This window comes from Engraulis encrasicolus, chromosome 12 (assembly GCF_034702125.1).
Source record: "Engraulis encrasicolus isolate BLACKSEA-1 chromosome 12, IST_EnEncr_1.0, whole genome shotgun sequence".
Lineage (NCBI taxonomy): Eukaryota > Metazoa > Chordata > Actinopteri > Clupeiformes > Engraulidae > Engraulis > Engraulis encrasicolus.
The window spans coordinates 53558155-53630243 of NC_085868.1; the positions used below are offsets into that span (position 1 = coordinate 53558155).

The 72089-nt window shown below is 42.9% G+C and overlaps 2 protein-coding genes, 1 long non-coding RNA gene and 1 pseudogene across 3 annotated transcripts; 2 read left to right on the top strand and 2 right to left on the bottom strand.

Moving 5' to 3' along the window:
- Positions 1-2181: 2181 nt before the first annotated feature.
- LOC134459607 (serum paraoxonase/arylesterase 2-like) lies at positions 2182-7123 on the bottom strand (annotated as a pseudogene).
- Positions 7124-22894: 15771 nt separating this feature from the next.
- On the top strand, positions 22895-25428 carry LOC134460390 (uncharacterized). Its single transcript, XM_063212818.1, has 5 exons — positions 22895-23058; positions 23579-23772; positions 24103-24250; positions 24496-24700; positions 24801-25428. Exons 1-5 carry the CDS (start codon positions 22954-22956, stop codon positions 25103-25105), a joined length of 957 nt encoding a protein of 318 aa, XP_063068888.1. The 5' UTR covers positions 22895-22953; the 3' UTR covers positions 25106-25428.
- Positions 25320-36674, bottom strand: LOC134459608 (uncharacterized). The gene is made up of 6 exons (XM_063211957.1): positions 36553-36674; positions 36035-36294; positions 35409-35599; positions 35206-35299; positions 25759-25955; positions 25320-25513 (listed from the first exon to the last, which is right to left on the bottom strand). The coding sequence occupies exons 1-6, from the start codon at positions 36646-36648 to the stop codon at positions 25320-25322; spliced, it is 1032 nt and encodes a 343-aa protein (XP_063068027.1). The 5' UTR covers positions 36649-36674.
- Positions 36675-38376: 1702 nt separating this feature from the next.
- On the top strand, positions 38377-39618 carry LOC134460391 (uncharacterized). Its single transcript, XR_010037077.1, has 2 exons — positions 38377-38539; positions 38727-39618. It is a non-coding gene; the product is annotated as an uncharacterized LOC134460391 (long non-coding RNA).
- Positions 39619-72089: the final 32471 nt, after the last annotated feature.

Sequence of the window (72089 nt, forward strand, 5' to 3'; positions counted from 1 at the left end):
TTTTCCCTGGAATATTCTTGCATACAAACAATTGATGCGACTACTGTGATTTGTCACACCAAAGATCAAACTAGCTTTCAAAGTGGCTAGTGAGATTGAAAGCTCTGATCTCCAAAAAAGATAGCAGTACAATTTTTTAGCACTGCCTATTTGTAGGCCTATTATGACCGTAAGCAGGTTTTCGAGAGATATATAATGCCTTGATATCAGCTAGCGACTTTTCAGCAAGCCAACTAGCGACTTCTGGCAACACTGAGTCAAAGAATATGACTGTGTATAAGTGCAATCAAAGATGGCAACCTGACCAAACTGTGTGTGTGTGTGTGTGTGTGTGTGTGGACAATAATGCATTCAATAGGTGGATATAAATTGAATCGTCACGTCTAGACTCGGAGAAGAGTAATAATTATACCACAAACAAAATCGGGAAAAAGTTGAAGGGAAAAAAATCCAGGACAAATATTTTTTCCAGGACATTTGGTGTTTTCCAGGACTTTCAAGGACTTGAAAACACATCTCTAAATTTCCAGGTTTTCCAGGACGTGTGGGAACCCTGCTCCTGTATAAATAAAGTTTTAAAAAGTCTAAGTAAAGTCCTGCATCAGGCACGTGCACAGCATAGTTGCCCAAGGTGCCCGGGCAACTGCCCTTTTGCCCACCTTGGCTGATGTTGCCCTTCCAAGGGAGGGGGAAAATAATATGGCAATTATCATTTCATATTTCAATATCATTTGATTTCGGTATAATTCATAATTTTGATTTAAGTTTTCTACAACGAAGTCTTCAGAGTCAGTCATACAAATTCACCAGGCCTGTCGAGAATGGGCACGAGCGCGGGTACAACTTCACTGAGGGGAGGGAGAAGCGCTGCACGCGACAGTCGCCTGAGCGCCTATGAGACACGAAAGATTTTGAAGATGTCTGGGAGTAGAGCCTGAAAGGTGAGCTTGAAATGTAGCCTGAACACAGTAGGTCTACATATTAGGGTACAAAATATGCTCACAATCAACCTCTCTAGGACATTTAGTGATCATAAATCTGCCAGCCAGCCAGCCAGCTGTGCCACGTTTAAAAAACCCGACAGTGAGCTATAGCTATGCCTCGGAAAAATAGGCTATGATTCCATGTTTCAACTGATTTGTTTTGTAATTCGTATTTTTGATTGAAGCTTCTGAACTAAGTTTTCAGAGTCAGATTCAGATTCACCTGACACCTCGAGAGATTGGCAAAGGGAGGGGCCGCGTGCGCGTTGCGAGGGGGGCACTCGGAGGGAGGGAGCAAGAATGTATGCGAGCTGGCAGAGACACAAAATATTTTGAAGATGCCGTGGGAGAGCTTGAAACATAGCAGCCTACACAGTATTAAAATAGGCTACATGATCACAATTAACGTCTCTTAAATCCGATGTCGAGTTTACGTTTAGTAATCCTAAATAATCTGACAGCTGGATGTGCCACGTTCAGATAGGCTATTGTGGGAAAAACCCGACAGCCAGCTAGCATGCAGTCAACGTTTTACATGGCTCAGTCAGGTTGTTTTGTGGAAGGCTAACCTACGTTACATGCAGATGATGACATGACGTTTTATCAAGCTAGATGAATGATGGACATAAAGCACAATTATAGAGGTCTGATCTTCAGACCGCTAGAAAAGTGCTTTTTCTTATGCTGATATTCTCCGACCCAACTGTTTCCACTGTCAATGTGCACCAAACCTCTGCACATGAGGAGGAGACATGTAGGGCAGGCTGATCATCTCTGACTGATACCTAGGCTACAGGTTTAAAAACTAGCAAGGCATTTTCTCATAATTTCCTTTCAATTAAGATGAGGAGCAGCCACAAACCACACATGAGGAAAATGTGGATCAGGAGACATTTAGGGCAGGTAGGCACAAGGCTGATCATCTCTGATGTATGATTAATAGGTAGGCCTACATGTTCAAAACCTAGCACACTATATCATACTGTACACATAGTCAAGGTAGTATAAAATAAAATATTAATAATAGGCCCAATTATGACAATAATACTTCTAGGCCTACTACTACTACTGCTACTAATAATAAGTAATAATAATAGCCTAATAATAATAATAATAATTTGTAGCCTACTGGTAATTATGTAATTACACAGATGACGAGTTTAGGGCATCAGCTGTGTTCAGAGAGCCAGAGCAAAAGTCAGATGATGTCAGGGAAGACTGTGAAAGCACATAAAGGAGAGATGAGCATGAGGATGAGAGGAAAAAGAGGATGACCTCAGATGTTGAGATGGAGGGTTTGGCAGAATCAACAGATTTAGATTTTTTTTAACTGAGGTTGGCTAATCTCACAGATCCAGCTCATGTGCAGAGCAACAATCTTAAATATGACCAGAACTTAATCAGATTCTGCATCTCAGTTGGGCCTTGTCATCCCATGGTGAAGTTTCCTAAAAATTCTGCTGGCCGCTCATTGTTGATGCTTTTTTTTGGGTTGGGTTTTTGTTTTTTTTGGGTTGGGTTGCCCCTTCTTCAGGTTGGGCAACTGCCCTTCTAGGGCCCAATTCGAAACGGGAGGCAGTGACTCGATGACTCTCCTCCTACATAAACAGGTCACTGATCAGATAGGTGAAGTTAGCTGATGAGGCAGCCGTTACGAACGGCACTAATGAGTGCGCTGCCTTGCGCATTTGATGTTACAGCGATTCTATGGCGGGAGTTACGTTCATCACGTTAGCGCTTAGCTTACGCATGCTATTTGAACGGTGAATGATCGTCAGACGGCGGAATCGTAAAATAGGCTATACATAGATCTAGCGACAGCATATTTAGATACTACAATGTTGATTTATCCATTCGATTTTCAATATCTACATACATAAGTGTCAGAATAAAGAGTATGATAAGGTAGTAGCTTGGGTAGTAGCCATGTTTGTTTTTCAGGTTTCCGTTTGAGAGGGAGGTGGCACACAGCATGTTGGGTACCAAGGCAGCGAAGTCAGCATCTGATGCTGACCTCAAATATCCCCGTTACGCCCACAAATGCAGTCAACTGCCGAGGGAGGAAATAAAGCAATTTTTCGTTTTGATCCACACTTCATGACTCGATGTCCAGTTAGCTCACTGGAAGGACAGCTGCCTTCCCTGTTTCGAATTGGGCCTATATTCCTGTGCACGTCCCTGAGGCTTGACCTCCTTGTGGCCAAGGTTCAGAGAAGGGGCCCAGTCAGGATCGCACTCCATCATTTCATATGCCGGTTTGCCTACAAAGTAACCTAATTAGTTGCAATGGAGGTTGATATCCTTACTTTACAACTGGTTTCAGCATCAATGCATTCATAACTCAAAGCGACAGTACACCAACAACTAAAAACGCCGTAGTTAAGTGATCTCGTTGGTCACGCCATGACAACAAATCATCCTAGCACTAGTCATGTTATGCTAGTGACCATCGTCAACCAGGAGTTTTAGACACATCAAGTAACCAGGCAATCGTCTCAACAGTGCAGAGTTGTTACTTACCTTTATTAAAATGTTGTGAACAAACATAATGCGGTCTCGAAGGTGATGTCGGACCTCCGTACCGCTGCTATCCACACCATCCGTCTCCGTTTGGTAATGTCTGACACCCGAGGCGAACTGAATGTTTTCCACGCAGGTATACGATGTAAAGAAATGGCGTGGGTTTTCGCCATCACGTCTATGGGCCCGGTAGTTATTGCCGACAACATAACAACTAAATGGCATTTTGGTCTTCGCATTTGGTCTTCTTCATTTTGGTCTTCGCACTCGTTGTAACTCGAAAGTAATGACTGCAAACCCAAAATGCTTTGCGGTTGTCGATGGTGATTACGTAACATTGGCAATCTCTATTGGAAACTGTCTAACTTTCCTTTGCTATTCACACCAAGGACATAGCGAATTGGCTCCACAAAATCCAGGTTCTCCTTACTAAACTGTACTGATCTGTACTCAGATTGCACATATTCAAACGCTCAGTCAAAAACAGTTTCATCTGATAGTAGATTGTCCAATTCCTCATGGTTTTTTAAATATAAAACCCGACTGATCCAAGTGGAATTTAATGAGATCCGTGTAATGTTGCACTATTTATTATTTATTTAGAATTTGTCCCAATCCATAAATGTAGGCACGAGTATTATTTTTGGTAATTGTTATGATATACCCTCTTCAAAAGGGTATTTTGGGAGATTCTTATAGGTAGGTCAGACTTAACAACAACAGACGGCTTGTCATTATTTTCAGTTTTTCAGACGGCTTGCCACTTTTCCCCCGTAAATCGGCTACGTGATTGGTTTAAAACGGTCACATGGTGTCCAGTGACGTAAAAATCGTCATTCCCTACAGAGGATAAGATTTCTTACTAAAATGTCACCGTTTTAATTACGTGCATGATTACATGAAGCGGACATTTCACGGTAAGTTGAACATAGCTTTGGTCGTTTCATCATCTAATGGACCTGCTGTTCGGAAGCTGTGGAGCGAGGCTGAACGAAAAGGGCTGTCACCCTACGGACTACTAGAGGGAGTTTAAAGAGACTATTGGTTTCAGTACAATGCAACAGCTGGGTCTTTATAGCACATTATTATTACCAAGACACACCACATAGATATGCACACCACCCATGAAAGTTTGAGTAAAAAAAGAAAATAAAAGTTATGTTATTAAGGTACGTTATGAAGGAGTTATATGAAGGATAAATTATAAGTATAAGTATATCAAATATATGTGTTAAAAGAGCCATAAATATGTGACAGGTCTAGCTCATGGAGATACTGCAGGAGGCTGGGTTGGTCTAATCTGTATATTTATTTTCTGGAATGATAAGGTGGTACACAAACACGGGATACAGGATTAAGACAGGTTACAGGGCTACTTCGGTCAACGTCGTGACATCCTCCAGGCGTGTTCTTAATAAATAAAATAAATATAAGGTGTGTGTGTGTATGAAAACGCTACAGTAGGCTACTTTATACTGCACATGACATAGGTTCCATTAACATTACGTAGCCAACATAAAACAATAAATACCGGGGCTACTCTTAAATATGTGGGGTTACACAGAGGGATACAATGACATCGGAGACGCATAACAATAGACAGGGGTAACATAAAGTGATCGTATAGTGGTTAAATGGTTGGGGATACATAACGTGACAGTAATCTCAATAGAGAATGGGATACAGACATAACAGTGAATAGGATACAGTGACCAGCTTTTAGTTATACAAAAGATACATGAACAAATTAACGATATCGTCAATGAATACAGGGTTCAGTGGATGCCGCGAGACATGAGAGAGCAGCTCATAACTGACTCGCTAGCATCCTGAATTAGCTTAACTAGCTTGAAGCTGATAAAACCGAAGCTTCATAACAATTACATAAAATAAATAAAAGACACAATAGTACAATCGATACAAACAATGAAATTACCTGCAATGATAGGTGGTACACAAACAGGGATACAGGATTAAGACAGGTTACAGGGCTACTTCGGTCAACGTCTGGAAGGGGAGTCAGATCAAAACAATGTCAAAAACGGTATCAAACTGCTATTCATATGTAATAAAAAGGTGCTGAACATATCTGTTTTCTATCCTACCTGTATTACACGAAAATACAGGATTAATACTTATATCTGAGACTTTATATCTTTAACAGTCTCAGACTGCTCATGAAAGCAACCTACCGTGACATCCTCCAGGCGTGTTCTGAAGTAGCCACGCAACGTACCACCTTATCAACTCACGAGAGCTACCAATAGAGGGCGCTCTCGTACCATTTATGATAATTTTACAACGAACACAGATGTACTCTGTTACACATATTCAGATCCAGACCAGCTCCAGACCTGACTCAAGTATCAGCTGATACAATGTTAGCTTTATATTATAGACAGTGTATCAAAATAGCTATGGGAGGCTGCAGCACAGGGCTCGCTGATAGACTTTTTACCTTTTTACCAAGCTTTTTACCATAGCGAGCCGCCACAGACGAGCCAATGATGACCTTCCCATCATCTGCATACACTTGGCTCACAACTGGCTGCTCAGAATGAATGTTCTGAATCCGGATAACCTCAGTGGGTTATTGAAGGCAAATTTGGCGCCGTTGGGGTGACACCCCAACCACAGATCACCCGTCTAAGTGTCCACCTCAACGTTGTCACAAAGGGAACCGACATCAATGGACTTTATGGGCACCAACACGTCTTTCTTCTGTATTTCCAAAACATCAATTTCATGGTCAAGGATGTCAGACACGTATCTGTGATCTGGAGAGATGTTGATGCCGTTAGCGGAGTTGAAGCCCTCGGCCACCACCTTGACCAGTGTTGCCAGATTGGGCTGGTTCCCGCCCAATTGGGCTGCTTAGGATGGCCGTGTGCGGGTAAAAATGGCATTTATCAGAAAAACCCGCCCACTTTTTGCCATAGAAATCAATAGAATTGGGCGGGATTTTGTGCTTCTACGCAGGTTTTGAACATTTTTTGGGCTGGAAATCATCAGCCTCATCTGGCAACCCTGACCTTGACTTCAGTACACCACATCACACTAGGCCAGCCCAATAATGGTCACCAAAGCCTTCACCCCCTCGTTGGAACTGTACGCATCGTTGGTGGCGTAGAAGCTATTCACTCCCACCGCCACAATATGATTCACATTGTGCAAGAGATCGTGTTTAATGGTTCGGAGGTGCAAAAGGGAATTCTTCTCCTCGACGAACTGAAAGATCTCCACTTGGCTTGCATGATGAGGATGATTAACAACAAACAAGTAAATAGCACCATCATTCTCATCCCTGAAAAAAACTGATGCCGTGTGGGTTAAAAGTAGTGAAGTCCAAGTTCCCTTCTATGACAAGTGGCACAGGCCTCAGGTCGGGAGACAGTAGATCCAAGGTGTAGATCTTTCCAGGGTCGTCAGAGTAAGATGGCAGCCCTGGATACTTCAGACCTGAGGATGGTGATATCTTCAGCTCCAAATTCCATGTCCTCAAGCAGTTGACACTTTGGAAGGTGGTTTTGTGTGAGTTCACGAGAGGCAAGTGTCATGTTATTTAGTGCGTAAAGTCGCCGACCGATAAACACAGCAAGCACCAAAACAGCCGTTGTCAATATGGCCAATTTCCCCATACCAGTCGGTGCGTCTCTCCGTCCCTCTGTCCAGGAATAGAAATGACTGTACTTGGGCCATACTAGAAAATATTACTTTATTACCTAGTAAACTATCATGAAAAGGTCCAACTTGGCAATAGGCGACACAGTTTCAATGAGCAGCATAGTTGTAGTACCTTTTTTGACCATTTCCTGCACAGAGTGCCTTTAAATCTGGAAGTCCATGGGTTGTTTGAGCATCATCATCTTCTACGCTACCGAGCTGGTCGCTGTCATTTTCATTAGGCCGAGATGAAATTGGACTGTCAAAACAACTGACTTCATTTTTCCGGCTGAGGGCATCCCTATGTTTCCTGTAAATATGTGTTCTGAAGCCAGATATACTTCTGTAACTTTTCGTGCATCCTTGTATGTTGCACACAATGCGAAAATTTGGCAAATGATGATGTTGCAGTTGAAGGTGGTGTAGATATTTTGTGAGATGAAACTTCACAACGTTGCAAACTGGGCATTTGAAAAATGTTTCCATGAGTCATACCTCTAAACACTTCTTTACTTAAATGTATAGACTGGAGCCATTTGCACACATCCTCCACATCCCAGTGCTCAGTCATCTAAAACAAGAGAGGAAAAAAACAGGAACAACATTATTTAAAATTCAGAACACTTTGTTATGCCAATGGGTCTAGTTTGCACATCAGACTAATAAATAGGCCTCCTTCCCTGCTTAGACATATCAACGCCACCTAATTATGCCTTGGGCTATTATCATCCCCAGACCTCTCTTAATCGGAGTGACATGGCAGTCTGGCAGGGTAGCATGTCATTTTTCCGACACCCCTTTGGTCCGATTCGTCAATATTCCGAAAATTTCCCCTTAATCCAACAGCCCACTAACTCGAAATAATTAAATGAAACCCTTTCCTCCCGACAGCTCAATGTTCCGACCAATGGCTGTTTGGGGTTGGTCGTCATCCCAGGTCGTATGTCCTGCTTTTCCCGGTGCCAAGTAGACTGCAGCTGCATGTAGTAGAGCGGCTACAGGAAAAATCGTGCAAATTATGATACAAGCGTGAAATTCGGCAAGTATGTGCTCAAGACCCATACGATCAAATCTACCCGATTGGCCACTTGAAATGGCGGCCATTTTCCAAGATGGCCGCCAAAAAAGACACCAGAAATTGATTTATTGCATGTAATTGACCTTGTAAATTATGATACAAGTATGAAATTCAACATATATGTGCTCAAGACCAATACAATCAAATCTACCTGATTGGCCACTTCAAATGGCGGCCATTTTCCAAGATGGCTGCCAAAAAAGACCCCAGAAATAGATTTATTGCATAGAATTGACCTAGAAAATGATGATACAGGCATGAAATTCAACATGTATGTGCTTAAGACCAATACGGTCAAATCTACCTGATTGGCCAATTGAAATGGTGGCCATTTTCCAAGATGGCCGCCAAAAAAGACCCCAGAAAGTGATTTATTGCATAAAATTGACCTACAAAAGTATGATACAAGCATGAAATTCAACATGTATGTGCTTAAGACCAATACGATCAAATCTATCTGATTTGCCATTTGCAATGGTGGCAATTTTCCAAAATGGCCACCATGAAAGAATCTAAAAATGGATTTGTTGCACAGAATTGAGAAAGGAAATTATGATACAAGCACAACCAAGAAATTTGGCAGTTATGTGCTTAAGACCAACTCAATACATTCCAAGTAATTTTCCAGTTTAAATGACGGCGATTTTCCAAGATGGCCGCCAAAAAATACCATAGAAATGGATTTGTTGCACAGGATTGATCAAGCAAGTTATTATACAAGCATCAATTTTGGCATGAATGTGCAAAAAAAAAACAATACAATCAAATCTTCCTGACTCGCCACTTAAAATGGAAGCCATTTTATAATATGGCCACAAAAAGGCTGAATTTAGCCCAAAGGTGAGCAAAAAAATTATGATACAAGTATGTAATTTTGTGTGTTTGTGCTTAAGAGCAATAGGCCTATAATCAAATCCACTCATTTGCATTTTAAAGATGGCCATCAAAGAAGACACTAGAACTTCATTAATTGCAATTAATCTAGCAGATGTGGCCCAATGTTAACATTCACTGTTTGAATTTCCAATGATTTCATCATAGAAGGAAATACAATCAAGCAAAAAGGCACATAACTATAGGCTACCAAGGGTAACCCCGGCTCTCTGAGGCATATGAACCAGACATCTCACTATGGGTAACGCCCGCGACCATTTGCCAAAACTTGATTTCAATCTTGCCGTCATGCCAATGAGCTGCACAGCTGGGGATCCCGCCCCCTCGGGGACAAATCCGAGGTACGTTGGGCTCTGAGCTTCAATCTGAGGCAACTAGCCTTTGAGCTTGTGGGTGAGTGTAGCAATCTAGTGAGATGTCTCGTTCATCTCCCTCAGAGAACCAGAGTTACCCTCGGTAACCTATAGTTCTCTTTCTGTCGAAACACTCGACATCCCACTATGGGTATTGAAAAACTCCCGATTGAGTTGCCTTTACCTAGAATGCGCAAACAAAAGCTTGGCCGGGGCACAGACCATTCTCCTGCCGATGCCCAGAGCTGTTGAAGGCGAAGAGGCAGCGTCCATCAGCAGTGATAAGTATCATGCTCACCCAACGCGCAGCTCGAGACGCAACAGCCACCCAAGGGCCCAGGGTCTTAGTTCCGAACCCGAAGAAGAGAGGCTAGGCACCAGGCGCACAAAGGCAGCGTCCGGACATCCAATACCACGGAGAGCACGCAGTGGAGGGAACCCAGGGCACGGAAACCACCCGTCTGGGTGTAACCGATGTGCAGGTGGAGCCCACAGAGGTGTAGTGAGGCCCCCAATATCAAGTGGTATTCCCCAATAGCAAACCAGGCCTTGGCACAAGGGGGAATTTCCAGAATGTTCAGTACACAACATCTGCAGGTGCAACCGTGCTGGCAGAAAAGACCATTCTCTATCAGGGCCGTAGGTCCACGTTGTGGACGGAGAACCTAGTAGCAACCACCACCACAGCAAGCTGGCCAAGCCAGCCCCGATAGATACCCGTTTGAGGGCACACACTATGGTTCCTGAAGTCCAAGGGGGACATCAAAGATACACTTCCCCTCGATCATGCATCCTGGTCGAGCAGGGGCCTGAGATACTTCATTGGAGAAGTATGGTCTAGCTAACCACGGTCGCCCTACCCAGGGACAGCACTCCAGGCAGCACAATTGACACTCACGCTCCTGCTGAGCGAATGAGACACACACAGTAAGGGGTGACCGACCCAAGGGAGACACGTGTAATGCGTCCTATTAGGAGAGGCGAGGATCCAGGTGGTCTTGACACGATCAGCCTTCTCACCCTCGGGTAGAGGGCGCAACTGACTAGAGAAGTTGCGTTCCACAGAATGTTCCACAGCCTCTGGGAGGAGGCTCTTATCTTTGAATGTTCCAGGCTGACAAGCCAAAGCCATTATGTGATAGCTAAATCAAACATGTTAATGTCAAAATAAACTAAATTAAAGCAAATAAACTAAATTCATGACAATGCTTGTTTTTGGTGTACCTTTTGTTTAACAGCAATATCGAGAGAACCACGAATTGCCGTTATTGACATATTATTACCGCAGTGTCATCGTATTATTAGCATCTCATAACCTTCGGGGTGTGGGGGGGGGCACTGCCTCCATTGATATTGAATTAAGAACTGGCATTAGCATGTCATCACCATGCTATTTGTGTGTCATACTGTGAGTGGCTTATGTGTCATTGCAGAATATTTTTAATATCTGTATCAGTTCATCATCCATGCTAACATATTCAAGGAGAGTGAACAACTATTTCCACCAAATTTGCAATATGCACATATGACATTTGCAAATTTCTAGGGTCTTTTTGGCAGCCATCTTGGAAAATGGCCAGCATTTTAAGTAGCAAATAAAGTAGACTTGATTGTAGGCCTATTGGTCTTAATCGCATACAAACCGATTTTCATCATAAATTGCTTGGACAATTCTGTGCAATAAAATATTTTCTAGGGTCTTTTAGTTTTTTGGCAGCCATCTTAGAAAATGGCCGCCATTTCAAGTGAGTAATTGGGTAAATTTGATTGCACTGGTCTTAAGCACATACATGTTGAATTTCATGCTTGTATCATAATTTGCTAGGTCAATTCTATGCAATAAATCAATGTCTGGGGTCCTTTTGGCGGCCATCTTGGAAAATGGCCACCATTTCAAGTGGCCAATCTAGTAGATTTGATCGTATTGATCTTAAGCACATACATGCTGAATTTCATGCTTGTATCATCATTTTCTAGGTCAATTCTATGCAATAAATCAATTTCTGGTGTCTTTTTGGCAGCCATCTTGGAAAATGGCCGCCATTTCAAGCGGCCAATCAGGTAGATTTGATCATATTGGTCTTGAGCACATATATGTTGAATTTCATACTTCTATCATAATTTTCAAGGTCAATTCTATGCAACAAATCCATTTCTGGGGTCTTTTTTGGCAGCCATCTTGGAAAATGGCCGCCATTTCAAGTGGCCAATCGGGTAGATTTGATCGTATATGTCTTAAACACATACATGTTGATTTTCATGCTTTCATCATAAATTTCTAGGTCAATTCTATGCAATAAATCCATTTCTGGAGCCCTTTTTGGCGGCCATCTTGGAAAATGGCCACCATTTCAAGTGGCCAATCAGGTAGATTTGATTGTATTGGTCTTAAGCACATACCTGCCAAGTTTCATGCTTGTATCATAATTTGCACGATTCAAGCCAAATTGGCCTTGTAGCCGCTCTACTAATGGCTGCGACGAGCACATAGATGCCGTCTGAGTCGGTCTTGCTGTGCCCTTACCAAAACCACCCCTAAACATTCATGCATTCATTAATGCAATGTTGCCAAGTTTTACAAATGTGCCCTACCCAAAACCATTCCTAACTCTAACCTGTCAATAGGCTATTGCAATGTTTCTGAGTTTCAAATTTGTGCCTTGACCAAAACTTTCCCTAAACCTAACCTGTCACAGACAGCAGCATGACCACTGCGCAGGCTTCAGAGATGACGGTGATCTAAAGCAGCTTTTGGTCGGAACATTGGACTGTCGGGACAAAGGGTTTCATTTAATTGGTAAAAAGTTATCTGAGACTAAGTGCTGTAGGATCAATGGGAAATGTTCGGAACATTGACGCATCGGACCAATGGTGCGTCGGAAAAATGAGCGGACCCCGCTCTGGCAGTCGGGTTAGATATGCTGACACATTTGCCCCTAACCAACTTCTGCTCGAGGTGCTAGCCAGTGTTCGTTTTGGGTCGGGTGTTAATACCCAATCCCATCCACGAATCTTTTCACTGTGCCATGGGCGCGTAGTGTTGTGTTCTCTTCTCACAGGGTATATACACCAATCTTGAAGTCAAATTTACTACCATTTAATACCCTTTTTCACTACCTTTAGATTTTTTTCACGACACTCCGATGCGAGTATTAACAAGACATTTTTTGTTATTTCTACCTCCTTAACATTACATTACACTTTAGTTTTTTTGCAAAAAGACGCCCGAAAGGGAGCAGTGCGGTGGGACGGTACCATGCTCAGGGTACCTCAGTCATGGAGGAGGATGGGGGAGACCCCCCCCACCAACCTGGCAGGTTGGCAACCTGACGCCCTAACCGCGTACCCATGACTGCCCTCAGATACAGAATCAATCATTTTTTTGTCAAAATGGTACAACTAAAAAAAATAATACCTAGTTTTTCAAAAAATAATACCTTTTGAGCAAATTTACTACTTTTAAGGCCATTAAATTTTGGCTTTTTAATTTATCACCTTTTAATACTTTTTAAAACCCTGCATACACCCTGTCTCACTTAACGGCGTGTTTTTTATTTTGTTTACAATAGACGAGACTTTCTAATGCTACAAACCCCAACTCCGATGAAGTTGGGACGTTTGGTAAACAGTGAATAAAATCAAAATGCTATCATTTTCAAAACATTCAATCTATTCATTAGGTGGAGACTAGTGAAAAGACAACATATTAAGTGTTAAAACTGAGAAAAAATATTGTTTTGGGGGACATATGTAGTCATTTCTAATTTGATAAATCCAACACGTCTCAAAAGAGTTGGGACGGGGACAATAAATGGCAGCAAATGTCGAGGAAGACTAAAAACAAAACAAAAGACAACACTTAACAGTTAAATACATTAACCGATGAGATGATTTTATATTAAAAAACAGTGTTAATTCCTATCTTGGACATGATTTCACCAGCTTAAATGGTGGGTGTATTCCTTGTCATGTTTTGCAATGTTTTCCTTTCTGTAGTGCTTACAGTGTGACAGGTCTTGACCAAAAACCCACCATTTTATCACCTGCTGGTCCTTATTATGGTGCCAAACTGTTAAGTTAAAACATAGTAGAGAATGCAATTTGACCTTACTATGTGGCAGTAATCGAAGATCTCCCTTCAAAATATAATGCATGAGTGGCTTTTCATGCTGTTTAAAACCCATCTATACCATTCAGCACTGTATTTAACTCTACAGATGAGTGAGAACATCTTAACCAATGCACTACTGCACCCGCATGCCATCATGGAGGCTGACTTTTGAAGCTAGCACTAACACAAGTTGGATGGTCCATTTTTACTGTAGCACAGGATGTGCAATCCTCTATTATTGTCAAAAAGAATGGACTTCTACAACTTCTGCTGACTTCTGTAAGCAAAGGACAGTTTCCCATGTCTTCTGGGTCTATTTCAAGTGAGCTCAGGTGCTTAGGAGAATGTTACACCCCTGTATCATTTTCATGTATTAAGCATTCTTAATATGGTCAATTTTCAATAGCTCTAATTCCTGGAGTGCTAGAGTGAGACTACAGCCAATATATATTTCATGATGTCATGAACCTATACAATGATTTTATTAACAAAAATATGTCTTATATACACTCAATCGTGGTAAATCAAAGGGAATTCAAAAATGTATGTAATAACTATGGTAATTATTCCCTTTGCATCTTTAATTCTGAGTGACTCAGCCTCTCTGTGATGATCTTATACCTGGACACCTATATTGTCCGTCAGTACAATTCATTTTGAAATGTTCTTCTTTGTTGTTTTATCTTATTTGGATGTTTACTAAATTTCACTGATCCCCGTCCCAACTCTTTTGAGACGTGTTGGATTTATCAAATTAGAAATGAGTACATATGTCCCCCAAAACAATATTTTTTCTCGGTTTTAACACTTAATATGTTGTCTTTTCACTATTCTCTATCTAATGAATAGATTGAATGGTTTGAAAATGATAGCATTTTGATTTTATTCACTGTTTACCAAACGTCCCAACTTCATCGGAGTTGGGGTTTGTACATGGCAACTGGCAAGACTTGGAGGGAAGCCCCACAGAACCTACACTATAAAAATAGTCCGTAATGTTGGCTAATGTTATCTCTGTGAAATCAACTAGTGTTTCGTTACACAGACTCGGTGTAGGCTACTTGTGGAATTGTGTTCTCCCTATGCTGGTGATTATTTATTTAATGAGACATATCGTAGCATCTGGCAAACATCGATGGTACAGGCTAACCACTTTGACTAGCCGTCACCCCATAACGGGATAAACCCCACATACTACGTTAGCGTATGCCATCTTAGTGAAATCAACTACAAACTCTGTGTAGGATAGACTACCTTTTTATCTAGGCTACATCTCTGATGAAAGGCTGCTGCCGTTGAAAAGGTTAGTTGGAAATCAAATAATCCTTCTCCAGCGTGAAATACCACCTTTCTATCAGAAAAAGGTTCTATTTCTGCCTCTTGAACACTCAGGGCCAAAACATACCAAGGCGGAACGGAACGGTCGCAGGACGGACGCGGTCTTTCTGCTTAGTTTTGGCCGGCGTGCTTTTCTCTTCCTTGCACACTGACAGCGTCGGCGTGCGCGGCCAGTCCAGTTAGCATGCTACTTTGCCATTCATTTGAATGAGACACCGCCGGTCGCCGGCGTGAAAAATACGCTCGAGTTCTATTTTCCAAATGCAGCGCGGCGCGGAGCCGGCTGACGCCCGACTACCGCCGGTTGGTGTGTAAGGACAGATAGGTTTCAATGTATTTTCACTGACGCCGGTAAAAAACGTGGCCGTTCCGCGACGCTTTACCGCCTTGGTGTGTAAGACCCCTTATGGTGCTATATAGAACCTACAAGAACCCTTTTTATTAAGAGTGTAGTGTGTGTGTGTGTGTGCTGTCTCTCAATGACCTGTCTTCCTCTTAGTAGGGGATCCTGACATGTCTGTCTACAACAGCATGGACCCATCAGCTTCCTGCCTCTATATTCTTAACAACACAACACTGTATACAGAGTATATGTGGTACACATAATGAATAATGACAGGCAGTCAAAACATAACTTTTAAAAATAGAGTAACTAAAATGCAGCGAGAAATAATGGACACAAATATCCACTTAGTCAGAAACGAGCTGAAGCACTCGCACACACACACTTACTCACACTCTCACAAAGAGTGTTAACTTCGTGCTGTGACTGCAAGTTTATTATATACGCTGCGTGGCTATTACCATGAACACATTAAGGTGCTATTGTCCTTCGAGATGAGCACGGAGCGCTTCACGCTGACAGCCTCAGGGTGGTGTGTGTGTAGTAGAATAGTGAAAGGCACGCTCGCGTGTGTGTAGAGTAGAATAGTGAAAGGTTTGTGTGTGGCGTAGAATAGGTAGGTGAGGTGTGTGTGTGTGAGTGTGGAGTAGAATAGTGAAAAGCAGACAGTTTGTAATGGTCACTTCACTTATGAATGTAATTATCATATTGATGGGAAGGTGGCACAACATCCGTTTGCACCATTGCAATCTGTCTCCCTCTGTCTGCGCGTGTGTGTGAGTGTGTGTCACTCCAACTCAATCTTGTTTGTGTTTTTACACTGAAATTAGTACACACAGATAAGCACTGCAGGTGGAAAGAGACGGCACATGCACACCAAGAAGAAGAGGACGTGCCACAACGCTGTTCGACGAGGTAATTCTAATTAAACCATTGCTACCCCCCCCCCAATTCACTCACAGACAGACAGACAGACAGACTGATTGATAGGATGCAAACGATTAATCGACTTTAATCGATCAATAAGTTAATCGATTAAAAAACATTAATCGACAATTCAACTGACAAGAGACCCAGATATAATGGGCATGTGAAGAGTGTGTGTGAAAAGGGGTGTACATAGTGGGAATATTTAAATCACCTTTGGGTTAAGTAATTGAAATAGAATTAACTGAAATGTGGTAAATTATCTCAATTTTTTATTCAAATTTTTAGATTTAGTTATTTTTTTTCTTCGCGAAACATTCAGATTTCGGTAGGAAAATGCCGCTCAGCAATTAATCGGAAGTCGATCGATAAGGCTATCAACTAATGATTAATGAATTCATCGATAATTTTCATCCCTAGTAGATAGATTAGATAGATTATTTCTGCCCTCTAGAATGGAATTTATTACACTGCCCACAGAGGTCGCCATCGTGCTGGAACATCTGGAGTACAAAAACACCTACGCTCGCCTCCTCAGTACGCTCCCTACAGTTCAGCATTCAACACCATCCGGCCCTACAAACTCCGCCATAAACTCCACCAACTGGGTCTCAACACCACCCTGTGCAACTGGACTGTGGACTTTCTCACCAACCATACTCAGATGGTCAGAGTGGGCAACAACATCTCCGCTCTGTCCATTAACACCGGCGCGCCACAGGGGTGCGTGTTAAGCCCTCTGCTCTACACCCTGTTCACACATGACTGCTCTGCCTCCTCTCCCTCCAATCTGATTGTCAAATTCGCGGACGACACCACCGTCCTGGGCCTCATCACCAACAGCGACGATGGGGATTACAGGGCAGAGGCCTCTGGCCTCATGGTGTGACAGCAACAACCTTGCTCTTAATACCAAAAAGACCAAGGAAATGATTGTGGACTTTAGGAAGAAACAGCCAAAGAATCACAAACCCCTCTCCATCGGGTCAGAGGTGGTGGAGAGTCAGTACTTTTAAATTTCTGGGAGTGACCCTGGCGGTGGACCTGTTCTGCGGCAGTCACATCGCCTCTGCTGTTAGGAAGGCCCAGCAGCGCCTTTTCTACCTGTGGAAGCTGAGGAGCTACCACATCCCCAGACCACTGCTGGTGAACTTTTACAACTGTCCCATCAGCAGTGTTCTTTGTTATAGAAGTCTGTTGTTCAGATCTTCAATGCAATCTGATAATGTCGTGCTGGAATGATTATGACAGCCAGCTGCTTGACTCAATAGTGAAGGTGCTGGATTACAGATATGGAGGTTGGGAGTTTTCTCTAGTCTCTCTCTCTCTCTCTCTTGCAGCACGTGGGCCAGAGGAGGTTCTCAGGAGATACAATCTAGTGATGAAGGCCTACAAAAAAGGCTCAGTGCAGAGGGCCTGCGATAGCGTTGCTGAAAACAGGAATACAGTAGTTAACACTGGTGTTACAGCCGAGTTGTACATTGCGTCCACGCCAATGTCTTATCCTGAGGTTATTCGCCCTGCTGGGAAATATTTCCCTATGTATAGTTTTCACAATTTATCTTTTTCTGCATCTCTCTTTGGCCAGAGGAGGTTGTAGGGAGATACAGGCTGGTAATGAAGGCCTACAAAAAAAAGGCTCACTGCAGAGTGCCTGCGACAGCGTCGCTGTTAACAGAAACACTGTAGATAATACTGCAGTGATCGCTGAATTGTACATTGCCTGCCCTGATGTTGTACATTGCCTGCACTCATGAAACTAAGAGGGCCGGCCGAAAAGCTCAGTGAGCTTTGTGCTCTTGCAGAGCGTTTATTGACAGAAGTTATGAAACCGGCCAAAAAATAGACAGCTTTAAGGAGTCAGGTCGGCTTTTGCCAATTAAAAAATTAGTGCATGGTAAACATCAGGGCAGGCAATGTCTGTTGAATGTGCACGCGCACACACAAAATAGCTAAATACCACTAAAATCCTGGGCATTGTAACTTCAGTTATTTAGCTTCTTTTTTTTTTAAAACTAAATATTACTTATTTTTGACGTCTAATCCCTGTAACTGAACGTGTCCGGAGCATTGCGAGTCCGAGAGGTTTGCGGGCTGCCTTTCACACTGCACAGTCAGCGTCCATGTTCTATCCGCAGGCAGCAGACATTCATTTTCAATGGAGACCGTTCATTGCATTCGATACAGAGTGGGGTTCTCCACAGTTGTGGGGATTGTGCACGAGGTGTGTGAGGCATTGTGGTCCTGCTTAAAGCCGGGCATACACTGTACGATATTTTCACTCGTGGGTCTTAAGCCTCTGCTCACACTGAACGATGGAATTTCACTTTTTAAAAGTTCACGACTCACGTCCTCACACTACACGAGCCAACAGTCGGATGCGAGCGAAATGCTTCCACCGTACGACGCGACAGGCAAGATTCCCCGGTCTGCAGAGGAGGGATCATGCGCACCTGAGGTGGAGATGAGGTCGCGCTCAACAGCGAATCGCACGGCCTTATTCATTTGTGCATGTGAAGTGTCAAATCGGGTCGTAGCACAGCTTTAACTGTGCGATTTACGCACGAGCCACGACCAGAATTTCAAACTGTTTTGATTTTCTTACGATCCTGCTGTTGCACGATCATGAGGCAAAATCGCTTGTCGTTACCCCATGTACACTGCACGATACGAGACTCACGATTGACCTGCGATTGAGCAAGAAATCGGCCCGACTCCCAAAAAGTCGTGCGGGGGCAAAATCGGGGCAAAAGTCGCACAGTGTAAGCCCAGCTTTAGTGGAGGAATACATGCCTTTCCCCAAGAGCAACACATGGAGAGCAATAGCTCAAGACTTTGAGACATTGTGTGGGTTCCCGCGCTGTTGACGGCAAACATGTCGTTATTCAGGCTCCTGTAAACAGTGGGTCTCTCTTTTACAATTATAAAGGCGACCACTCAATCGTTCTACTGGCAGTTGTCAATGCCAGGTATCGTTTTTTGATGATAGATGTGGGCGCATATGGAAAGAGCAGTGATGGTGACACACTTTCATCATCCACTTTTAGGAAAGTCCTGCGCAACAACACCCTGGATCTGCCACCAGACCATCCACTCCCAGGGACAGACAGGCCCATGCCCTATGTTTTTGTGGCAGACGAGGCGTTCCCCCTGCGTAACAACATGATGCGGCCCTATCCTGGGCAGAATTTGGCCCCCGAGGAGCGGGTTTTCAATTACCGGCTGTCAACGGCGCGCAGGATGGTGTGCCTTCGGAATTCTAGCAGCACAGTGGCGCATTTACAGGAGGGGCCTCACTGTCTCAGGATATTTTTTTAGCAGGGTATTTGTTCCTCCTGTTTAGGTGTAAACGCAACATGTGGATAAAAATAAATCCTCCATTGTAACAAATGCATTTCAGCCCCCTAAATAGGATATTTTTTTCTCCTGCTTTTTATACCTGGATTTTTAAATATCTGCTACGTGGAAACGGAGGGGCACAACCACTGCAACCAGGAGAAAAAAATATACACATATACTCATGAACGGGGTGACGTTTTCCATGTGCGTTACGCCCATTTGTGGGGGAAAACAACCCATGCATGTCAATTGGTGATGTTGGGGCTTAATAAAGGAAAGATGCAGACCTGTAGACCAGTGGTTCCCAACCTATGGGTCGGGACCCCCTTTATGGGTCGCCAAAGATCCACAGGGGGTCGCGGAGCCCTCTTGATTTTAAGGGGTTTCGTTTTAAATATATATAGCCCATGTTGAATAAAAGACAAAGCATATAACTAATAAATGCATAGTGCTACATTAAACATTATTCTATATTTGACCAAAGACGAATTGAGGAATAGAATAACTAAAAGAAGTTTTCGTAGGAAACGGAGGGCATCTTGTGACTCCGTCTCGTGCGGGCGCTCGCGTGGTTGGGTCACCAAAGCTTACAATAGTAAAAACATGGGTCCCTTAAGAAAAAGGTTGGGAACCACTGTTGTAGACAAGCATTATTCACACGCAACATGCCGAAAACGTGTTGTGTTGCTGGCTGTTCAAATAATATAGCCAAACAGTCGTGGCTGAAGCATGGACTGTGTTCATTTAAGCTGGGCTTACACTGTGCGACTTTTGCCATGATTTAGCACTCGCGCGACTTTTTGGGAGTCGGGCCGATTTCTTGCTCAATCGCAGGTCAATCGTGAGTCTCGACTCGTGCAGTGTACATGGGGTAACAACAAGCGATTTCGCCTCACGATAGTGCAATCGCGGGGTCGCAAGAAAATCAAAACTGTTTGATATCCAGGTCGTGGCTCGTGCGTAAATCGCACAGTTAAAGCAGTGCTACGACCCGATTTGACACTTCACATGCACAAATGAATAGGGCCGTGCGATTCACTGTTGAGCGCGACCTCATCTCCACCTCAGGTGCGCATGTTCCCTCCTCTGCATACCGGGGAAACATGCCTGTCGCGTCGTGCAGTGGAAGCATTTGGCTCGCATCCGACTGTCGGCTCATATAGTGTGAGGGCGTGAGTCGTGAGATGTGAACTTTTAAATAGTGAAATTCCATCGTGCAGTGTGAGCAGGAGCTTAATACCCACGAGCGAAAATATCGCACAGTGCATGTCCGGCTTTAGGCAAGCCGATGTAGCATGTAAGTTAATGAGACATTCTGTTTGTTTTCACCCATAAAGGGGCGTAACGCACATTTACGAGCAAAATACCCGGATGGCCGTTCATGAGCATAAAAATATCCAGCTACATGGAAACAGAAGAAACAGCTGAGAAGCTGGTCAAGGCGACATGCTGACTGCATAATTACATCAGGTGGGATAATGAACAAGAGGACCTGAGCACCCTGGCCTTCCTCCCGCCTGAGTCCTCAGCTGGGCTGCAAGGTCAGCAGCAGGACATCACAGGAAGCTATGACAAATCAGGGAGAAATTCACCAGCTATTTTTCCTCCCCTGTTGGTCGAGCAAGCTGGCTTGTTTTCATCTTCTGTTGTTTATTATGGAATGAAACTTGCTGTTCTTCAAAGCTCGAATCGTGAATCGAGTTTGGTATGTAAAAAAATCGAAGATATTTTTTTGAGGGGTGAATCGCCCAGCCCTAATTTTAGTGTCACTAGCCAATTTGGCAGGTAGATTATTATATGGTATGACATAAGAATAGCCTATATTCTGCCCTTTGTCCCTTGTGTATCAAGTGAAAAAATTAATATCAAGCTGTAGGACTACAACTCCCTTTGTAATTCACAGTTTGTTAATGCCATCTGTTGGCCACATTAGATAACAGATAACATTTAGGCCTAGGGGAAGAAAGGAATCACCGGAGCATCTTCAGATGTGGAAAATAACTAGTTTTATTGGGTTCACACGTCTTCTCTGCATTACCAAGTCCTTTCCCGAGACGCACTTATGCTCACCTCAATATCAGTGTCAGGCAATGGTTGGCTGGCTTCGAAATTTGAACTTGTCTCCCTCTCCCTAACATGGGGCTCCAGGAAGGACTGTATATGTATGTATTTCCACCTGTTCCGTGGACCACCTTCTGCCCCACTCCGCCTCTCCTTCTCCAGCCTCCTTTGCTTAAGGTACTCGTCCCTAAGGTACTTCCACTTCTTCTGGCACTCGGTCACTGACAACACAGTAACAGACATCGCATTGGTCTATTAGTAACCTCGCCCATCCCATTCTCACGGCAATAACAGCGTAGTAGTCTAGCGTAAGCATCTACGGTTGCTATGTTGACAGATGTTCGCTACATTAGCCTACGTTAATCTTACATTGCATCAGTTACTGAATTTCATCAGATAAAACGTATTCCGTTTCAGTTATTATTGGGCCTACTTAAATTTCTGTTCAATTACGTAGAGCGTTGAAGGCTATTATCAGAAGGGTTACGTGGCGCTATTCCGACATGTCGCTATTCCGACATGTCGCTATTCCGACGTTAATGTCTATTGTCGGAATACCGACACGTTTTCCACCGTCCGCCGATATTCCGACATCCCTAACCCTAACCCTGGGTCGGAATAGCGGCATGAAAAAGTGTCGGAATAGCGGCGTGTCGGAATAGTGTTATGTCGGAATAGAGGTTGCCCCCCTATCAGGAGGCTAATGGTTTAATGGAATAGGGTAGCCTACAGGTCCGTGTATATTTTGGTAATTGGATTTTCTGTTTTTGAATGGGAATTAAAAAACAAAAAACGACTGGTTTATTTGATTTTCGTTTTAAAGCCCAAAACCAACAATTGAAAAACGCAGCATTTTTCTTTCATTTTCATTTTTTAATTACACTTTAAAAAATGAAATTCAAAGTCAACACAAACGAAAAAGCGGACCAAAACCAAGCATTATTCATTATCCTCGCACCGGAAGTTGCCATTCAGACTGCAATAAAGCGCGAATAAAGCGATAATAATGTCTTTGGAGCCCTACTCAGAAATTATTCTAGAATTGGCTAAACAAGGCCTATCATCGTCAGAAATCTCTGCGCGCATTTCAGTGGAAAGTGGGGGCGGAAGAGGATTTTCAGCCCGGAATGTGCGAAAGTACTGTGCTGACAACTGCGTAAACTTGAGGGGGTTGCCCGAGGAACATCTAGAGTTGGAGGTGGCAAAAGCCATAGCCGAGGTATGAAAACTGCACTTGTCTTCTTTGATGGGCCTATGTGCATGTGCAAAGCAATTTATTTCGATTGGTATGGTGAAAGCAGGTCATTTGTTGTTTCTAGACGGGACCAACATTTGGCAGAAGGATGATGAAGGGGTACCTCGCCGTGAAAGGGGTACATGCTGCAGAGACTCGTATAGGATCAGTGCTTAGAACTATACACCGACCTTACAATGAAGCAAGACGCCAGGTAGGCTATACAAATTCAAGATGTTTGAGCGGTGTGTCACTTATCTACTGGCGTACTTCTGTGTCCCTAGGCTACTTTATAACCATCGCAATTACTAAGACATACACTTGTAGATGAAGCTGATGAGAAATCAATTCATGGATCAATGATTATAGTGCGCATAGGATAGCCCTGAAGTGTAAGGTCATCCTGCCTCCCTCCAATGCGCAACCCCACGCTGCCACCCAGTGGCCATATATTATACTGTATATAGGCCTAACATCAGCATCCTTTCTCTGGGGTGGGCCAATGGCCCTAAAACTGAACATGGATCATCCTCTCTCAAGGTTATTCAACAGCAAAATAATTAATGGGCTAAAAAGAGTCCAATTGGCCACATCCAGACTGAGCCTGTAAGTTAAAATAGCCAAGCATGAAACTGACTCAAGTAGGCTAGCCTAAGGTTAGGTGTAGCTGTGTCCGGATCTGTTGAGGATAATGTTGAAGCCTGTTTTGTCACATTATTTTTGTCTTCTTTTAGGGTGCTCGTAACCTCAACCCCATACCATACCAAGCCGACTACATGGGACAGAAGATTCATCTGGACCAGAATGAAAAGTTGCAAATGTTTGGGGTTACACATGTTGTAGCCATTGACGGCTATAGCAAAAAGATTGTTGGTCACTCCACCATGCCCATAAAAAATAACCTTACCATCTATGAAGATGTTTTCAGGTAACATTGTGTAGTTTGTGCACATATAACAGTATTCAATCATTTATATGAGCCAAGCCCGATGCTGGCGAATATCAATATGATATCAAGATTGCGATATGTAGACTGTGATTTTGGATGTCCTACAAAGAAAAGCTGTAGTCCCCTATAACTGACAGGCTCTTATACTCCCACTGGAAATGGTATCCATAAGCGAATGTGACAATATGCTGTCAGCGTAACAGTTAGCCTACTTTATAGCCGAATCATTTACATTTTTAAAAGAATGATTTTGAATGGTTACATATGAAAAGCTTTGCTCAAATTAAAACCAACTTTTTCATCCAATAGGCCTGCAATACTAGCTAATGGGATGTGGGACCAGGTTCGCGTGGACCACGGGAAGGAGTTTTATTTGACGCTCTTCATTCAGGAGCTGCTGTCACCTCATCGCTACACTCAAGAGAGAAGACCTTACTTGCAAACTCCATCCACAAGGGTACAGTTCAGTATGTTCTATAGTTGCTGCACCAACACACACTGTGGCTATCCCTGTTGAAATTATTTGTTAATATGTGTTATTGTTTATTTGAAAACAATAATTTGTTTTAACAGCAGTCTTATTTTTCAGAATTGCAATGCTTTCCAACACACTTACTGTAGAGAAGTCTGCAAAATGTAGTGTAAAAGACATTTTTTCATTTGACCATTGGAATAAATTAATGTTTTTTTCCTCATATTCAGAATCACACAGTTGAACGAATCTGGCCAGAGATAAACAGCCGTGTCAACTACCCCCTGAAGAAAGCCCTTCTGCAGTTGGTGGACCAGGAATTGCTTGACATGGATGACAGTCTTGTCAAATACTGCGTGTCCTGCCTGACTGGTCAGCTGTGCCAGATTGGTGTTACAAGAGTGGTGGAGTCTTGGAATGCTCACCGTATTCCAGGTAAAATAACCAGTATTGCAAACATCAGACGAATTAGAACAGAATAAAAACAGACACACATACAGTAAGTCTCAATGCCAACAGTATCTTTATTTTACAGGAAAAGGAACACCAAACGACTTGGCTGGCAGTGGGTGTCCCAAAAAAATCCCACAGGAGCTGTTGCCTCACTCAGCTGAAGCAGCAGAACTTTACAGACAGCAGCTGGGATCCACCCTAACACCACAATCTACCTTTGGAGTAGATCCATTTTTAACAGAAGAAGACAAACTAATGTCTGAGAACCAGTTTGCAGAACAATATTCTGACATTTCTGAACTGTTGTCTAGAGCAGTCAACAATGATTTCACACCATACAAAGAGGCGCTTCTCTTTCTCATTACCACAACTCGGCGCAATGTGTAAACATTTGTGTTGGGATTTGTAAAAAATGTAAGAATGTAAATGAGTGGAATTAGTGGCAGTGGGCGTATGAACTCTGACCCACCTAAAAAGAATAAAACAAAATAAAAACAAACACTCAGTACTCGGTAAACAAAATAAAAACACTCTGCATCACTCGCTACTCGGTAAACAAAATAAAAATACTTGTTTGCGAGTACCTGTAAACAAATACATATTACTCCTCTTCAAAAAGAGACCTCAGGACAGACAGTGCCTCTGATAGGCCCTTAACTTCAAACATGCTGTCTCCTTCAACACTTCCCCTACATTTTGCACAGGTGTCGGAGTTCCTATGCCACTCCTCCAAACAAGTTTTGCAGCCAATGAGGGTTTGGCAACACTGCGTGAAGATTGGCTCTGTCATCAACTCTAAAACACAAAATGAGAAAGACTTGTCAATTAATGCATTTGTGTCTTCGGTTAAATGTTCTTGGTGTATGGGTTGTGCATTATGTAACAACTTTGTTAATTATAAGAATATCTGTTACTGTACATCACAAAAATAAAGTGGCTGGCACACAGCAAACATTGGTTAGATACTATAAAACACAAGTGTTTATTTGTTAATGAAATTGTGACACACACCATATAAAATAGATCCATTGGGTACTTACTCAAGCAAAAAGCACAAGAGAACCCATGCTTAATGGCCGGTAGCTGTGATTGAGTCAGGGTCAGTCTTTTAACTGCAGCCAGATCGGTGAGCTCCCTGATTGCAGATGTAACATCTGGGAGACTCTGAGATGCAAGAACCAGCTCTTCAATTTTTCCTGTGACCTCGGCAATGCCTCCAACCTCTTCGTTTTTCCTGCTGTTTCACAGAGGATATAACACACACAAAAAATAGAGGTTAGATATGTACTTGATATGGTGAACAGGATTGATGATGGCGGGGTAGAAGCTTAACCTTTGCAAAAAAAAGTATTTGATTTATAAAATAGAGCAGCCATTTAGGAAGTGTATTTGGCAGGATTTCATACTTTAAAAAGGTATACTGTATAAGATTGTGGCCAGCATAGGTATTGCAACTATGCTGCTCATTTAAACTGTGTTGACTATTGCCAATTTTGATCTTTTCATGAATATTACTGAATAATAAACCAATATTTACTAGTATGACCAAAGGACAGCACATCTTGCAATGTCTATTGTTGGAAATTCAAAATGGCAGATCATGGAGAAGATCCGCCTTTTCATGTATGTAAAACGCATTTTTTCCAGTCATAAGGAATATTTAGAATTTAATGGTGGTGGTAAGTATTTGTTAAAAAGGTCACATTTGTGAATGGCCAGGATGAATTCTGGAAATTGACTACTAAAATGTTACATGGTGCACCATTAACCCCTTAATGCGCGCCGTACCTCCAGTGGCACGCTGTAATAGACATTGAAATGTAACTACCATAGCACTACAATACTATGACACAACATAGGCCCTTTAGCAATGCACCACGACTTCGCCATTACCATACTGGTAACAACAAATGTATAAAGCCGCGTCTTAAGGGGTTAAGGGGGACTTTGTTTATTAGTGGCAGACATGGTATAAGGGAATGCAAACCCAATGTATGGTGTGGCCTATACAAAGATGGCAATGGCAAAATTGTCTGAAAAGAGAAGTAAAGATTAATAGGTAACACTTTACTTAAAGCCAACATTGTAAGCGCATTTGTAACGAATTATAACGCACATTATAATTACTTACAACGTATTATGACTACACTCATAATGCTTCATGATGCTTTATATTAACAGTTATGAATAACTATGAATCTAGCTTATAATGCTTTATAAATCCAAGGGTGTCATGAGTGCTCATGACTGGCTATAAACTATAGGCTGCCTGATGGGGCTTATAGTACATTTTGAGTACCCATACCCCTCTATGCACAGACCTGGATGATAAACTGTCATAAGGTCTCATACGATGCTATAATATTTCATGTGAGATCATAAGTCGTCAATGTGTGCTCCAAGTAAAGTGAAGTTCATATGGATGCATCTATAATGCACTGTATAATGCACATCTATAATGCATCATAATGTACTGTAAGCCCCATCAGGCCACCTGTAGTTTATATCCAGTCATGAGCACGCATAATACCCTTGGATTTATAAAGTGCTATAAGCTAGATGCATGGTTATTCATTACTGTTAACATAATAAAGCATCATGAAACATCATCAGTGTAGTCGTAATGCGTTGTGTGTAATTATAATGTGCATTATAATTTCAGTTTATGGAGTATGGCGTGCTCTTATCCAGATAGTTTGTTGGCTTCTTGGGTTTGGGTGCTCTTTAGTCCAAGGTATAGTACTTAAAGGAGCAAAAAATGAGAATAAATTCTCTGACTAAGGCACTTCAAATTAAAATGTCTTAATTGAAATTACAGGTCCTACAGATGGTGTAACTTCAATCTGCTCATTACCGTGCCGTGCCGCGACAGCGTACCGTGATCATTACACCCTGTGGCCATTCGGAATGCGGGGGGCAGTATAGCACCGCTTTTGCAGAGCAGCGTCTGCCTGTGTCTGTGGTCCGTTTGTGCTTCCGTCCTTGCCCGTCCCCCAGTTTTAGTAGTAGTAGAAATACAGTCAGCAAATTGCATGTTTTATTTAGCATTGGGCATTTGATAGGGCATTTGATAATAACACAAGTGTGAGCCCTAAACAAGACCACAATGTGAATTTAAACTCGACTTTTTTTCTGTCTTGCATTCACCGTCTCCCAATCCGTCTCTATTTCAGCGCTATTCAAGCCAGGAACGGGTATCCTCAGGATACAGAGTTTGCATACCTACTACAATTTGAACCGGTAAAGACAATTAAAACCGACTCAATCAGACAGGAACACCATTGTAATTAAGTGTGTCCCGTAACGCCAGCATGAGAGAGATCGAATTTTAAATTTGGCGACGACATTGTGTTGCACGTAACATTGGGCATTTGATAATAACACACGCGCGAGCCCTAAACAAGACCGCCAGTCGACGGTGTTTTGTTTTTATTATTCTGCATTCATGCCAGGAACGGATTGTGAACACTTATGACCGCTTCTTTGGAGGCTGGATAACCTGTCACACCACGACGTGTCACAAAAGGCTGTGCACTGCCTTTTTAAAAAAAAAAAAACCACACAGCAGTCGTATTGTCACGGGGGTGACAAACTTGGACTAACTGTTATTCTCACTGATTGCAAATGTTTGCAGGTGCCAATGGGAAGAGGGAGAAAGGTGATTGGGTGTACGGGGTGGGTATGGGCTTTTTGAATGCAGGTGGCAAGATGGCGAGGAGGATCCGGAGGAGGACGAGACGCACAGCTACCGCACAAGAGAAGGGTCGGAGAGACTACCGCGGCCGGGGGGGCAGCCTTGGGAGGGGGGTGAGCTGCACGCCGGTATCCGGATGGGGCCAGGAGAAGATGGGGCACGCGTTCGGTCCTTTGGACGACACAAGCAACAGACGACTACGAATGGCGCGGACGGCATATTGCCTGAACGAGGTTTGCGGCCAGAGTCACGAAGAGGTTGCGTTGGAAAGCTGGTGGTGGAGGACGCTCACCCCCGAAGTTAAGTGCCACGCCTGGTCACCATAGCCTTCACCTTGAAGCCTCCTCCCCGCTGTGTGCGCTGCCCCTGGCCCGCTCTGTCTGTCACTCACTCACTCTCTCACTCCCGGACCCAGCGAATGCACGATCGGAAAAGACTTTTTGCGCAGCGAGGATGGCCACCCCTACACCATCGTTTTATGTGTGCTGTGTTGGTTGCTGTGCTGCTCACGTGTGCTCCTTTAAATAAGTAGCTTAGTTACTCGTGCTGTGTAGGCATATTTTATTCACAATTGGTGATGGGAGTTAGCATCCCCCTGTGCGTTATTCATACGAATTCAGAGACTGGAAGCCTGTTTACCCTTCTCCTATCTCCACCAGCTGATCCGCCTCCGCGTGCCCAGACGAGCCAGGTGGCCCCGCCCAACCTGTCGGAGGCTACGATGCGCACGGACCGAGTGAGAGGTTTGAGGTGCTGATCAGAGACATTGGACCCCGCGGACAGAGAACTGGTTACACATCCACACACACGCGCGCGCACACACACACATGCATACAGAACTATGTCTCCAAATAGAAACTAGACTGCCTGTGCAGTCGCCTTCGACTGCTTAAGGTATATCCCCGAAACGCGACGCTTCCAGTCCCCAATCATTCCTACCACTCCCGTCCACCTTTTCATGAACGTTTATGATAAATACAAAATATAAAATAAATATATTTAATATCTAGTAGATCTATGACGTGCAGAGGCTTAAAACCAAATGACTATTGTGAAAATGAAGGAAAAAATGGGGCAAATGGTAACACTGTTTTAATGGTTCACTATTACAGTGGATATACCACATTAGGTACAGTGTAATAACCAGTGTAACAATATTTAATACCACGTCATACCAGTGTGACACCATGTACCAATTTTGTACTTATATCATGTAGGCTATTTGTGTGTAAGTGGTATTACATGGTATTGCATATTTGTACACTGGTATTACACTAGTATTACATGGTATTACATATTGTTACACTGGTTATTACACTGTACCTGGTATTGCCTATTTTTACACTGGTATTACACTAGTATTACATGGTATTAAATATTGTTACACTGGTTATTACACTGTAGGCCTACCTGAAATGGTGAACCATTAAATTAAGGAGTTACCGGGCAAATCAATCCACCCAGTCAGAAGTTATGGGCCAAATAAAAATTCCACCATTTTGAAAGTGTTGACCTCCTAACTCGAATCAGTTCATGAACCTACCCTGCAGCATTCACACACCAAATCTGGGACAAATCCATCCACCCGGTCAGAAGTAATGGGCCAAACAAAAATTCGGCCATCTTGAATTCGGCCATCTTGAAATTGTTGACCTCCAAACTCGAATCAGTTCATGAACCTACCCTAGAACATTCACACACCAAATCTGGGACAAATCCATCCACCCGGTCAGAAGTTATGGACCAAACAAAAATTCGGCCATCTTGAATTCGGCCATCTTTAAAGTGTTAACCTCCAAACTCTAATCAGTTCATGAACCCACCGTAGGGCATTCACACACCAAATCTGGGACAAATCCATCCACCCGGTCAGAAGTTATGGACCAAACAAAAATTCGGCCATCTTGAATTCGGCCATCTTGAAAGTGTTAACCTCCAAACTGTAATCAGATCATGAACCCACCCTAGAGCATTCACACACCAAATCTGGGACAAATCCATCCACCCGGTCAGAAGTAATGGGCCAAACAAAAATTCGGCCATCTTAAATTCGGCCATCCTGAAATTGTTGACCTCCAAACTCGAATCAGTTCATGAACCTACCCTAGAACATTCACACACCAAATCTGGGACAAATCCATCCCCCCGGTCAGAAGTTATGGGCCAAACAAAAATTCGGCCATCTTGAATTCGGCCATCTTGAAAGTGTTAACCTCCAAACTGTAATCAGTTCATGAACCCACCCTAGAGCATTCACACACCAAATCTGGGACAAATCCATCCACCCGGTCAGAAGTAATGGGCCAAACAAAAATTCGGCCATCTTGAATTCGGCCATCTTGAAATTGTTGACCTCCAAACTCGAATCAGTTCATGAACCTGCCCTAGAGCATTCACACACCAAATCTGGGACAAATCCAAACATCCGTTCAAAAGTTATCGCGTTAACACGAAAGACCTTACGCGGCGGCGGCGGCGGACGCGGCGGCGGACGCGGCGGACGCGGCGGCGGCGGCGGTGCACGCAAAACCATTACATCCCCGACGCTCCGCGTTTCGGGGATATAAATAAATACTTGATTTAAATGACTTTGTTGTCTTGGTGTTTCCTGATGTGTACAATGCTCCTCGGGGTAGTTGGTATTAAGTGGGGGTGCCGCTGTCAAACGCGCACCCCCCACCTGTGACAGTATGATAAGTGTTAAGATAAGTGTGAAATTCTTTTTTTTTTTTTTGCTTAGGCCTATTTTTTTTGGCAAACGAATTCATTAATAGGCCTAATTACTTCTATTGTTAAGGCGGCTACATAGTATAATTTGTTTTCATTATTTCATAATTGTTGTTGGTGGTAAGCCTATATAGGCTACTATATAGGCTATTTTTAATTAGGCTAGTTGAATGATTCAACCAACCGCCCGAATTTAATTAAAATATTTGGCTATAGGCTACTTTCGATTCGATTGTGTGTGCTCTTCTTAAAACCTGATTTTAATATGGCAACCAAGCATAGGCCGTACACATTGTGAGGGACTAAACAAGTGCGTCCAATGCGAATACTCCCTCTTGTGTTGTTGGAGAGAGAGAGAGCTCTTTTGTGTGCGTGTGGGTGTTTAATCACCCCCTCCCCCACAGACAAACATTCACTCCGTCACACAGTTGAAGACTGTAGTTAGTTGACATCTATGTAAGCGCCCCTCCAGGCGTCTGCCTGTGTTTGTGCTTCCGTGCTTGTCCATCCCCCAGTTTTAGTAGTAGTAGAAATACAGTCAGCAAATTGCACGTTTTATTTAGCATTGGGCATTTGATAGGGCATTTGATAATAACACAAGTGTGAGCCCTAAACAAGACCACCATGTGAATTTAAACTCGACTTTTTTCTGTCTTTCATTCACCATCTCCCAATCCAGTTTGCATAGGCCTACCTACAATTAAATTAAATAAAAAAGACGTTTTTAAAAAAAAATAAAAAAAATATTATTATTATTAGTGCTTGTGGACACTTGTGAACTATGACTCCTTCTTCGGAGGCTGGATAACCTGTCACACCACGAGCTCTTTTGTGTGCGTGTAGGGGTTTAATCACCCCCTCCCCCACAGACAAACATTCATAGCGTCACACAGTTGAAGACTGTAGTCAGTTGAAATTTATGTAAGCACCCCTCCAAGCCGTGTGAGTTTAACAGTTTGCGGCCAAGAGTTTTTTTTTCACGAGCGCGCGCGCACGCACGCACGCACGCACGCACACACACACACACACACACACACACACACACACACACGAGAGATGCAAGGCAGAGTATGGATATTGTTTCAAAAGTTTGAATGTTTATTTGTTGTGATGTTACAAATAGCAATAAAAACATAGATCAATAAAAAGGCGTTCAAAAAATCAAACTATGCCTAAATCCTTACAAAGTCTTTTAAGTGTCCAGGTGTAGGCCTAGCCTAGCCTACTTCAATGTCCTTACTCCCGTGTCCATACTGTAAATCCCATGGTGCAAAAAGTGCAGTTGGCTAGTGACTCAACAAGGGTGGCAGCAACGCAGTCTGGTCTTGATTCAGAATTCACTCAGGACAAAGGCGGCATTCAAAAAAAATCTAAGTAGGCTATGCCTAAAAATAAATCCTTACAAAGTCTTTTAAGTGTCCAGTCACCTGGATAGGCCTACAGTCATCGACCAAATCATCGATCTAGGTGGTGAGCCCACTGGTAGGTGAAGGGAAAGAGCGCACTACTGCACAAACAACAGGCCGAGTCGCAGGAGACACAGCGAAAGGGACGGAACGCAATTCTGGTTAAGCCGGGCAGAAAGGATGTTTTCTGCTGTCTTTATCTGCAGTGTAGCCTACATTAGGCAACTTGTAAAGGCTGCTGTGTAGGCATTGTCTACTAAAACTCTGTATACTTGTAAAATAAATGTACACTCTTACTGAAATGTCAAGTTTAGCCTACGTTTATTTGTCTATACACAGAATTAAAAATCAATAGGCCTACAATAAAAACAATATGAGGTAATAAAAGAGTATGACGTGTGTGCATCCGTTTTTTGTTCAACATTGTTCAACATTGTCATAAGATGGTGCGGAGAACCAGGTAAAGACCACAAATGCCCAGACGCTAACCAGACATGGATACCAAATTATTTCTATTTATTTATTATATTTTTAGGCTTAAACATATGTTAGCCTACTAAATATTGAAAGAAGGAAAAGAAAAGACAGACACGTCGAGGCTACTGGTCGTAGCCTATTACAGCAAATCGAACATGCGCTTTATGCACACATAGCAATAAAGTAAAAGGAATTCAACTTCGGAGCGCAGTGGGTTTCGTGGGTCCGGGGGGGTGGTGATGGCACGTTTGGTGTCTTTCCACCACCCCTGCACGGAGAGTGCATGGATGGAAAGCATATCCATAAAGCATCTGCATTCCTTCTGGAAGAATTAGGCTACAAAGAGCTGGTTACAATTTCAGTAGGCTATTATTTCCATAAAGGAATCGAATAGCCTAATTGTCATAACAAAAGTTGCAGTTTCAGTCAAATAGCTCATATTAAGTGGGGGACGAGTAATATTTCATAAGCATATTTTAGTTCATATATTATGTCATTCATTCTGCAAAAATGAGTATATTTTTCTCTCAAAAAATGACATTGGTTTCAATGAGGGCACTCTTGTTCTGGCAGGGACTCGCTTTTCGGCACGACAGTGCCCACGCGTTATCTTCTCTCCCAAGACCCGCCAGTTGCTTACAAGTCAATTTGAGCACGAAAACAGCAAAGACAATGTGATATTTCATTCAAATAGGGCCTACACACTCCAAATAAAACATTGGTCGGAGGGATTTTCAACCGGACCGCAGCGCGAGCAGACAGTCAGTGTGAAAAGCCAACTCTACCGGGAAAATCGCCGCTCGCTTACCATCAGTGCGCGAGCCCTGAAAATCGCAGCTCGCTTACCATCAGTGCGCGAGCTCTCGAAACAGTGAAGTGGCATATCGCAACAGCACATGCGGATCAGCCAAATCATATGCAACAAAGTCGCCAACAAAGCCTATGCTATGGCTGTTGTTTAAAATAGGCATTGGATTGCCAACCGTCCCTTGTATTAAGAAACAAACGTATGGATATGAGCTGACATGGGACTCAATGTCGTTCAAATGCAGGGAATTGCATCTGTTTTTTTCCCTTTTGTATTCGTTTGCGTAATTATAGTTTTTCTGTGCGTTCCGGGACCTCTGTCCAACTCACCGTCGCTGTGATGTCATATGTTTTTTGCGTTCCGGTACCTTGTGATTTACAAATTAAGCATTGATTACGGAAGTGTAGGTTAGGTTATCGCCCCAGCTGTTGGCGATGTAAGATAAATAGCCAACGCTTAAACACTCAAACGCGGCGCTGTAGGTTACTGCAGTGAGGTTTAGGCCCCCTATTGCACTCTCCATAATTTTTACGAAATGAAAAAAGTATCCACATCCAGATAACAAGTTTGAAGTTGCAATATTAGACGTTTCAAATCTTGCGATGCGAGAATCGGTATCGGGGCTTGTGGCTTCAATTTACGTCTACACATAGGCTAGAGCTTGCACATTAATAGCAATTCATCCGATCATCATAAAAAAAAGAAAAGAAAATTCATTAGGCTATTTATTCTTTTTATGACTCTTCTTACTTCCTGGAGGTGTTCTCACACAATTTAATTAGGCATGTCGTTATCCGCTGAATCGGTGCGTGCTGGTGAATATGAGCATATTAATATGCCGTCAACATTGTCTAAAATATTCCATATGGTAATAAATGTTGCCAACACATTTGCGCTTCTTCACCACTCTGTGCTATGGTTATCTGATATGAACAAGAGAGAGAGAGTGAGAGAGAGAAAGAGAGAGAGAGTGTGTGTGTATGTGTATGTGTATGTGTATGTGTGCGCGCCCGTGTGTGCGTGTGAGTGAATGGGTATTGAGCGAGCGCTCCCAAGTGCCACCCGGCGGTTGTTTGGGTACACTGCAGCTAGGCCCGGTACGTACCGAGGTGGATGACGTGGCATTACCTCGGTAAAGGGTGTGCATTGTAGGGGGACCGACTGTACATGGACATATTAAAAACAAGGCCCACGCGTAGCGAGTGCCTTCTTCACTGCCCTGAAGAAGGCACTCATGCCGCTACGCGTGGGCATTGTTATAAATGCGCTCATAATGCGCTATAGATATGGGCTTCATAGAAAGTGTTACCGATTAATCTAACAGAAAAAAAATAAAGCAACAAAGAGGAGCAGAGTTCAGTGTAAATGAGCCTACCTCATTCTCCTCCTCTTGGTGCCCTGCAGGTCTGTGAAGTCTTTTTCTGGGACAGCAAGAACTTTTCTGGCATTTTGTCTCCAATAAGGTGACCCTTGGAGTAGGAGTGGAGGCCAGGAGAAAACATTTCAGTTGAAGTGGATCACTCATTCAAAATCAAAAGCACAAACTCAAAACAGAGAAGCATAATGTATGTTACCCACCTGTTGTTCCCTCCGATTCCACAATAGCATTCCCCTGAGAATCCGTCAAAACCAAATTCTCCGGACTCCCAATGGCTTCCTTCACTTTGGCAGCGATCCCCTGAAGAGAGGCCTCAGCTTCCGAAAATCTCACCATGACCATCCTGCTCACACTGAGCTTGCCGCTAAGTGCCTCAGCAAGGTACACGGATCTGGATAAATTAAACAAGTACAAATGATAAGTAACAGACGGGCCAATGAAGACCCAGGGGAAACAGGTGGTTTAAATACACAGGGAGGGGTAATCAAAACAGGTGAGAGACAGGTTTCAAAATTAAACACAAACCAAATTCCCACGGAATATGTCAGACCGCATGGCAAGATAGGGCATATCACACAAGACATAAAAGGGAAACATAAACAAACCAATGGTTTTGGAATCTAGGCCTATTGGTAGAAGAATTCAAGTGCTCAGTAGCCTACTTCAATACAATTACATGCCTTTTTCCACTAGGCCACTTATGTCAACAATAACAAGATCAGAGATCAGTATCTAGTCTACAAACAAAAGCATGGGTAATGGTGCTTGTGTACAACCTATTATAGGCTACATAAGCTTATCATTTCATAGGTGACTTAAAAGTTACCTTTGAAACGTTTTGTTTGAGGCTCTGGGGAGAGCAGCGGCACCCAGCAGTGAGCCACTGGTCACTGTACTACTAGTCGGAGGCCTTGAGAAGGCAAAGCGTTGCCCCGTACTTGATCCTGGGGCGGCGACATCGTCCTCCCCGTGAACTTCATAATGCCCCCTTGGACACAGGTCCAGTGAGCTGAACATTCCTGACGAATCGCTGGCAAATATCGCCACATTAGCGTCGTCTGTAAGGTACAGACTGTCAACGGAGACCTAAAAACACAAAAGTCAAATACAATTAGCCAACTAGGCCTAATATTAGCGGCATCACACGTTTCAAAACCATTTATTCAATGTGATGAGGGTAGCGATCCGAACTAACTGGCCAAAACTTTTAATTATTTCTACTTGAGTTGAAAAAAGAGCTACCATGGCGAACACAGTAGGCTAGGCTAAAGGCTCTGATATTACTATCATTAGGCATATAATTATTCGTAGTATTGGTGGTATAGTGGGTGGTAGTTTACTTACCTGGAAGATCCTGCTCAACTTGAGGACCGTCATGTCCTCTTCACGCAAGCTTACCCGCTTACTCTTCCTGAATAAATTGTACTGAACTTGATCCATATTTCTCCAACTCCTGCTGTAGTCGTCGATGCTATGCTAGTCCTTCTTCAGTCGCGGTTGGACCAGAGCCATTGATAAGAAAGAGTTGTGTATATCCCATTGGCATACGTGGGCAAGGGGCGGGGTCTATTTTCCGTGTCATGGCTCCTCCCTGTAGACTTCAAGAAGTTCCATATCCGGAAGTGGGCTCCGTAGACTTTCGTTTGACTGTCGACACCTTTCTCGGTAAGTTGATAAATGGGAGAACAAATCGAAATGTTTTCTGTGTTTCAGTATCCGTTGTCTAAAGTATAGCCTTCAATTATGTAATTGCATGTGGTTTGCATGAAAATTGCGATGTCGATGTTAAAGACGAACGCTGTTTAGGAATGAATAACCACTTCTGGTAGCTTAAGTTAGCATAGCGGCTTGGCTCCGGTCCAATTTCACAAGTGGCTACGTTACAATCCTATACAATGCGCTACTATCTGTATCATAAACGACTGTGTTTTCTACCTCTCACATTCATATAACGCCATATTACCCGTGTACATTCGTGGTTTGATCTTCCCAGCTATTTGAATGCATGTAGCTGCATGTGGTTAGCGTAGCGAGTAAGCATTTACGTGTGGATGTGTTGGCTAGCTACAAAAAATACAATTGAGTCCCGAATATTAAAGTACTGAAGTTGATGACCCCAGGTATTTCAGAAACCGAGAAATATATATTTCTGTTGAGTAAACCATCGATGTTTGCTGAACAGTTTTGAAGTTGGCTAGTCGAACTACTATGCACAGTCCGTATCCATTTGCGCCGCATTGACAATGCGCCGTATACCTGTATTTCTCCTTTTAGCTCTGTGAAATCAAATAGTTTCTGATTGATTTGAATGAGTGGTGGATTAATGTCTATTTTTTTTTGTCTGCCAGTCTATCACTCCTCTATCACTCATCTGTTTTGTGTGTTTGATTAGGGACTTTGGTTCGGCATACACTGCTGGCTGTACCTATTGTTGTCATTACTACCATGTGGGACACAGTAAGATGCGTAAGATGCCTTGTGAATCTAAGGTAATTATTGTATTGAAATTGACACGACATATATACCAGTATATGTGAATAGTCTGGTACTATATGTTTGTAGTTCATATGTGTAGGTCCAAACTCCATGACAGCTGATGAGGTATTGAAGGCACAACTGTAATATTTATTTCAAAGCAATTGAGGTTCAAGTAATATGTAATGTAGTAATGTAGGGAAGTGTGAAGGCATATTTGGCATTAATTTATAGGCAGGTGTTTAAATGGAACAGAGAAAGTAACCATTGAATTGCATTGTAGGACATTCCTAAATATCAATCATAACCGAATCGTTGCTGAAGAAATCGTTTTTCAAACCAAATCGACATGAATGCTCTGATTTATACCCCTAGTCATGACTAGAAGAAAATAAAGACAAAAACACATTGACAATTTGTCAACGGTTTATTCTCCCTGTTTGACATGTTCATGCTGTGTCTTGAGGTTTTTTTTGTGTTTGTTTTTTTTTGGAGGAGGCTGCCGAAGGTGGAGGATGCTGCCGTGGCTGGAGGTGGAGGAGGCTGCCGAAGGTGGAGGAGGCTGCCGAAGGAAGAAGCTTCCGTAGGTGGAGGAGGCTGCCGAAGGTGGAGGAGGAGGACGCTGCCGTGGCTGGAGAAGGCTGCTGTAGCTGGAGGAGGCCGTAGCTGGAGAAGGCTGCCGTAGGCGGAGGAGGAGAAGGAGGCTGCCGTAGGTGTAGCTGGAGGAGGCTGCCGTAGCTGGAGGAGGCTGCCGAAGGTGGAGGAGGCCGTGGCTGGAGGAGGCTGGAGGCTGCCGAAGGTGGAGGAGGCTGGAGGAGGCTGCCGTGGCTGCCGAAGGTGGAGGAGGCTGCCGAAGGTGGAGAAGGCTGCTGAAGGAAGAGGCTTCTGTAGGTGGAGGAGGCTGCTGAAGGTGTAGGCAGATCACTGATAATGATATTTGTTGTTCATATACAGAAGCATAGACCCCTTTTACAGTTTTAATTTTCTGTCTATTTCAATGTTACACGTTGAGTATGACCGCTGCATGTCTGTGTTGTTGACAGGCACAACACTCAGGAGTGCTGTGAGTTGCATGACACCTGCAGAGGCTCCATACTACAGACTACTTCTACTCGGTACTACAGAAACCGGATCACTTGACAAGCCTGTGTCCTGTTTTGGCCTTCCACACTCTGTAGGATTGCATAGGCTCCATTTCTTCTCCCACATCACCATTCCAAAACAACTCCAGATGTTTCGTTTGTATTATGGCCAGTTTCTTTACATCTGTTACACTACCTGTGTTTTTGCACCCAAAACTGGACTGCTCTATCTGTTTCTTGTTTTTTATCATTATCACTTGCATTGCTGTAAATATGTTCCATTAGCTCAGTTTTGCAACTATGAAGTGTACAGTTTTGTTGTTGTATTACTGTTACGCTGAGCAAAAATAAACCTCAAACCTTACTCTTAGGCCTATGTGAATTCTTCATGCGTGTCGTGCTCTGTCAACAGTTTGATGCTTACAAAGCATTCCAAGTGTCTGTATGATGTTCTACCATTATGCTATGCCTTCACACAGTTAATAACAAAAGGTATACAGTATTAAAAATGCATATTCACACTAGGTTATTGTCTAACTTGGCACCATAGCAATGAGCATCCAGTGTATTTCTGTGTTCAAAACATACATAAATACATTTTAAAAAAAAATTAATTGACCCACTCAAGTACTGGTTATACAGTTGTTGTCTTTTTTTAATTATAATTTATTTAGTCCACATGACAGATCCATGGCCCTGCTCCATGCCACTGATTCAGAGTCGTGTGTAGGGACTACACGTCTCTGCCCTGATCCTCTTCACTCTGCCTGCATGCAACGATGCATGTTTTTGGCAGGTCTGATGCAGCCTCATAAAGGCTAAAGCTGGCCTGCGTCTCACTGCTAGAGATCTATAGACATACAAGTGTATGTGATTAGTTTTTAACGAATTAATATTTGTAGTGTAAATAATGAACACAACGCTTTTGCGATTACAGTCAAAAGCTACCAAGAAAGTTAGCATCTCATAGGTAAGTGGCGGGCTCCTGGCTAAGCTAATGGTGATTTCCCTCAAAACGTGATAAAAACACACCAGTTCTACGACAGTAGCGTGTAAACAACACAGTATTTTATATCACCTAGATGTACTAGACGAATTACCTAAAAAAATGGGATGGATCCCGTTTGTGTGCATATTTATACAATGCTTACCGTAGAAATGCTTATTCTGCTCAGTAGAACTCAATGAGGGCTCTCTGTTTGTTTAGAACTTTAGCGTGTCTACACATGACTCTGACAGCCACTAGGTGACTTTCCCGCCGAGATCAAAGGTAGGCGTAACTCTGTTTATCAATGGCTCTGGGTTGGACCATTGACATGTGCTCCTGTCTGACTTCCGGTGCGAGAAAAATGAATAATGCTTGGTTTTGGTCCGTTTTTCCGTTTGTGTTGACTTTGAATTTCATTTTTTAAAGTGTAATTAAAACATGAAAATGAAAGAAAAATGCTGCGTTTTTCAATTGTTGGTTTTGGGCTTTAAAACGAAAATCAAATAAACCAGTCGTTTTTTGTTTTTTAATTCCCATTCAAAAACAGAAAATCCAATTACCAAAATATACACGGACCCCTACAACTAGATAGGCTAGCCTACAACTTAGTCAATGCAAACTTCTACAACAAAAATCTTTCCACAGCGAAGCTCACACGGCTCCACGCAGCTTAATTTGCATTTTTGTTTGAATATTTTTTGTCTGACAGATCATATAGTTCGTAACCGCCAGAACCAGCTTCTCCTCCATGACAGTGACAGTTGTTAGAATCTTGGCAACGTTGTCGTAATAGAGCATCTGGAAATCCGCCGCAGATATTCCGCCTTGAGTTGAACTTTTTTCAACTCGATCCGCCCCGCGCGGAGAGGTGCAGAATCCGCAAACCGCCTTGCACTGATATTAGACGTGTAATCCGCTCATTTTCATTGACAATCAACAGAAAACATCCGCTTTCTATTATAAAATCCGAGGTCTGTGTGATCGCGCCCTTAGAGAAAGAAGGAGAGCGAGTGTGTGTGTGTGTGTGTGTGTGTGTGTGTGTGTGTGTGCGCGCGCGTCTAAACGCATTAGAGTGCATGCTGCTATTTTACAATATGTATTGAGCAGTCAAGTAGTCATGATGTCCCAGGAGCAGAGCGAGGTGTGTGTGCGTGTAAGGGTGTGTATGTGCGCAAGAGTATTAGGAGTAATACTGCTGTCCCGGGGGAAGAGCTCTCTCGGTCTGTGTGTGTGTTGGCATTAGTGCTGACGTCCCAGGGGCATTGGCTGTCAAAGGTATCACCGCGGCACATTACAGAGCACTTAGCAGACGGGCCAAACACACACACACACAGTAATGAGCACGCACTGACACACACACACTCCACTGCATATTATCGAGAACTTAGCAGACGGGCCAAACACTATTATGAGGCCAGTGGTTTTTAATGAGGTGGTGAAAAGCCTGAGTGTGTGTGTGTGCGCCAGTGCTTGCTCATTGCTCTGTGTGTGCACGCGCGCATGTGCGATCCTAATGTGTGTTATTGCCTTAACACTATATAGATATCTACGGTATGCCACGGTTAGTTACTGTTAATAAATTATAGATAGCCTGCCTGCTAATATTGCTGTGAAGTCAATGTCTTGCCCTCAACCTGCTGCGTCCAACTCCAAACAGGGAAACCACAGGTTAACAGTTAACACAATCCCATGAATTGATTAGTAACAAATTCTTCTTTATGGAATGAATATTCTTTTTTATGGAATGAAACAACAACAGAAAAAAAAAATGTTTGGGAGGGTAGATGGGGTTTTTGAAAATATTCCTAGGTCCTAAAGAGTCCCAGCAGAAAAAAAAGGTTTGCTAAGCACCGCAGTGCTATGTGACTAGATTGAAAGAATTAGGTGTCGACAAATCTATGTGCTGTTTTGTTGTGCAGTTCAGTATGACAGCAACTCAACAGGCGACATTACCATAAAACTACAGAGATTTTACACAAAGACGGGATGAAAGTCTCACAATAATATGCCTTCTCCGCAGCAGACGCGTGGGAGGTAATCATACATACAGGATTGCTTTTAGTCAGCTCCACCATCACGCTGTCAGATCCACATCAGTGGATTTGTCACAGGGAAAACAAAAACATCACACCCAAATCCCTGAGGAAAGGATATGCACGCACGCACACACTGTGACAGGGCCACTGACAGCTCAGGACAAGCCCAGGACAAATTAATCTGAAAGCCCCCCCACTCAAGACATACAATATAATGAGATCCAATTCTGTGCCCCCTATCTCCCTGGGCCCGGGACAACTCATCACTTTTTCGGCCACCTGTCGGCTTCCCTGTAGACACACACACACTTGCTCAATCCTTAATGTGTGTGAAAAACTAGCACATAGAAATGTGATTTCTGTACCTCATAAACCGGAGGTGACTGGAGCTCTATGGAATACTCAACAGGTTTTAAAGCTGACTACCACATCGCTGTGGTTAGATGTAGTACAATTAGGCTATACTTTTCCTATGTGTGTCAGAGCGAGAGCGAGAGACTCTCCAGTTGTTAATCTAAATCCTGTATTTCCGTGTGTGTGTGTGTGATAATGTCATGGCTGTGTGAGTTTAGGGTGCCTGTGTGAAATTAGCAATGTGCTGATTAAGGGATTATCTGGGAGCTCCTTCATCTCATCTGGCAGTAAAATTGAATAACATCGACCGGGAGCACCAGTGGTGTAGTGGGGATTTTTAAAGAGGGCCGGTAAAACATTTTTAATCTCACCTCAGGAGTAGTGGGTGGACTGTGTACCCCAGCGTAGGCTACCACTGCCACTACACCCCTTGAGGAACCCCCATGTTAAAGCATATCAGAGCCACATAGAGTAACATAATGAACACGCCTCACATGGTCACAACAAGAACCCCCCTGTGAAATCATATCAGAGAGCTGCAGGATAACATTAAATCAAACCGCCATGTTTAACATATCAGAGAACTGAACTGCCATGTTTAACGAATCAGAGAGATACATGATAACACATCATCGACACACTTCACAGGTTCACACATGATTCAATTCTAGCTCGCTGAAAAGTTGCTAGAAGTCGCTAGATTAAGTCATGACAGTAGTTACTCTTTGTAGTCCTGCTTAACCGCAGAAATACACCAACGGCGATCTGAGCGAGGGGAGCGACAGAAGTAATTGACTTTGTAAAGCAATTCTGGAGACTAGGGCGATTCACACGCCGAGCGCGACAGTTTGAAGTTGAAATCGTTTCAACTTTCTATGACGCGGTTCGGCGACAAGCCGCGACAGCCAATGACTGTATAGAGGTCAGTGACCACAGCCAATGGGAATGCTTCAATGCTTTGCCTTCTGCCTGTACGGACATACTCTAGTCTGCTCAATCACTCGTATCGCTTGCTGCTGCACTTTGTCGCTTGAATCGCATCGCGCCTGGCGCCTGGTTTATTCGCGCGGTAACTGTGAGAAAAGCTTCTGACGGCGGCGCAGTTACAATGATGTTGCATTAAAAAAAATACCCGTTTCAAAAAGTCGCCAGATGCACCAAAACAAATTCGACAGTCACTAGATGAAGTTTTTAGTTGCCAGGGACATCAAAGAGTCACTAAATTTGCATCACTGTTTCCAGTTACCCCAGCTAGCGTGCTACTCTGCCATTCATTTGAATGAGACACCGCCAGTCGCCGGCGTGAAAAATACACTCGAGTTCTATTTTCTAAATGCAGTGCGGAGCTGGCTCCCGCGCCGCTGACACTCGACTACTGCCGGTTGGTGTGTAAGGACAGATATGTTTCAATGTATTTTCAACGACGCCGGATAAAGAGCGCGGCCGTGACGCTTTACCGCCCTGGTCTGTAAGACCCCTGACAGAGCACGCAAACCTGTAAAGAAAAAAAAGAGACAACTGCAATGTCACTGCAATATTAAATAGGATCCAATGCAATATGTTGACAGGTATATTTGCCACTGTTGTGTGATGACGAGGACCACACAAAAAGACAATGACTGAAACACATTGGTCTTAACATGTTTTTTTGTTTTTTTTGCCTGAAATTAAATATTACATAGGCTATAGGCCATATGTGCGATTATGAGGACGTCACGGAAGTTGGAAAAAGAAATCAAACACAGTATTAAAGAGCTGGGAAAAGCCCAGCAAAACAAATAAATAAACACTGCACGTGAGTGGTCCTAGATTGGATAAGAAGTATCACTCAATGGAAAATGCATTGGCCACGGTGTAGTATGAGGGCGTTGCTTCAATACCATAGAACTAATACATTTCTATGCTGAATGGTGTGCATGGTCAGTGTGTGCGATACCATGATGGATATCATTTGTACTCTGCAAATTCGTTCGAAAGAGGATATCTGGTTGTCAGTGCTCAGTTTGTGGCCAAATTAACTGCAGCTGTTAGTCAGCATTAATTAATTAAGGGGGTAATTAAGGACAGCTGACAAACATTGTTCCACACTCTGGCCCTGGTGGTAGTGCCATTGCTTCCAATTTGGACTCTACCTCATCATCATTCCGATAACATCTCTACCTCCTTGGTAATGGCAGATGAATGCAGATTCTGTTTTTTTTTTTTTTTTAATCTTATTTTGCAGACCGAAAGTTATGAAACTGTCAGCACTGAAGTGACTCTGCATCACCACGGTTTGTGTTATACACAGGCATGTCCTTGTCAGTGTTGTCAGATGTGGATGTATCTGACCAAATCCCGCCCAAAAGGATCTCAAAATTAGCCAAAATGCGCTAAAATCCGCCCTAATTAACAAATTACATGGACTTCTATGGGCCATAAACGGCTGGGGAAAAAAAAAAAAAAAACCCGCCAAATGGCCAATTTTTCCCGTTTTTTCCCAAGTAGCCCAACCTGGCAACACTGGTCACTGTGGATAAGTGCATATGTCTCCTAAAGTGCAGGTGGCTGTCTCACAGCAGTAGGGGGAACTCTTCAGTATACGCCAGAAAATGCAATGGTATATTGCATGCAGTGTTCTCCACAACATTGCCATAAAAAACTGGAGTGCCTATTCCCGATGTACATCCAGACCACCCCAGGCCTAGAGGTCCCCAACGCCTGCGCTCAGGAGGAGAGAGGAACTCATTCAACTATAGTACAGCAATTACCTCAAACAATCTTTCACTTGGTGATACAAGCATCAAATTTGGTTCAGAGGTGCTTCAGACCCTACTCTTTTAGAAAAGGTCGCTATCCAGGTGAAAAAACAAAATGGTGGCCATTTTCCAAGATGGCTGCCATGCAGATATGAATTAGCAACTGAAACAACTGTTCAAATGGTGATACAAGTACTGGAATTGTCATAGATACTCCTTAGACACACTTCTTTTGAAAAGGCATGCAGGCCACTTGAAATCCAAGATGGCCGTCCATTTTCCTAGATGGCCACAATACATATTATTGGAATCGGTTATGGGACAAAAAGGGCACTACTGTTACGGAGCTGACAAAAGCGTGAAACTTTGCACGATGCTTCCTTAGGACCCCCTCAATGATTTAAGCCTAGGAGCCCAAGTGAAATGCTCAATTTTCATATCAATCAAGTGAATAATACATGTACATATCATGTGTCAGCTTGGATTATCTACCTCTATAAGGTCATTACAAAATAAAATATATAATGATTTGTGTTCAGATATGTATATCTCAACTAAGTGTACTGTGGAGTGATAGGGGCTTTTATGCTTGGGAAATTATGAATAATCAATGTGCAATACACCATACAGTATATTGACTAATATTTTATGTATTGTATGTATTAGCAAAATGGTTTTCTGGTCTACTTTGTGCTTAAACTTAGATGACATGTTGGCTACCTCACCACTTAATTTATTGATTCATTGTTATTTTTTATTTGTGCGTGTGGTCCTTTGTTTAAAACATATCTGCCTGCCTTCCCTCTCTCACACACTCAAGTCTTTCAAAAACTTTAAACAACAGCATGTGGAAATGCCATTGGCTTTGGAGGGATACAGCTGTCAAAGTAGCCTACAAGTTATCAAGACTATACTGTACTGTACTGTGGCGTAGTGTACTCTGCTATACTGTACTGTACTGTAATAGGATACCACACTGTACTGTACTGCACCATACTATATGCTACTGTACTTTTACTTTACTATACTGCACCGTAGGCTACTGTACTGTATGCTACTGTACTTTTACTTTACTATACTGCACTGTACTGTATGCTACTGTACTGTACTGTACCGTACTGTAGTGTACTATACTCTACTGTACTGTAATGTACTTTACTATACTGCTCAGTACTGTATGCTACTGTACTGTACTGCAATGTACTGTACTACACTCTACTGTACTGTATGCTACTGTACTTTACTGTACGGCACCATACTGTGCTGTACTGTGCTGTAGTGTACTATACTCTACTGTATTATACTCTACTGTACTGTACTTTACTATACGGCACCATACTGTATGCTACTGTACTTAACTGTACTGTACTGTACTATACAGTATAGTACAGTACAACTACACAGAACTGAAACATTTAGAGCATTCTGAGGTCATGTACAATATGATGCAAAAAGATGTAGTGGGAATGAGTTATGTTACTGTTACCACTCAAAATCTTGAAGGTTAAAAAAATCATATGGCATTTTGTGTGTGTGTGTATATATATATATATATATAAAGTATATACCATATGATAATTGTTTTTTAACATAGATATTTCTCTTAAAGGTGGCAAAGACCTACGGTAGGTAACATGTTGTCCATCAGCTGTCATTTTTGAAGTAGCAATTGAAATACTCAATGATTACTGAGTTTATTGTAATGCAACTTGTGACACAAGTACTAGGTGAGGACTTGTTTGCAAATTCAGGAGGGAAAACAATGTGCACACCTCTGCCTACTTACTCAACACCTACTTAGAAATCATTCCCATTTGATTTGAACTGAAGATATAGCCTACATGTACTGTATAATATTGAGTGATCTGTGATGCCATTCTTAAAGACTGAAATGCAGTCACTATAGACATAATGCTACTTGTGAAAATTTAGAATTAGGTGATCTTATGGGTTCTTCATACACATGGAGAGGTATTGTCCTTTACCCTCTCTCATACACATAAAAAATATCTGTTATGGAAAGAGGATGGAGAACCTTCTACCTTGGACATCATCTTGACACTTCCCAATTCAGATGCAGCTGAGCGAGCATTAGCAGCAGTCTATTCTCACCATAGTTTTAGTGTGGGAAATGCTCATTTTAATTCAGACCAAGAATCTTCTCAACATTTTCACAATGTTACATTTGCTGTCAAACATGTAAGCACAGACTCACCCATACTTTCACACTATGAACATTTTTGTAGTTGCAGCAATCTGGTCAAGCAGGCTACCCCTGCCCTTGCTTCATCTCTGCTGAGTTCGGGATTATATTAACATCGTCAGCTAAGTAAAATGTCATGTAATAACAAGGTAATGCATGACATATTGTATATGACATGGTAGAATGTTTTTCTTTTTCCGAGGGCTCCGAGGCTAGAATTACAGCATATACCCTAAAGAAACACCATGCAAAGTTTGGTGCTTTTGTCACTTCCGTAACGGTATCTGTATTATATCTGTATTGCGGCCATCTTGAAAAATGGCCGCCATCTTGTTTTTCCACCTGGATAGCGACCTTTTCTGGGAAAGTAGCTCCTGAAGCACCTGTGAACCAAATTTGGTGCTTGTATCACCAAGTGAAAGATTCTTATGGAATATTGACTTAACATCCTTCACTACTATTCGTAAGCAGTGTTGCCAGATTTTCTGCAACAAATAAGCGACTGACGTCCTGAAAACAAGCCCAAAAGAAGCGACTGACGGGCGTTGTGAAAACAAGCCCAAAATAAGCAATCGAAGGGGTGGGTTGTCAGTCGCGTGCCTAGTCAGGGAAGATCTTGCTCTTTGTGGAGGTCTGCGTGGCAGCTAAAATCCCCTGAAGTGACCACAGAAAGTGGAAGTTAACAATGCTGTAGTAGGGTCACTTGTAAGGATGAGTGAGAAAAGACGAGTTGCCATTGAGAAACACATTCAAATGACCGGCAGAGCAGGAGAAAACAGCAAGCCCAACCCTGAAAAGAACAAGCCCAAAAAAACCGCAACCCGCGACTTTACAAAATTCAAAGCGACTGCTCAAAAAAAGAAGCCCAAGGTCGCTTATAATAAGCGGACTTCGCAACACTGTTCGTAAGCATTAGTGTGTTGTTGATTACTTTTAGTATGCAGTCAACTGATTTTGGGTCAATGCCGCCATCCACTTAATAGTCTCAGAATGTTTTTCTAGGACCTCTGTGGTTAACACCGCTGGAGGATGGTGCGGTTAATGGACAGGTTTTGTTACGGTAGGGACACATTCACGCGAATTTGCAAACTTTGCCATTCATTCCTATGAGAGAGGCGAAAGCAAGCCAACAGGAGCAAAGCGAGATTATTAAAGAAAGTTTAATGTTATGCAAATGAGGAGTGAATTTGCCTACCGCGGCCCAATCAAATCAACAACATTACTGTTCCATTCCATTTGATTTGCTGCGACAACCTGATGACGGTTGGATTTCACCATCTTCGCTTCACCTCCTATGTGTCCCTACCGTTACTTATTGAATCTTAATCGTTATTGGCTCGCTGAAAAGTCGCTAGATGATGTCATGATGTTACGAATGACGTCACAGCATCACGCACGGCGCGCTGATGTACAGAAAATGTGCGTTTTAAAAAGTCGCTAATTTGGCAACACTGCTTAGAAACTGTTCTGCTTTGAAAACGGCACACATTGACTCACTAGAACTTAATTTTATAATTATATATATTTTTTAATGTCAACCTCTGACAGACGACCGATCAAAAGACATCAAAACACCAATTGCACACATGTAGCTGTAAAAATAAGGGATGTACAACTAATGTTATTATGGTTTTAGTTTTCTTTTTCAAATGAATGTTCTTAAGAGGCCTAGACCTAGGGTTTTATAGATTGACATCACCTTTCCCTATGAAACCACTTCATCAACCTGTGTCCAGACCAAGAGCGAACTACACTGCCCGGTAGCGTGGGTAGCAGAAGAAGTTTCGACTGGAATTCACTGTATTCCCTCCAGACGCAGCATTGACATGTTTGATTCAACTTATCACATAATGGCTCTGGTTTGACAGCCTGGGACATTCGGAGATACGAACGTTCCGAACAGCAACAGAGCAAATTTGCCTACGATTAGATTGAGGTGCTGTTTCCACGTAGCAGGGTATTTTTTTCTCCTGCTACGTGGAAACGCAACATGTGGATTAAAAAAAATCCTCCATTGTAAAAAATGCGTTTCAGACCCCTAAACAGGATATTTTTTTCTCCTGCACCTGGATTTTTAAATATCTGCTACGTGGAAACGGAAGGCCAAAACCAATGCAAGCAGGAGAAAAAAAATATCCACATATAAAAATATCCAGCTACGTGGAAACGGCACCTTAGTTTAATCATCAAAATTTACACTGGTCGCTCAAGAAGCTTCGCTCCTGGTGAATTCGCTTTGGTAGCGCAGGTCGCATGCCCTCCATAGAGAAATAATGACTTTTGTCGCTTCGTTAGCTCTTGGTCTGTACACGGCATTAATATCTCAGCCTTAGGGCCAAAACATACCAAGGCGGAACGGAACGGTCGCAGGGCGGACGCGGTCTTTCTGCTTAGTTTTGGCCAGCGTGCTTTTCTCTGCCTTGCACACTGACAGCGTCGGCGTGCGCGGCCAGTCCCATTCAAAACCCTCCCCACAGCCAAAGCTAGCATGCTACTTTGCCATTCATTTGAATGAGACACCGCCGGTCGCCGGCGTGAAAAATACGCTCGAGTTCTATTTTCCAAATGCAGCGCGGCGCGGAGCCGGCTCCCGCGCCGCTGACGCCCGCGCCGCTGACGCCCGACTACCGCCGGTTGGTGTATAAGGACAGATAGGTTTCAATGTATTTTCACTGACGCCGGTAAAAAATGCGGCCGTTCCCTGCCGCTTTACCGCCTTGGTGTGTCAGACCCCTTACAAACATGAACTGAATTTCATTTGTGTTCATTCAGCTCTAACCTACCCACATTTTTTTTTAATGAAAACAGCTCAAATCTCAAGAACCTGAATGCACTGTATGTGTCTCCAGGACACGATGGGTTAATGCACTATTTACTTTTCTTTTTAAGATTATGTCACATCGAAACATACACAAGCAAGGTAGGCTACTTTGGCTCATTTATTTAAAAAAAATATATATATACTAATACACAAGATTTTAAACGAACGTCCCCTTAATATTAAAAAAGTTCATTGACCCTCTATGCAGCGAAGAAAGAAAAAAAAAAACAGCTCGTCTCTTCTCTATTTTCCACAACCCAAAGATAAATAACGAACAGATCCAAAGATAGAGCTCATGAAGACCTTTATTCTGAACTCATTTAAACTTACCTAAAATTATGCAAGGAATGATCGGAAACAGTAAAAGCACTATAAAAACATGCAGTAAGAGGTCAAACATACCAGCGCGGGACGAATGGTTTTTCTGCTTCGTTTCGGCCGGTGTGTTTTTCTTAGCCTTTCACACCGACAGCGTCAGCGTGCGCGGCCAGTCCTGTTTAAAAAAACCCCACAGTCAAAGCTAGCGTGCTATTTGCCATTCATTTGAATGAGGCACCGCCGGTCGTCAGCGTGAAAAATACGCTCGAGTTCTATTTTCCAATTGAAGCGCATATGGAGCCGGCTCCCGCCGGTTGGTGTGTAAGGACGGGTATGTTTCAATGTATTTTCACCAACGCCGGTAAAAAACGCGGCCGTTCCACGACGCTTTACCGCTCTAGTGTGTGAGTTCACTTCCTTGAACCTTTTAACCTTTGAACTGGATCATTTGGGCAATTTCGAGTCTATTTCAGCAATTGTTTTTGCATTGAGTGGGCGTGGTTTGCGTTATCTTTCTCTTATCCAGTACTTTTGTTGAAACATATCTGTCCTTACACACCAACAGGCGGTAGTCGGGCGTCAGCGGCACGGGAGCTGGCTCCGCGCCGCATTTGGAAAATAGAACTCGAGCGTATTTTTCATGCCGGTGACCGGCGGTGTCTCATTCAAATGGCAAAGTAGCACGCTAGCTTTAGCTGTGGGGTTTTTTTTTAACAGGACTAGCCGCGCTAGCTGATGCTGTCAGTGTGAAAGGCAGAGAAAAACACGCTGACTGAAACTAAGCAGAAAGACAGCGTCCGTTTTGCCTTGGTATGTTCTGACCCTAACACGGTGACAACTGGTGTTGCCTTTCAGTTCTTCCTTCTGACTTTTAGCTCCCATATTTTCCTCCTGTTTTTGTCACGGGGGAAACGGTGAAGCTCTTTCCCCTGGCCCAGTCTTACATGACAACCATACGCACAGCACATTGGCATGAAAATGGCATAATAATAGAATATTTTATATTTTTGTGATCAATGTCGGGATCACTCCGTCAACATCAATATTAAAATATTGGTCGATGGGGAACAAAAATGGCGTCCATGAAACATCAGCAAAGCGGGATAGCTTGACCGTCCGAACCAATACTTGGCCAAATTCTCTTAATATATGGCTCTGGTTTCTTACAATAATTGCCTTCCAGGTGCGCTTGATGGACTACCCTCCCTATTTAAGCCAGAGTGTGTATGTAAAGAATCTATGTCTGGCCCTGGGTCCATCAAGCTCTGTGTGTGTGTGTGTGTGGAATGCAAATACTCGCTAAAATCAAAGAAAGGTCGTAGAAAGTCAAACGTCAAAAGTTTTTATTAATTACAAATATGAACAAATGAACAAATAACAATATGAATGAAAAAATAACTCGTTAAAAAAAAACAAAAAAAAGATTAGTTATATATCTTCTCACTCCTCTTCCTCCTCTTCGTCCGCGAGATATCCATCGTCGTCCGCCTCTACTGGGAGTGCCTGAGGTGGAGCTGGTTGGGGAGCCATGTTCGGTGCTGGGGCCTCTTCCCCGTCATAATCATAGTCCTCTTCTCCGAGGGAGAAGAAATCTTCCTTCTTAATGAGATTCTCTCTCTGTCTCTCCAGTGGCTGGGTCCACACCATATGCACCTGTTGCACTCTTTCATTGTGTTTCTTTGCCTAGTTTTACCTATTCTCTGTTGGGAATGCACTCAGAGTGCAGATATCTGCCAAGGAAGCTATTTGATAAAACATTTAATTGATTTATTGTTAATTATCTTTCAGTGCTATAAAATCTGGGTCATATCTCATTTTTCTTAGCGTAACGCTTTCACAGGGGATTTTTAATTGACATAATTGTCTACAGGTTTTTGTGTTTCTAATACGCTCAGTACTTGAATCATCTGTTATTTCAGTCCCTGCAATGTTTAAATAAAAAAAAAAGAACAAGAGAGAAGAAAAAAAACTCAGAACTTTTAAAAGGTGCCAAATTTGAAACTGACCAACGAAGAGCAAGGGGAGTTTATAAGCCAATCTAGAACACCTGAGACAAATAAGAAGTAAGCTCTATGAATTTGAGATTTTTTTGTACGATAATTTGGCATTTTCCATCTGGCAACACTGAGTAGGATGTTCTTCTCTGGTGCTGCAGTTCACAGCTCTACTACAATTACCGTCCGACTGACAGTGTTCCGGTCTGCTCCAATTGCCTGGAATGGAGCCCCCCTTCGTTCTGCCTTTAACCTACTTAAAGGTTTGACTCTCTTCCATCCTGGCATTGATTTCTCTGATTGAAATTTTCAGAACTTGAAATGTCGCCACATGCTGTTTGCCTTATACAAGCCATGACAGTTTGAGCAATGTAAGAATTCGACTCCTTCAGTTTTGTCATTTGGATGCTTCGATGGGACAAGTCTTCCTTTCTGGCTATCTAGATAAGAACATTTATTATTTCGAATAAGATCAAGTTTTAATTTCCACTAGATATCAATGGGATAACAACTGTAATGTGATTGTGTGAAAATTCAATCATAAATGACCATATGTCTGTCATCCAGCATCCCCAAAAATGCTTGCCGTGCCAAACCTGGGGCAACCAACTTCAATCTTCGATACAACCTAAACAGGTCCACGTCAAAAATGGTCTGACACCTCAAGGAACCAGGCCAGTATGAGGACTTTATAAGGTCATCGGGGGTGACCTCCCAGGACTCCTTAACATTCAAGAATTTATTGTCATTGTCAAAGAGGCAACGAAAGTGTGCTTAGGGTACAATACTTAGTAGCAGCAGGTTTGAAAGTAAAGTGCAATAAAGAGGTAAAAGTGACACCAGAGCTTGCCCTCCCAGCCCCAGAGAACTTCCTTATTACTGGGACGGATCACTTCCGCCCGCGCACAAGAACACCGTGGCGTCAAACGAACTAAAATGCAGAGAGAATAATGGGCACATGTTAAATACATGTGTCCATCTTCATAACTGGAGTGTGCAAAGCACTTATCACGTAATACAATTGAGTTACCGTAAGTCTTTTTTATTGATTTTAAGTATTGAGAACACACAGCAAGTAATTGTATAACAACAGTGTTCCTTGACTATGCCCAAGATGTTGTCTACCACCATGTCAGGCGACAGTGGGTGGCAGTATGGCCCAAATATGGCCTCACGGTCGTGCAATAGCCCCTCGTGAAGAAGTCGGTCGCACTGCCCTCATATACCGCGCTGGCACTGTCTGCATTTGATGACTGCTTCGTTGGTGTTGCAACACTGACAGAGGTCATACTCCATTGAGGCTGCCTCGACCACCATATTCACGAGACTGGGGCGCAGGTTTCCCCATCTTTCTTAAATTGATTTAAGTCTTTTTATTGATGGGTAGAGAACACACAGCAAGTATTGGCATACCAAAAGTGTTTTCCTACCTTCCTGAACTGTGCTGTGGAAGCTTAAGATGTTGTCTACCACCATGTCAGGGGACAGCGGGTGGCAGTATGGCCCAAATATGGCCTCACGGTCATGCAGCAGACCCTCATGAACAAGTCGGTCGCACTGCCCACATTCAATTATAGGTTATGATAGACTATTACAGACTATAAGACTATCATCATAGACTATGATGCTATTACTATATGTAACCAAGTGGAACTGGGGTTAGACGCCACGGGAACTCTGGCTCCTCGCTGCACCGGGATCAGCGAATACCGGCACACCGGGAAGGCTCCAACGAGCCGGTCTAATTCATCTGATTTTGTAAAAACAATGGCATAGCCACCAATTATAGGCTATAAAAACATAGGCTATTATTCACACACACCTGCCCTAGCATATAGCCTAACTAACAGACACCTGAACTCGTCCATCAAGTTTCCAATACTGAGATTGTACAATTTCCGAAGATCGTCGTCCATATTTGTAGCTTTGTCGTCTTGTACTAATTATGCTGGCACTGTCTGCATTTGATGACCGCCTCGTCAATAGGCAAGTATTGGTATAACTTGCGTGTTATCCTACCTTCCTTAACTATGCTGCGGAAGCCCAAGACGCTGTTGGGGGACAGCGGGCTGCAGTATACTCATGAACGGTCATCCGGGTACTTTGCTCTTAAGTTTGCGTTACGCCCCTTTATGGGTGAAAACAAGCCGAATGTCTCATTGACTTACATGCTTCATCGGCTAGCCTAAATGAACACATTCCATGCTTCAGCCACGGCTGTTTGGCTATATTATTTGAACAGTCGGCAACACAACACGTTTTCGGCATGTAGCGCGTGAACAACGCAAGTCTACAGGTCGTATCTTTCATTTATTAAACCCCAACATCACCAATTGACTTGCATGGGTTATTTTCCCCCACAAATGGGCGTAACGCACATGATAAACGTCACGCTGTTCATAAGTATACATCACGCCGTTCATAAGTATGGCACAGAGGACCCTTCAATCAGTGTTGCCAGATGTGTCTGACCAAATCCCGCACAAAAGCATCTAAAAAAAACGCCAAACTGCGCTAAATTCCACCCAAATGCAACAAATTACAGTGACTTCTGGCCAATTTTCCCTCGTTTTTACCCGCAGATCCTAAGTAGGGTGGGCACCCCCGCCCAATCAGGCAACACTGCCCTCAGTCCCCACTTGGAGGGTTCAACAAAGGATTCATGTTTGCATTCCTGGTCATACTCTAAATGATTCAGGATGTTTAGGCGCCTGTGATACATGTGTACACCAAGACTTAGCGTCATAACTTGTGCTCGGTGAAGCGTCCCCAAATAACAAACAGCTGAGAAGCCGGGTCCACTCGGGAACAGGGAAAGAGTGGCAGGAGCAGACTCTGGTGTAGCTGTGGTCTTTCTTTTATGGGGGCAGAGAGTGGACATTGGAGATGCAGAGTCTTAGGGGTGAAATTATATCACTGAATAGAAATTTGAAGCCCAAACAAGTGGAACTACATTTCAGCCAGAAAAGACTCCGACAGAAAGGAATCAAATTTGCTTGTTTAATGAAGAAGATAACAATGAAATGGGTTGTGGAATATAATTATTTGGCGGGGGCCCAATCGTCAGCCCAAGGACGGATCGAGCTGAGCCTGCTGATGTTGTGCTGCAGGAACTGTACTGGACCTTCAAGCCCCGGGTGGAGAATGGGCCCAACTGGTGGTGTCAGGGAAGGAGGAGGGTATTTTCGACGTCGGCACCTGAAGCAGCGAGAAGGGTGAGTCCATGGAGGTAATATAAGAACTGGAGAGTGAATAAGTCCTGCCTCCAGGCATTTCAATGGGAAATGCTAGGCTAGTGAATTCAGCCAAAATTGAACGATTTTTTCAGCTTCAAAGATAGAGTCGTTTCCGCCGACAGTTTACTCAGCCAATTACGTGCCACGTTATTGGCTGACTTACTGTTAATCAGAAAGCTATATGGAAGACGGGCATTGGATGCATGGAGGTGCCCAACTACAGACCTGTTAAGGTTGCGCACCCACCAGTCAATGAGCAAAGTGGATGTCGGAAATGCAAAAATGATGACTTGCTAATCGGCAAAGCTAACCAGCCAAATCCTGCCCCGCTGGGTGAGTCAGACACGTCATTTTAAACATGTGAGGCTGGCCTCGATTGGCAGAACTAACGCAAGCTACATGACTCCTAACTCAAGAACACACTCTCAGAGACCTACCCAGAAAAAAAACATCAGCCCTCTCCTTTAAATACCAGACACAATCACAACAATGTAAGATCGAAGTTCACAAGTCAGAAAGACTGACACATACGTTTATGGGCATTAAAAAAATAAAAACCAGTAAAACATTACCTGTTACACAGCTATGTCTGCCTGGAGTGGTCTTAAGAAAATGGTGGCGTGGTTAATAAGAAGACTTGGGTCCTTCAGGTTGGACACTGTGTAGCCCTCATTCGGGCAATCGAGGACCGCCAGTGCCCTACTCCTCGTGTTCCCCACTATTCGGAGCAGCTCAAATCCTCCAGCCTCACGGAGCTTGGGAAAGGATGTTGTAATAAATACTACAAACTCCTGGGGGCTGGAGAAATCACCTGAGAAATGAATACCACAAAAGAAAGACTGATGAAATTTATTGATTTCTGTTGGTGAAAAGACCAAGACAGGGCGAGTGTAAGAGAGAGAGAGCTCTGGTGGCCCTGGTGGTTATGTGTTTTATTTCTGTAACATCATCGATGCATTTTGTGATGTAGTAGGTCACGGTGTCTGTGTACTCCTCAATGTCAATGTGGTTGCTGTGGGTGGCAGCTGTTTTGAAAATGTCCCAATCTGTGGTTCCAAAGCAGTCCTGTAGTCGTGAGACGGCCCCCTCTGGCCATGTTCTCACCTCCTTCGGAAGGTTTGGTGAGTTTTGCCCTTTGTCTGTAAGCTGGCAGTAGCAGGATCGTTGAGTGGTCTGATAGTCCGATGTGGGGGATGGGCTTTGCCTTGTATGCTCCTTTCTGAGGGGTGTAAACAAAGTCCAGGGTGTTTTGTCCTCTTGTTGGGAAGTTAACATGTTGGTGAAATTTTGGAAGTACTGTTTTGAGATTTCCGTGGTTAAAATCTCCCAAGACTACTGTGAAGGCATCTGGGTGTGCATCTTGTTGTTCACTGATGCCCCGATGCAGCTCGTTCAGTGCCTCGCTTCTGACGCTGTTGTTGTTGCTGGGAGCGAGATACACTGCGACTAGTAGAATAGCGGATATTTCTCTTGGTAAATAGAAGGGTCGGCACTTGATGATCATGAACTCCACTAGTGGAGAGCAGTGCCTCTGTACCACCGTAGCATTTTTGCACCAAGCATCATGTGTGTAAACACATATTCCTCCCCCTCGTTTTTTCTCTGCAAGGGCTCTGTCCGCTCGGTGGCACGTTAGTTGCTCCAGTTGTAAAGCCGAGTCGGGTATGCCGTCGTGCAGCCATGATTCCGTGAACAGTCACACAGCAGTTCCTCACGGTTTTGTTCGCTGATCTTAGAAATGAAACACAAAACAATATCATGTCAGGAGACCAAAGCCCGCCAGCTTTAAAGTCTTCACACAGAGGCACGCAGCTGAGACAGCAAAACGACGGCCTCTGTGCTCAACGCTCTTCTCCCAGTGTGGGCGCTTTATATACAGCTCCTGCTGCATTCCAACTCAGGAGCACAAACAGCTGCCAGCAATCTGCGCACCTGAAAATCATTAGGAAGAAACAGGACAGAAGTGAAAACGGCCACACCCTTGGGGAGGTGACAATGACTCACTCAAAAACCAAAACTCATTATTCCGCTTTGCATCGTGCTACAGCTCCCATTACCCGTTACCCACAGCCTCTCGTAGCTTATCAAGTTACCTGAATGGCGGGATAACTAAAAATTGTCTGATATTATGTGCAGTTCTGAAATAAGTTGAAGTAACATGCAGATATGCAAGATATGCTCTTTACTGGCATAGATGAGCTACTACGCAATCGGGTATGGCAGGTTGTGTTCCGGAATCAGTTATTTCTAGACAAACATCAAAGATCAATGTCACTTTTAGTAACCACATTCCGTCCTTTTGTATGGCCACCCTTTGCAGGAAAGCATTATGCGTAACTGTGAAATTATTCAGGATACAAAACTGAATTGCATGTACTCTGCATTATAAATCTCATTTTTTAAGGTGTACTTTTAGCATTTCCTTTCCAGAATGAATACGGATGATTCACAATTATTTCTTTCCTAACACCAAAGCCATGACATTGTAAGTATGTGTTATGACTAGGGAAATCGAACTTTACATAGTTTCCATAAACAGCATAGTTGCAGTACCTACTCGGGCCACGATACAACACAGGGCAGGAGGGCAGTGGAAAAATAGCTGACGTACAGCATGACAGAAACTGTACATGGGCCCATAGCCAGTCTGAGTCTTTTTTTAAAAGAAATGATTTTTTGTGTGTGGGTGGGTGTTGGTATGTTTCTTAATATATCGTATGTCTTTTATAATGTTTTGTTTGTTCTTATCTGGACCTTTGCATTAAGAATCTGTAATTCTGTAAGGTGTACTGTGTACTACTTGTGCATGTCCTTTCCCGAATGAATACGGATGATTCACAAGTATTTCTTTTCTGACTAAAACCAAAGCCATGAAATTGTTAGTATTCCTTATGACAAGGGAAATAGAACTCGGGCCACCATACAACACAGGGCAGTGGAAAAACAGCTAAAAGGTTGCCGTACAGCATGACAGAAATAATACTAACAAAAAACTGAAGTACTGGCGGAACTCTGTGACAAAGTATATTTGTAAGTATGTGAATGAACTGATGAGAAAGATTCCAGTTAGGTAATCTGGCCTTTCCGACCAGATTGTGAACGACAAAGTTATTAAATGCTACCCTGCCATTTCAGAACAGAGCATCAAAAAAAAACGATGGACGTCAATAGGACCTACCTTTTTTATTTTTTTAAACACTACTTTCAGATATCATAACATATTTCCTACCAATAGCACCGCACTGTCCCACACATGGGACAGGCATTGGTGCTTCTTTTTAGAAGCTGCCCAGGCGTCCACGCTCTTCTTCAGGTTATCCATCTTCTTCTGCAGCCGCACCCCAGTCGGCTGGGCTGCCTTGCACATTGGGCAGGTTTTACATCCATTGTATATTTTTTCACTGCAAGAAGTGCAGGACTTTCGTAGCCCTCCACCATGAGGAGGTGGCATGTTCCTGTAAAACAAGAAGCAAGGTAGTATGTGATTTAGTGTTAATACACAGAAACTGTACATGGGCCCATAGCCAGTCTGAGTCTTTTTAAAGAAATTATTTTTTTTGTGGGGGTGGGTTTTGGTATGTCTTTTATAATGTTTTGTTTGTTTTTATCTGGACCCTTGCATTAATAATCTGTAATTCTTTAAATGCTGGCCTGTCATTTCAGAACAGAGCATCACAAAGTCAATGGACGTCAATAGAACCTTCCTTTTTTTTGTTCAAACACTACTTTCAGATATCATAACATATTTCCTACCAATCGCACCGCACTGTCCCACACATGGGACAGGCACTGGTGCTTCTTTTTATTAGCTGCCCAGGCGTCCACACTCTTCTTCAATTTCTCCATCTTCTTCTGCAGCCGCACCCCAGTCGGCTGGGCTGCCTTGCAGAATGGGCAGGTTTTGCAACCATTAAACATTTTTTCCATACAAGAGCTGCAAGACTTCCGCAGCCCTCCACCATGAGGGGGTGGCATGTTCCTGTAAAACAATAAGCAAGGTAGTATGTGATTTAGTGTTAATACACAAATCATGTGGTGTTGAGTAATAATAATAATAGTAATACTTTCGTTTTATATAGCGCCTTTCAAAACACCCAAGGACGTTTCACAGAGTGTTGTGTTGGAAAGTGTGAGTGTGTGTGAGCGGTAAGACTCAGTGGTTTTTAAAGTGGGGGCCGGGGATCCCTGGGGGGGCTGTGAAGGGGTGCTAGGGGGGCTGCGGCAGGTTGGAAGAAAAAGCATAGCAAAAAATAATAATTGATTAATTAATTTACAACAACATTTCCAAAAAATAAACTAATCAATATTTGCATCAGTTGTGAACTGCATTATAATAATCTATTCAATCTCTGCCCAATGGGGCACTGACACACAAACCGAGATTATGGTTGTGAAAGAGAGTGCACAGAAAAAAATATTGTGGCACGGCCCATGTCAGGGGGGCCTTTGCTGGAATCTATCTGTATATGGGGGGGCCTCGTCATGGTAAAGTTTGGGAACCCCTGGAGTAAGATATGTTAATATAATGCTTAGTTCCCAAGCACCCTAATGCTACCAACATCTAGGATGAACAGCATAGACGTGTTGAGCATTTTGAAGACAAGGTTTGTTGGGGAGGCAGGTGTTGATGGCTGATTAGTGCCTTTCTTTTTGTTTTGGCTGGTTTTGCTTGTTTGTTTTTGTTATTCAGTCCCTAAGTTGCCATTTCCATGCTGGCAACCACATGTGGCCAATGTCTTCCCAGTTCCTCTGGAAGTACTTGCACACAGCTGGCTACTATTGAAATGTTTCATAGAACTTCTTTCCTGTGATTGCAAATTCTGCCTTGTGCATGAAAAAAAATAATGACAGAACCTTCCAATGCACATTCATTACATCAGCTTACGTTTCCTTTATCAAATATGACCATTTTAGTAAGGATGTCCTGGACCCTCACAAAGCCATCAGCAGTCCTGAGGACTAGGTGTAGCAGAAGTAGTGTATTAAAGAAATACAGTTTTACAATCCTTCAATTTGTGAAAAAAAAGCAATGATGTCATCTCTGGTTTTTTAATCGGACGTTCCATGCACTCGACTCTTATTTTGGATAGCTATCTATGAACAGCAATTAGCAATGACGCCTTTACACTATGTAAACACATTGACCTACTGTACCTGCATGACGTGATATCAGCAGAAAAGGATGGCAGACTCTGGAATTGGTTCATTGGTGTATTGACAACACATCAGTTTTCTCCTTTACAGAAGCACTGATCTTCCTGTGGTCAAACACATCCATACAGTATTAGACTCAGGGAAAATGTCGGATAAAGCATTTATTTCAGCATAGTCCTTGTCAACTCTGAATGTCCTGAAAACAAACAAAATATTATTCTAATTGTCAGTCATATCAATGAAAAAGCATATAACTATTTCAGAAGTGGTAATTATACAAATCCATGTTTGGATATAATAATGTATATGGTGTGATAAAGACACTTTACCTTGGAGGGCACAAGGACTGTTTTCTGAGTTCTGGTCCCTCTTGGCGCGCTGATGTCATCACTCAGGATATAAGCGCGACATACACCAGGTGTACACCAGCTAAAAAGAGTAAATAGCCACGCGGAAACAAAGTCATAATGAATATCAAAGCAAACCAATAATCGTTCGTGGATCCAACTTCAGGCGAAGCAAGAAAGAGATGGAAGACGGCTGTGTCAGGGTAATTATAGCCCTCGCCCTGGGGCGGGCCTTTGCCTGCCTGCCACAGCTGTCTGCCATTCGGCTTGATTAAAGATGAAAAAAAAAAAAATGCTTCTTGGATCGACCCAAGTCGATCATGTCCCATGAGTAATAGGTCTGGTCCCTACTCAGGGGACCAGACAGGGACATACGTAACTAGGGCTGGGTAAAATAATCGATTCAATCGATAATCGATCGATATCATTTAAAATTCACATAATCGATTCACAGGGCACAAAATCGATTTTTTTTTTACTCTTTTTCTTTTTGTTTCATTTAGGTCTATGGAAAATACCCAGTAGGTATTAGTCAATTAGTCCTAGGCCTACTTATTGCAAATTAGCATATACAGGAATACAGGAACATGGCTGCAATACCCAGCCCTATACTCATGAACGGCGTGACGTTTTCCATGTGCGTTACGCCCATTTGTGGGGGAAAACAACACATGCAAGTCAATTGGTGATGTTGGGGATTAATAAACGAAAGATACGGACCTGTAGACTAGCGTTGTTCACGCGCAGCGTGCCGAAAACGTGTTGCGTTGCCGGTTGTTCAAATAATATAGCCAAACAGCCGTGGCTGAAGCATGGAATGTATTTATTTAGGCTAGCCAATGTAGCATGCAAGTCAATGAGACATTCGGTTTGTTTTCACCCATAAAGGGGCGTAACGCAAATTTAAGAGCAAAGTACCCGGATGACCGTTCATGAGTATACGTAACCCAGATGTTTTGTATGAGGCGCCGCCTAGCCAATATGTCAGGAATTGCACACACATCACCGCTAAACGCTTGCACGTATGTCAGGAATTGCATACACATCACCGCTAAAAGCTTGCACGTACATTACTTTTCCTCGCACATGCACCCGAAAGGTTTGCACGTACACTGTTATTTGCTTGCACACGAACAGGAAAACGTTGTGCATACGCCACATTTTCATGCACGCAGTAACAAAAATCTCACACACAAACTACTTTGACCTCGCACACACACCACTTTTGCCTCTCACACATACACACATTACACTCATACGCACAATACTTTTATTTGCACATGCACGCCAAACGCTCACACATAATTAGACTTTACTTCGCACATATCCCACTTTTCTATGCACATACACCCTTAATTTATAAAACTTCCCCAGACACCTTCACTATTATGTTCTGTGAATACATTTTGGTCTAGAAAGCAATAAATTGTACACTAAAAGTGTAATTTGTAACTAATATAGTGCAACAATGTAGCATAGTGACAAACACAAGTGAATGGACGGTTGCCGTTTTGCCTGTAGGGACTGGTCTATGAAGGTGACAAGTTATTTTTTAGTGCATGGACACCCTTCACAGCAATGCCCAGCATACAGATTCTATCCACACTAGGGGTATTATGTGCATTTTGTCCATTTGTGTGTCTTTGAACCAAGTACAGCAGGCCTACAGTAGCCTACAGTAGGCCTGTCAGCGTACACCCTGAAGGACTCTGGGTCATGTCTAAAAACTTGTGCAAATATCTATTCAAACCCAGTGTTACATTTACTGATATACAAATAGGTGATATAAGGAAAGTGTGTGTGTGTGTGTGTGTGTGTGTGGGGGGGGGGGGGTGTTGGTTACCTAGCCTATATCGCCCATGTCTTTCTGATGCACCAAACCCCAGCTGGTATCACACTTTTTTGTTGCAAATAGACTCAGTCAGGTCGCAATTGGACATAATTATTACTATTATTATATCATTAGAATAGCATTGCTATTTATTTAGACCTGCAGTCGGCAGGAACAGTGTCGAGTAGCGTGAACTATGCTTCCATTACACCGAGTAGAATGCGCACGAGACCTCTCTGTCTCGGGCATATACTCCTCTCACTCCATCCCCCACTGTTGGCAGGAATATGCGCACTTCTTTTGTCTTCATTTACTTTTCTACTTAGTATACAAGCTCTTCTACAAACATCCTGACCACTGTCACCCTCCATATGTTGAATATTAACTCTGTAACAGGCAAATTACGACGCGTTGCATCATTCCCCTGTCGTTGCAATGAACGTCGCCAGCATAGCGACAGTATAGCCTACAAAGCAGCATGAAATTACCTCGCATCTCGATCGGAAAAAAACCTTCCCTTCCTCAATATACAAGTCTCCTGCAGAAACGAACACTTCTATTGTGTACTTACAAGTGAATGAATGAAGGGTTTTCTTGTTACAGTCCCCATGATCGACGAATAGGCTGTCGATAGTCTCCCTCAGGCAACAGTATGAGAAGTATAACGCGGCAGAAAATACACTCTGTTTGCACATTACCTCATTTAGGGGCAAAATATATGATGAATACATATGTACAATCATGACAAGTTACCATTTGAGTGCATTTGGTCGTTTATTCAGTAGAATTATCCACGTAATGTCACTACAAGGCTGCTTCCGTCTTTCGCGTTGTTTCACAGGGGAGAAGTTACTTCCGCAATGTCCGAGGTTTGTAGTTTTGTAGTTTTCTTAAACAAAATACCATATAAGGCGTCCCAATGTGTTTAGAACTGAAGTACTACATGTCTGCCACCCAATGGAGTGGAAGTTGAGCTACATTTGATATCCTATTTGAAAAAAACGGCCGTTGTAATCAATACGGCATCTCGTCGACAAAAGTCGCCTGTGGCGCCCAGAGGGTTAAAGCTCGCACACATACCAGTGTTACTACGCACATGCTTGACTTTTCCCTCACGCACATACCACTTTTTTCTTACACATCACTACCATTCAAAATCGAGATTTCAGATGGTGTTTATGACAGGGAAATGGTATGTGTGCGACGAAGTTAGTGTTGTGTGTCTCTGAGAAAGTGGTGTGTGTGTGGCCCAGTTGCCCAGTTTCCGAATGACCGTCTTGTCTCGTAACGCATATTTGCAGAAAGTGCAGGTGTGGCAGAGGTGGTGGCCCCAGTGGATCTTCTGAAGAGTGCATTGACCTCATCTTGGACCGAGTCTGCTGATGGTGTTGGTGTCGAATTATTAGAACGAGCTAAATTGTTAACACCTGCCTGGATGTTAACGCCTGAATTTCCAGGAGAATCTATAATTGTGTTTAAAAGCCCTATAGCCTGATTTAACATGGCGTCCCTGTCCCTGGTATGCGCAGCCATTTCGAAGTCCGTTCGTCAGTCCGTTAAATGTGCGAGCAACCCACGTTCAGGCAAAGAAAGTGGGTTGGGCTGGTTTTCCGGTTGTTGTTTTTTCACTTCCTGTCTTGAGTGGACGCTAATATTTTTATTTCTGAAACTGTATCACCATTCATTTTATTATTTATATATATTTTTTTTTTTTACATAATAGAAGGGTAACGTTCAGAATGGTCAGAATATTCAATGTTTTCTTTACTCGGTCTGCATTTGCATAATGAGCTGGCACCTGGGCGGAGCTCGGCCCTTAATTTACATGTTAGCTCGCACACACAACACTTTTTGTGTGACACACTACAACTTACATACACACACACACACACCACTTTCTCAGAGACACAACACTAACGTCGTCGCACACATACCATTTCCCTGTCATAAACACCATCTGAAATCTCGATTTTGAATGGTAGTGATGTGTAAGAAAAAAGTGGTATGTGCGTGAGGGAAAAGTCAAGCATGTGCGTAGTAACACTGGTATGTGTGCGAGCTTTAAGGGTGTATGTGCATAGAAAAGTGGGATATGTGCGAAGTAAAGTCTAATTATGTGTGAGCGTTTGGCGTGCATGTGCAAATAAAAGTATTGTGCGTATGAGTGTAATGTGTGTATGTGTGAGAGGCAAAAGTGGTGTGTGTGCGAGGTCAAAGTAGTTTGTGTGTGAGATTTTTGTTACTGCGTGCATGAAAATGTGGCGTATGCACAACGTTTTCCTGTTCGAGTGCAAGCAAATAACAGTGTACGTGCAAACCTTTCGGGTGCATGTGCGAGGAAAAGTAATGTACGTGCAAGCTTTTAGCGGTGATGTGCGAGGAAAAGTAAGGTACGTGCAAGCTTTTAGCGGTGATGTGCGAGGAAAAGTAAGGTACGTGCAAGCTTTTAGCTGTGATGTGTATGCAATTCCTGACATATTGGCTAGGCGGCGCCTCATAGTTTTGCGTCCATCATTGACGTTTGCAGCACACTTGCTACGTGTACATGATGTTTTTGAATCGGATCTAATAGATCGGATTTAAGTAGATCGGATTAAGAGTTATTTTGCGACGTGTATACATGGCAATTTCACTTAAATGCGATTAAACGTCTGGGGAAAATAAAGCATTGCGATTGGACTGAGGACGCACGTGCTGAGTGAGCCAAATAAGGCGTGGGGGCGTGGTCGCCAAACCTCCGGGGAACTACTGGGACACAAGCTAATCTTCAGCCCGAAAATGAATTCCCTCAGTGGACTCAAGGCTGGTAAAATCCCCTTTGGGTCTGGTTCTTTCAAATGCTAGTTAGCACCCTCCTAGCTTAGAAAAACGAACTGGTGAAAGGGTGATGTGGAGTAACTTTGTTGTGCTTAATTACTTCGTGGGGCACTTTTACATCAATATATGGAAGCCACAACATTTATAGTCGCTTAGGGACTTTAAATTAAGCAAAACTTTCATGTGAAAATCAACAGGAAGTGCCGCCATCTTTTTCTCACTGACAAAGAGCACGGGCTCTTGGCGCCATCGTGTGGTCAACGAGCATGCGTGGAACGACCGGATTTATTGTAATTCTGATTAAAAGGTTACATGACAGAGGAACGTGTTTAATCAGATTTAAAAGAGGAATAAACCACCCACTTTAATCGGACTTAAGTTTAAATCGGAATAAACTTAAATCCTGTTCGGTAAGTGTTTACATGATGTTTTTAAAGTGGAATTAAGTTTTAATGAGATTTAAAGTGAGTTAAATCGGATTTAAATGCCTCATGTAAACGTACCAAATGATGAGCTCTTTGCTGGGGGTGTATGCCTGGTGAAAGACCACATTCTCCTGCAGAGGCCCATGGAGTTAACCCTCTTCTACATTATCACTGACATTGCAGTGGCAAAGTTTTCGCCTCATTACAGGCCTAGAACCTGTTCTGACATTGTCAATATCATGTGGCAAAGTCAGTTCTGTCGTGGATGGTGGTGTTTCCCGTACTAACTTGTGAGTTTTTGAAAGGATGATGTCAGGTTTGGTGCCGAGGGCAAGGAGCTCCTCTACCATCTTCAACTCTGGATCCATACAATGTGAGTGTCCATCGCTTTGGCCGAGATTGAAGATTTTTATTTGTCACGTGCTTCCTTGTGCAAGCACAATTGGCAGTGAAATGGGGATTGCAACTGCTCTGTGCTGTGTTGGATGGTAGAAAAATATAATAAATTAATAAAAAATATTAAAAATAGTTATTGTCTTAATAATTTAAAAAGCGGATGTCTTGTGGAAAACACCTCTTACGCAGTCTCTCTGTTCTACATCTTATGGAACGTAGTCGTTTCCCTGAGGGCAGCCTTTCGAACATGGAGTGACTAGGATGTAATGTGTCTTTCAAAATCCTTTTTGTTCGTATCTTTGCCCTTCTTGCATATATATCTTGCAGTCCTGGAAGGATGGCGCCAGTGATTTTTTTCTGCAGCATGCAGTACTCTTTCCTGGTGAACCAGTAGCCTGTAAGTAACAGGCTACTGGCACACTGCCCTTTCACGCCTCTCCGCAGGCGTGGTATAGTCAAAAGATGCTTGCACGTGGTTGGAGCAACCTCATATGAATGACATGACACTTCGACCACTCACGTTGAAGCTTTGTGACGTAGTACGTGTCTTCCAAAACCATTCTCTGCTCGTCCTTTAGAAAATCAACTTGAGGTATTTTGGATAACACCGCTAAAATTGCTGCTTCCATCCCGACGCATGACTTCTCGCACTACTCGCATTACTGTTGTGATTCAGGGAGGGGGCGGGCACAGTCGAACTACCCTGAGGGAGGGTGTTGCGTTCGATAAACGTCATACCCAGAGCCATACAGAGGGGAGAGTTACGCAATTGGAGAACCAGGAATTAAATGGCAGCGCCGCCTTTTAACTAGATAAGGGTGTTCCTATAAGCGGCTGTCTTTCCATAGACTCAACATAGAACCACCACATTAACAGCCAAAAATAAGGACTAACGAACTATACTGCGGGGTAATCACCACAAATATGTAAACCATCAACTGTCTCGGTGGTGATAATCACAACAGTTTTACCATCTGTGATGTTTATCTGAAGTTATTACTACGAACAGCAAGTCTTGTCATATTCCCTGCATTGCATCGCATTGCATTTGCTGTGTGCTACGCCCACTACTAGGAACTAACACTCGCAACGCTGAGCAGTACTGAGAAGCTAAAACAGCTAATTTTGCTAATGAGGAAGTCTGCCTAAGCATACAGCGGAGATTGCCCGACTCTCCCCTCTGTATGGCTCTGGTCATACCCCACTGAAATCCCTCCCTACGATCCTGATTCGTCGTGCTACCCCGGTTATTTCGAAAACGGAGGAGGAGAGCGAATCACTGGTGTACCAGAAGGTTTGTGTAGCCCAGCCTCCTGGGCGTCAACACATAGCTTCTGGTTCACCAGGAAAGCAGTACTCTGTGCAGGGCCATCTTATCCTGAGCTGTGCAGTTGTCATACCACGTTGTTATGCTTCCTGTAATTACTGACTCAATTGGTCAGTGGTGGATCCATACAATTTGAGTTCCCATCGCTTGGGTCAGTGGTGGATCCATCCAATGGGAGTGCCCATCGCTTGGGTCGGTGGTGGATCCATCCAATGGGAGTGCCCATCGCTTTGGTCGGTGGCGGCATGGTTGTTGGTGTGCTGATCAAATACCCTTTGCTCAATCACTGTATGGCCTTGCCACTCATAGTTTATGTGGAAGGAAAGGCATCCCACAGACCTATAGCTTTGTCCTTTTGGGCTGCCATAGCGAGTGCAGTTGGGTAAAAGACGTCCAACATGTCCTTCAGTGCAACGGATACTTTTGCTTACTGTAAATACAAAAAAAAAAAGAGATTTTTTGTTTTTAATTCATTTTTTGGATTGGCTTTCATGCATCCACTTTTCAATTGTTTTTTTTTTTTTTTTTTAATTTCATGTTTTTCAGTTACAGTAAGCACTGAAGGACCGTGTCATGTTGGACGTCTTTGACCCAATTATATTTATAATGTCCCTTCTCCTGGTCTTTTTTGGAAATACAATTAAATGTACTGTATTTCAAGCGCCACTCTCGAGCTTCTGCCTTGACAGTGAATCCGCCACAGTGTTTAGCTTCCCGGGTAAGTGGACTGCCCTGAGTGTTGCTGATTGGGGAAAGGCCCATTTCAGTAAGCATTGTGTCAGGCGGCAGGCAGGGGGAGACCGTGTTCCCCCTTGGTGATTGATGTTGTGTTGTCCGACCGGATGATCACAAATACATATACAGTACGTATTGCCCCCTAAAACTCTGAAGTTTGTTTTTTCATGTAAGTTTCTACATCTTCCTCTCTTGCCATTTTTGAGAACGCAACGTTTTGGCTTTCCATCACAACGCAGCCAGTTTTAAAATCCATCCCAAAATAGGGGGCTAAAAATGCACAACATAAAATGAAGTTTCTATTTTAATATCCGCCTGTTGTGTTTCCACCTAAACAGGAGGGGAAAAAAACACATATAAAAAATATCCTGCTATGTGGAAAGAGCCACATTTCTGCTTCTCCTATGCCTAACCTGTCTTGATAAGGTCCTCCATCCCTGAAAGATTGACTATGAAAATACATTATTCATAGGGCCTCAACAGAAGTGATGACATAAGACCGATAAATAATTAGTACTTATAGTAATGATTTACAACGGTATACACACCAAGATATTCACGTTCACTTCACGTCTCCGGGAGCATCACGAGTCCTAGAGGTTCGCGGGCTGTCTTTCACACTGCACAGTCAACTTCACATCCACGTAGGAAAATAGACTCGTTCTATTTTCAAGGAGCATCGCGGACCTGTCTGGTCGGGCCGGTCATGTGCCACGCTTACACCACACTCCTGTGTGCAAGGCATGATCTGTTTTCATCTATTCTAACCGTTTCGGACTGATAACGGTGAAGTGGACGTTATGTGGACGTCCGCACCATTGGTGTGAATGCACCATAACAGCCTGTATAGATGTGGCCCAGGCCTCTTCTTCCCGTCGCAAATTTTAAACACCACACTTTCCCCTGCGACGTTACGCTCCAGCCCTAACCCCATTCCACCTCCACCTGGAGACAGTCACACACACCTCCTTCAGCCCTAATCCCAGCCCACACACACACACCTCTTCCCCCCTGTTCATGTCATGGGTAATCGACCTCTGGTTGTTTTCCCCTGGAGGTCTTTCTGGTGATGATAGTGTGTGTCGCTGACAAGTCGATATGTCTTTTCGACTTAACCGTACCGCACGGGCCTCTATCCCCTGTGATGCTGAAGGGCTAAATATAGTGTGGGTGTCAGTGTGTATGTGTGAGAGAGATTGTGCCAGTGTGTTTGTGTGTGTGTGTGTTTGTGTGTGTGTCCATAGTTGTGTATGTGTGTGCAGGGCTACATTAAATATAGTGTGGGTGTATATGTGTTAGAGAGATTGTGCCAATGTGTGTCCATGGTTTTTTGTGTGTGTCTGTCTGTCTGTGTGTGTGCATCCATGGTTTGTGTGTGTGTCCGTGTCCAAGGTTGTGTGTACACTGCATTCCACATTATTACGCAAATGACATTTTTTGCAGTTTTCCCAAATAATCAATACAAATTACAGTCGTCATATTTTTCAAGTCATCAGCCATTAGAGTACAATTTAAACGTTTTTGAATGAATTTTCCAATGATAACGGTATTTTTTAAAATAATAAAAAACTTAAAATGCCCAAAATGCTCTGTTCCAATTAATTACACAAAACAGTAGTGTTGTAATCCAAATTTCTTTCTTTTTTCCCATCTACATCAAAACAGTTGGCATTTGGTACCTTCAATACATTTCAATGTTCAAAACTTTGTTATAAGCTGTAACTGGAATGCTGCATTTAACATTGAAGTCAATGGCAGGGCATTGCATGGGAGTTCTGGAAGCCCAGATATCCTTGATGCTTTGCTCTCAGCTGTTTTTGTTTGTTTGGTCGGGTGACCCACACTTCACTCTTCAATATACCCGTAGATTTCCATGCCACGTTTAGGTGCTTTGGAGATGATGACATTCTAACTCACCAGACATAACATCCCATTCATTTTCAATGGGGTTTTATGTCTGGTGAGTTAAAATGTCGATACCACCAAAGCACCTAAACGTGGCATGGAAATCTACGGGTATATTGAAGAGTGAAGTGTGGGTCACCAGACCAAACAAACAAAAACAGCTGAGAGCAAAGCATCAAGGATATCTGGGCTTCCATAACTCCCATGCAATGCCCTGCCATTGACTTCAATGTTAAATGCAGCATTCCAGTTACTAAGACAAAGAGTTTATCATCAAGTATTGAACATTGAAATGTAATTTAGAAGGTACCAAATTCCAACTGTTTTGATGTAAATGGGAAACAAAGAAAGACATTTTTATTTGAACACTACAAAACTACTTTGCGTAATAATGTGGAACAGAGCATTTTAAGTTTTTTATTACTTAAAAAATACCGTTATCATTGGAAGGTTCATTCAAAAACTTTTTAACTGCACTCTAATGGCTGATGACTTGAAAATTATGACGACTGTCATTTGTATTGATTATTTGGGGAAACAGCGAAAAATGTCAGTTGCGTAATAATGTGGAATGCGGTGTATGTGTGTGCATGGCTAGATTATCCATATGTCATACAGGGCATTTCCCAGTGGACTGTTGATGATTTATTTTGCCTTACCTGGTCTCCCCCTCAATGGCATCAGTCCTCATGCCACTACAGAGGCCTCTCCAAGACAGGGGGATATTTATTTAAAAAATTAAGCATTTTGGCTGCTGCAGTCAACATAACTCATATTTCATTAGGGATCAAAAAATAGAATGAATTCTCTGACTAAGGCACTCCAAATTAAAATGTGTTTATTAATATGACAGGTCCTACATGGACATATTAAAAGCAAGGCCCACGTGTAGCGGCATGAGTGCCTTCTTCAAGGCAGTGTTTCATATTTCATTACTTTAATGTTTTCATATGCTTGATTATCTCTCTGGGTGGACTAGTCACGGCTGAAAATGCCTGACCCCGTTTTTTCTTCATCCCAGTCCATCCCTCCGTGTGTGTGCGTGCGCGTGCCTGTGTGCTGAATGTGTGTCCATGGTTGTGTGTGCGTGCTCACTCTGCAGGTGTTCTTACCTTATAAATACAGGTAGTACTTGTATATCTACCCGCTGGAGAGAGACACCCAAGTATTCGCAGTAAACACACTTTTCACCTTCTGTTGACTTCTGTTCTCTTTTGTTATGACTTTTGAAGAATTCTCAATGAATATGGAAGATCAGGGGATCACTGGACAGAGATACATGTATATGTAAATACATATTAATAGATATATTACCCATTTTATATTTGTAGGCCTATTTTTATACCTTTGGAAGAGACGGTATGCTTGGGGAGGCATCAGGGGATCCAGGAGACAGACAGACAGACAGATACACACACACACACACACACGGGTAGATGACGGATATGCAGCAAAAAACATTTTTTTTCACAAAACATTGTTTATGAGGGGGAAAAGTATATGTCTACGTAGTGCAGCAATTAATCTTTCAAAAAATCCAAGTGGTCACAATGTTGGTCTATTCATTGATTATTTATTTACGTTGATAAAGCAATTTGCTGAAAAGATGTCCATGTGACGTTAAGAAATAAATATATTAAGTAATGTAGAAATGGCTTGATGGAGTTTTATGAACATTGTTACACTCTTCATATTTATT

What these genes read in the sequence shown, in the direction of transcription:
- LOC134460390 (XM_063212818.1), top strand. Translation starts at nt 22,954, where the DNA reads ATGATGAAGGGGTACCTCGCCGTGAAAGGGGTACATGCTGCAGAGACT. An exon ending in ATCTATGAAGATGTTTTCAG is followed by an intron (nt 23,773 to 24,102) that starts GTAACATTGTGT and finishes TTCATCCAATAG; the next exon opens with GCCTGCAATACTAGCTAATG. An exon ending in TGCAAACTCCATCCACAAGG is followed by an intron (nt 24,251 to 24,495) that starts GTACAGTTCAGT and finishes CCTCATATTCAG; the next exon opens with AATCACACAGTTGAACGAAT.
- LOC134459608 (XM_063211957.1), bottom strand. Translation starts at nt 36,648, where the DNA reads ATGGATCAAGTTCAGTACAATTTATTCAGGAAGAGTAAGCGGGTAAGC. An exon ending in AGTTGAGCAGGATCTTCCAG is followed by an intron (nt 36,295 to 36,552) that starts GTAAGTAAACTA and finishes TTGTGTTTTTAG; the next exon opens with GTCTCCGTTGACAGTCTGTA. An exon ending in CTCTTGTGCTTTTTGCTTGA is followed by an intron (nt 25,514 to 25,758) that starts GTAAGTACCCAA and finishes TTTGTGTTTTAG; the next exon opens with AGTTGATGACAGAGCCAATC.